This window comes from Lotus japonicus, chromosome 1, assembly GCF_012489685.1.
Source record: "Lotus japonicus ecotype B-129 chromosome 1, LjGifu_v1.2".
NCBI classification, from domain to species: Eukaryota; Viridiplantae; Streptophyta; class Magnoliopsida; order Fabales; family Fabaceae; genus Lotus; species Lotus japonicus.
The window spans coordinates 89,673,949-89,743,898 of record NC_080041.1 but is presented as its reverse complement, the minus strand read 5'-3'; the positions used below and the strand labels follow the sequence as shown (position 1 = coordinate 89,743,898).

The 69,950-nt window shown below is 36.7% G+C and overlaps 10 protein-coding genes across 24 annotated transcripts in view; 4 read left to right on the top strand and 6 right to left on the bottom strand.

Annotated features, from left to right (window-relative positions):
- The first annotated feature begins 9,887 nt into the window (after positions 1-9,887).
- Positions 9,888-12,988, top strand: LOC130727611 (F-box/kelch-repeat protein At3g23880-like). Of its 4 annotated transcripts, none has more exons than XM_057578791.1 (3): positions 9,888-10,199; positions 10,314-11,452; positions 12,658-12,988. In XM_057578791.1, the coding sequence occupies exons 1-2, from the start codon at positions 9,942-9,944 to the stop codon at positions 11,427-11,429; spliced, it is 1,374 nt and encodes a 457-aa protein (XP_057434774.1). In that variant the 5' UTR covers positions 9,888-9,941; the 3' UTR covers positions 11,430-11,452; positions 12,658-12,988. The 4 variants fall into 4 exon arrangements, with proteins under 4 accessions (XP_057434774.1, XP_057434777.1, XP_057434775.1 ...); XM_057578794.1 differs by having other exon boundaries at positions 12,655-12,988; XM_057578792.1 differs by having other exon boundaries at positions 10,314-11,456.
- Positions 12,989-15,505: 2,517 nt separating this feature from the next.
- LOC130727617 (ribonuclease S-1-like) lies at positions 15,506-16,748 on the bottom strand. Its single transcript, XM_057578806.1, has 2 exons — positions 16,467-16,748; positions 15,506-16,118 (listed from the first exon to the last, which is right to left on the bottom strand). The coding sequence occupies exons 1-2, from the start codon at positions 16,710-16,712 to the stop codon at positions 15,702-15,704; spliced, it is 663 nt and encodes a 220-aa protein (XP_057434789.1). The 5' UTR covers positions 16,713-16,748; the 3' UTR covers positions 15,506-15,701.
- A 3-nt stretch (positions 16,749-16,751) lies between these two features.
- LOC130711144 (uncharacterized) lies at positions 16,752-21,639 on the bottom strand. The gene is made up of 2 exons (XM_057560644.1): positions 20,947-21,639; positions 16,752-20,348 (listed from the first exon to the last, which is right to left on the bottom strand). Exon 2 carries the CDS (start codon positions 20,340-20,342, stop codon positions 16,752-16,754), a length of 3,591 nt encoding a protein of 1,196 aa, XP_057416627.1. The 5' UTR covers positions 20,343-20,348; positions 20,947-21,639.
- A 1,858-nt stretch (positions 21,640-23,497) lies between these two features.
- Positions 23,498-26,297, bottom strand: LOC130711133 (uncharacterized). Its single transcript, XM_057560632.1, has 6 exons — positions 25,848-26,297; positions 25,538-25,778; positions 25,339-25,452; positions 25,035-25,162; positions 24,449-24,805; positions 23,498-24,070 (listed from the first exon to the last, which is right to left on the bottom strand). Exons 1-6 carry the CDS (start codon positions 26,295-26,297, stop codon positions 23,498-23,500), a joined length of 1,863 nt encoding a protein of 620 aa, XP_057416615.1.
- Positions 26,298-29,084: 2,787 nt separating this feature from the next.
- On the bottom strand, positions 29,085-36,924 carry LOC130727618 (UNC93-like protein 3). Of its 7 annotated transcripts, XM_057578810.1 has the most exons (5): positions 35,630-36,924; positions 30,426-30,489; positions 30,226-30,339; positions 30,075-30,119; positions 29,085-29,470 (listed from the first exon to the last, which is right to left on the bottom strand). In XM_057578810.1, the coding sequence occupies exons 1-5, from the start codon at positions 35,698-35,700 to the stop codon at positions 29,375-29,377; spliced, it is 390 nt and encodes a 129-aa protein (XP_057434793.1). In that variant the 5' UTR covers positions 35,701-36,924; the 3' UTR covers positions 29,085-29,374. The 7 variants fall into 7 exon arrangements, with proteins under 7 accessions (XP_057434793.1, XP_057434792.1, XP_057434794.1 ...); XM_057578809.1 differs by having other exon boundaries at positions 30,226-30,489; XM_057578811.1 differs by lacking the exon at positions 35,630-36,924 and adding an exon at positions 34,638-35,316 and having other exon boundaries at positions 30,226-30,504.
- Positions 36,925-39,156: 2,232 nt separating this feature from the next.
- On the top strand, positions 39,157-42,418 carry LOC130727612 (F-box/kelch-repeat protein At3g23880-like). Of its 4 annotated transcripts, none has more exons than XM_057578798.1 (3): positions 39,157-39,442; positions 39,557-40,698; positions 42,063-42,418. In XM_057578798.1, exons 1-2 carry the CDS (start codon positions 39,317-39,319, stop codon positions 40,673-40,675), a joined length of 1,245 nt encoding a protein of 414 aa, XP_057434781.1. In that variant the 5' UTR covers positions 39,157-39,316; the 3' UTR covers positions 40,676-40,698; positions 42,063-42,418. The 4 variants fall into 4 exon arrangements, with proteins under 4 accessions (XP_057434781.1, XP_057434779.1, XP_057434780.1 ...); XM_057578796.1 differs by having other exon boundaries at positions 42,060-42,418; XM_057578797.1 differs by having other exon boundaries at positions 39,557-40,702.
- Positions 42,419-47,330: 4,912 nt separating this feature from the next.
- On the bottom strand, positions 47,331-48,076 carry LOC130727623 (caffeoylshikimate esterase-like). The gene has a single exon (XM_057578817.1). It carries the CDS (start codon positions 48,054-48,056, stop codon positions 47,640-47,642), a length of 417 nt encoding a protein of 138 aa, XP_057434800.1. The 5' UTR covers positions 48,057-48,076; the 3' UTR covers positions 47,331-47,639.
- Positions 48,077-53,487: 5,411 nt separating this feature from the next.
- Positions 53,488-54,483, top strand: LOC130727622 (lachrymatory-factor synthase-like). The gene has a single exon (XM_057578816.1). It carries the CDS (start codon positions 53,764-53,766, stop codon positions 54,265-54,267), a length of 504 nt encoding a protein of 167 aa, XP_057434799.1. The 5' UTR covers positions 53,488-53,763; the 3' UTR covers positions 54,268-54,483.
- A 9,428-nt stretch (positions 54,484-63,911) lies between these two features.
- LOC130727614 (F-box/kelch-repeat protein At3g23880-like) lies at positions 63,912-66,738 on the top strand. Of its 3 annotated transcripts, none has more exons than XM_057578803.1 (3): positions 63,912-63,932; positions 64,047-65,182; positions 66,385-66,738. In XM_057578803.1, the coding sequence occupies exon 2, from the start codon at positions 64,074-64,076 to the stop codon at positions 65,157-65,159; it is 1,086 nt and encodes a 361-aa protein (XP_057434786.1). In that variant the 5' UTR covers positions 63,912-63,932; positions 64,047-64,073; the 3' UTR covers positions 65,160-65,182; positions 66,385-66,738. The 3 variants fall into 3 exon arrangements, with proteins under 3 accessions (XP_057434786.1, XP_057434784.1, XP_057434785.1); XM_057578801.1 differs by having other exon boundaries at positions 66,388-66,737; XM_057578802.1 differs by lacking the exon at positions 66,385-66,738 and having other exon boundaries at positions 64,047-65,186.
- A 2,498-nt stretch (positions 66,739-69,236) lies between these two features.
- Positions 69,237-69,950, bottom strand: part of LOC130727624 (ribonuclease S-1-like) — a 1,243-nt gene continuing 529 nt past the window's right edge. The window contains exon 2 of the mRNA XM_057578818.1: positions 69,237-69,849. Coding sequence (XP_057434801.1) covers positions 69,766-69,849 — 84 coding nt within the window. The 3' untranslated portion in view covers positions 69,237-69,765. The remainder of the gene's footprint in view (positions 69,850-69,950) is intronic.

Sequence of the window (69,950 nt, the reverse complement as noted above, 5' to 3'; positions counted from 1 at the left end):
CTGACCTTCTTCTTCAGAAGACCAAGTCTCTAAAAGACGTCATCAATGATAAACACACTGCTGTTCAAGCCAAGTGCCAAAAACTGGAAAAGAAGTACGAACGCCTGAATGCTTCCATCTTAGGGCGTGCTTCTCTCCAGTTTGCTCAAGGCTTTCTGGCGGCCAAAGAGCAGATTAGTGTGGTTGAGCCGGGCTTTGATGTTTCCCGCATTGGGTGGCTGAAGGAGATCAAGGATGGTCAAGTGGTTGGCGATGACGACATTAGCCTCGACCTCCTTCCTCAATTCAATGATGAAAGTGAGTCTGAAGAAGAAGAAGATGATGGCGGAGATAGAAATGATCAGAACAAGGGTGAGGATCAAGGAAAGGAAGACCCTCAAGTTGTTGCAGGCCAAGGAGACAGCGCCAACAACGAGAATCTGCCTTGAATTTGTTTTTATTTTATGAAGTCAACATTGTGCTCTGGGCATTGCCCTTTTGTTTTTCATCATTCTCAATCATGTACGGGCGTCGCCCCCTTTTCTTACTTTTAATGAAGACCGTTTGAGTTCATTCGTTGTTACCTTGAGTTGTTACCAACTTTTGTTGTTACTTAAGTTTTAAATACCTTTGCCGATTTTTCGACGAGGCTTGGTTTCTAGTGGCCACTAGAATTGCCAAGGCTTGTAATATTTGATGGCGATACTTTCTTATTCCGAAAGGTTTATTCGCGGTATTATATACCTTGATACGATTTACCTTGCATAAACTCGTAATATAAATTAAAAAATTGAAAAGTAACTTGTTGAAATAATTTTTTCATTACTTTTTCATACATGGGAACAATCGTCCCTTCATTCTTTATACATGCCGCCTCATTAAAAACCTCTCCAAAGAAAGGAAAAAAGAGTGCGGCTTCATTCACCTTTGTTGTTTCTTTTAACTAAAATACTGCTTTAGATGAGAGGCGTTCCATGTTCGTGGAACCTTTTGACCGTTTAGTTGTTCCAACTTATAAGCTCCTCCTCCAACATCGCCTATAATTTTGTAAGGCCCGCCCAATTGGGCGAAAGTTTGTTGTGTTTGTCAGGTATTGTATTTTTTCGGAGCACTAAGTCTCCTACCCTCATCTTTCTTGGCACTACTTTCGTTGAGAATTTTCTTGCAACCTTCACTTTCCCCGCCTCATTCCTTATGTGTGCCTCCCGTTGTTCCTCCGGCAACATAATTAGATTTGCTATTAGATTTTCCCCGTTGTCATTCTCATTAAACCGAGCCACTCGCCAACTTTGGTTTTCTATTTCTACTGGGAGCATGGCGTCAGTCCCATAAGTTAAACGATACGGGGTTTCCTTTGTGCTTTACTGTTCAGTGGTGTTGTATGCCCAAAGAACGCCTGGTAGTTCCTCCGCCCAAAGCCCTTTTGCTTCGTCCAGTTTCTTCTTTAAACCTTTCAGGATAACCTTGTTAGCCGACTCAGCCTGCCCATTGGTTTGTGGATGTTCTACAGAGGCAAATCGCATCTCGATTCCCATTTCTGCACAAAATTCCCGGGTAACACTACTTGTGAATTGGGTTCCGTTATCCATTACGAATGCCATGGGGACCCCAAATCTACAAACAATCCTTCGCCACAGGAAGTTCCTGACCTTGGCGGCTGTGATAGTCGCCACTGCATCGGCTTCTATCCACTTAGTGAAGTAATCAACCGCCACGATGATATACTTCATTTGTGCCTTCGCTACCGGGAATGGTCCCAAAATGTCAGTCCCCCACATAGCAAATGGCCAAGGCGCCATCATGGTTGTTAATTCCTCCGGCGGAGCCTTGTGTAAGTCAGAGAAGACTTGACATTTTTCACATTTCTTAACATACTCCAGACAGTCCTTCTTCATTGTCGGCCAATAAAATCCTGCTCTCAAAACTTTTACTGCCAAGGATCTCCCGCCGATATGGCTGGAACACACACCTTCGTGGACTTCCGCCATTATTCCATGGGCGTCCTTGATGTCAACACATTTGAGCATGGGAGACATGATTCCCCGCCGATACAACTCCCCATCCACTAGCGTGTAAAAACTGGCCTCTCTGCGTTTTGCTCTCGTGTTCAGATCGTCATCCTGTGGAGGGCTCTGTAGAAAAATCTTGATTGACTCCATCCATGAAGGCTCGCCTTCAATTATTGACTTTACTACTTTGAATTTCACTTCCACTAGATCAATACTTGGGCGAGGCAGGGTCTCCTGAATGACTGTTTGGTAATTGCCCAATCGCCCTGTACTTGCCAATTTTGCTAGCACATCAGCCCTCTCATTTTGGCTTCTCGGGACATGTTCTATCCTAATGTCTTTGACCTCCATCATTAATCTGCGCACAACCTCCAAATATTTAGAGAGTTGCGGATCCTTCACTTGATATTCGCCCTGCACCTGCTTAACCACTAACTGCGAATCGCCTTTGATGAATAACTTTTGAACGCCTAACTCAATAGCTAACCTTAAGCCGGCGATCAAAGCCTCATATTCGGATTGATTGTTGCTCGCCTTGAACTCAAACTTTAGAGATTGCTCTATGATCATTTTATCTGGGCTTTCAATAGTTATTCCCGCCCCGCTTCCAGCATTGTTGGAGGATCCGTCCACAGATAGGACCCATTCTCCCTGTATTTTCTCTCCTCCTGTGGGTGTTAATTCTGCCACAAAGTCGATCAAACTTTGAATTGTAACCTGACCCCTTGGCTCATATTGTATATCGTATTCTGATAACTCAACTGACCAGCTGACCAACCGCCCTGATAAATCAGGCTTTTGAAGTACCTGCCTTAGAGGAACATCAGTTTTAACCTTGACTTGGAAACTTTGAAAATAAGGCCTGAGACGCCTTGCCATTTTCAGAATTGCCAAAGCCGCCTTTTCAATTTTTTGGTACCGCAATTCCGCCCCCTGCAAAGTGTGGCTCACGAAATATATAATTTTCTGCTTATTTCCTTCTTCCTGGAGCAACACCGTACTCACCGCCTTATCAGTGACCGCTAAGTAGAGTATTAATGGAACGCCTGGTGTTGGTTTGGAGAGTACTGGCAGCGTGGCTAAAGTTTCTTTCAACTTGGTAAAAGCTTGTTCGCATTCCTCTGTCCACTGAAACTTTGAATTCTTTTTTAAGCATGTGAAGAATGGGGCTGCTTTGTCACCCGCCATTGGCAAAAAACGTGATAAGGCGGCCATCCGTCCTGTCAGACGTTGAACCTCCTTTACACTTGTTGGGCTTTTCATCTCCAAGATCGCCCTTCCCTTGTCTGGGTTTACTTCAATTCCTCTTGATGTTAACATAAAACCCAGGAATTTTCCACCCTGGATCCCAAAAGAACACTTCTCAGGATTTAACTTCATTTGATATGTTCTTAATTGAGTAAATGCTTCCATAAGATCGCCTCCATGATCACCAACCTTGGCGGACTTTACGATCATGTCATCCACATATACCTCCATATTCCTGCCTACTTGTCTTGAGAAAATTTTGTCCATGAGCCGTTGATACGTAGCTCCTGCGTTCTTCAAACCAAAAGGCATTGTCTTGTAACAATAATTCGCCTGATTGGTCATAAATGCTGTACTTTCTTCATCCGATGGATGCATCATGATTTGATTGTAGCCCGAGTAAGCATCCATGAGACTTAAGAGTTCATTCCCTGACGCTCCATCCACAAGCTTATCAACATTGGGAAGTGGATATGAATCTTTGGGACACACTTTGTTCAAGCTTGTGTAGTCCGTGCACATTCGCCATTTCCCATTGGATTTTTTGACCATCACAACATTGACAAGCCATGTTGGGTACTGCACCTCACGGATGAAGCGGTCCTTGATTAGTTTCTCAGTCTCTAATTGTACTGCCTTATTCTTTTCATCACTCATTCTCCGCCTTGGCTGGATAACTGGGGTCGCCCCTGGTCGAATAGCCAATTTGTGAGTGATCACATTGGGGTCAATCCCTGGTACATCATTGATGGTCCATGCAAAGAGATCCAAATTATCACCCAGCAGGGTGATCAATCTTTCCTCTTGCTCCTTTGTTAAACCGCTGCCAATCTTTAGAAATTTATCCTTAATTTGCACTTGCTTGGTTTCTTCCAGAGGTTGTGGGCGGAAATCATCAGCATCGTCTCTTGGATCCAAACTAAATCCCTCTTGTGGAAAGATTTCCGTGATTCTGTGACTTTCTTTGGCGGCCTTACGCCAATAGAGCGCCACACTTCTTAAATAACATTCTCTTGCTGCATTTTGGTCCACATGCAATACCCCAACCTTTCCATTACAGGCTGGATATTTAACAGTCAAATGAGCAGTTGAAATGACCACACATAGCTTGTTGAGGGTGTCTCGCCCCAAGAGTACATTGTAATTGGCTCTGGACGCCAAGACTAAGTACTTCACTTGAAATTTCTTTACAAACTCTCCTTCGCCAAAGGCAGTTGGTATTTCCACATATCCCCGAACAGTGACACAATCCCCTGTAAATCCTACCAAGGTTCCTTTATACGGCCTCAAGTCTGATTCTTTTAACCCCAGGCAATCAAAGGCATCTCCATAAATGATATCCGCCGAAGATCCCTGATCTAGAAATACTTTCTTCGTCACATAATTGTTAACCCTGATTGTTACCACAATTGGATCGTTGTCATGGGGGATCATATGCGCAAAGTCCTGAGGGGTAAATATGATAGGGGAGTGATTCACCCAACACTCGCTTTCGTTCGCCTCATGTACTGAGTGTACTGCCGCCACATAGCGTTTTCTAGCCCTACTTGAAAGTGTACCCCCGCCGAATCCTCCTGCAATAGATGAACATTCCCCAACAGGATCGCCCAACTCCTCAACTATCTCCTTGCCTTTGCCTTTGTCCCCTTGGGTGATCTTAGCGACCTCTGGCGTTGCTGTGTCTTTAACAAAGTTTGCCAAATGGCCAGCCTTAATCAAACGATCAATTTCCCGCCTTAAGTTCCAACAATTATCTGTCGTATGCCCCAACGCTTTGTGGTACTCGCACCATCTATTGGTATCCACATTAGCTGGCGGCCGCCGTGGTGGTGGCGGATACTGCACAACGTTTGTCTGCCCAACTGCCCTTAAAATGGTACTTAAGGGTGCATTCAACTTAGTGAGTGGCGTTGGGGTTGGCGGAGCACCATGCTGACCAGTTGCAGCTGCAGTGGGACCTTGGGAATTTCTGTGCCATGTATTTTGAAATCCGGGTTTGGAGTTTTGATATGGTCCCGGTCTTGGTATACGGGGGGTTTGCGCTACCCTAGTTTCCTTCCCCGCCTTGGGTTTCTCCTGTGAAACACCGCCAGATTGAGACTGCTTGCGTCCTTCCTCTCTTTCTTGTTTCTTCTGATCATCTTGCTCAATTAATATGAATTCCTGAACACGGGCACGAAGGTCCATCATGTCTTTTGCTGGCCGCCTCGTTAAGTCCCGATTCAAATCACCCGCCCTGAGGCCATTTTTGAAAGACGCCAAACATACGTCCGGATTGTCCTCCTCCAACTGAACCGCCATCTTACTGAAGCGTGCCATGTAAGTTTTTAACTTCTCGCCTGGCTGCTGGTGTATGCTGATAAGATCAAACATCGTTGCCTTTGTGGTTTTATTGGCGGAGAATTGAGTTAAAAATTTCGTGGACAAATCAGTAAAATTGTCAATGGAGAAGGGCGGTTGGCGGATGAACCATTGCATCGCCATCCCCTTGAACGTTGATGGTAACAACCTACACTTCGCCTCATCTGTTGCTCCTCCAATAACCATTTTTGTGTTAAAGTAACGCAAGTGTTCCATGGGGTCAGAGTCGCCTGAAAAGGCGTCCAACGCCATCGTTTGCAGATGCTTTGGTATGCCCACCCTTGTGATGGCGGGAACAAAAGGCTGGAATTCAACAACGTCCTCGGCCTCGAGCCGTTGTTCTTGCTTATAGTCTTGTCGCTGAGTTAAATACTGCACCTGGGCTTGCAACTGCTCGTTCTGGCTTTGTACTTTTTGCAAAGTGTCCAACATTTGTTGCAAGGCCGCCGGAGTGATTCCTGTCACCACCTCTGGTGCTTTTCTCGGAACGCTGGTTTTGAGGTCATCCAGATTTACATATTCAGGCGGCGCTGATCGTCGCCTGACTCCTGGATCTGATCTAGCTATCAGATTTGAAGGTCTCCCTGGAGCTGCATTCACCAACGACACCGGTGACTGCGCCACTGAGCGAACCCCCTCCGAAGAAGCCTCCTGCTCCGGCTCTTGAGGTACTTCTCGGTTGTTATATCGTCCACCGCCGCGGCCGCCGTGACGACCACCACCTCTCCGGCGATGATCGCGGCGGCCCACGCCACACGAACGAGTTTCCATGGATCTTAAATCTCACCTTCTATGTCAAGTAATAGATCGAGGTAAGACCCACAGACGGCGCCAATGTTCTGTACTAGGGAGATCTGACGTAGAAGACTGACAGAAAGTAAACCCTAGCAGAGTACTAAAAATATCATAAAAGGAATATTCTCATTAAATGTTCAAAAGGTCCTTTTTACAAGGTGTTGACCTCTCCTTTTATAGAGGGAATGATCATGATGTGGATTTTTGCTGTACTTGGGCCTGACAACCGGGGCCCAAGCCTTTATACATATAAGACAAATCTAAAGGAATCTTCCAGCTGGCGTGTGGGCCTATCTAAAGGGCGGGCGGGATTCAGCGTTATTCTGTGAATCCCGCCAAGACTGACTTTCGTTCCTGGTTGCTCATTTTGGAACTTTCGTTCCCTTATGTCCCGCCCAGTCCAAGCATGATAAACTTTTCTAATTTTCTCATTTTAGGCTATGATTAGACTCGTTAGTACAAACTTCTTAGGGTTTTGAGAGCTTTTGCAAGGTTTCTCCTGGAAATTTTAGGTGCTATATTTTCTTTCTCTTGAATTCTTGATTATGGTCATACTTGGCTAAACTTCTTTTAGTACTTGGGTTGTGAATCCGTTTTGAACTATGTTTTGATTTGAATCTTTATTTATATGAGTTCTCTTTTCCAATCTTCGTAATTGAATCAATTTATATTGTTTATTCTTGAGTGCACGCAAGGAACTTGCTAATTTCTATGAGAACGGAAGTTGATTAGGAGTTAGGGAAATAATGATTCGATTCGATTAGGCGTTCCCTACTGCTTGATTCAAGAGTAGAACCTAGTTGCGTTGGTTAGTTTAATTAGGACTTAATCTTCAGTTCACTGGTCTAGGTGCTCGTAAAACAGACTTAGTATTTGAATTGGAAGTCTAGGGCGTGTGAGTTGTCAACATCCTGTAATAAAGGCTAGATCGCCGAAGAGAGGTTTATTGAGTTCATATAAATATGGCTTAATACATCAGAAGGCCCCTAGAATTGTAAAGGGAATCAGTTTCAGGGCCTGAAAAATTTTCGCATCAAATTGGGTCCCTGAGAAATTTTTTTTAATTCAATTAAGGTCAAAGTGTGTCAGACCTCAATTTTGTCCTAGTCATAATTTACACGTGGCTTTTATAAATTTTTTTATTAAAAAAATAATAATTCCAACTCATCTCATTTATTTAAAGAGAAAAATTAAAAAATTCCAATTTATTTAACTTTTATCCTAATTATATATTTAATCTTATCTCCCTCAATCTCCATGGAATCAACAACAACAAATTCAGAACAAAAAAAAATCCTCAGAATCAACAACAAATCTAACATCAATCACCATCTTCATCTTCATCCTCAAACCCAGAAACAACCACAAATTCAACATCACCCAAAAACAACCACAAATTCAACATCACCCATCATCTTCATCTTCAGCCCCAAACCACCAAAGAGTCAAATACTGATTTCAAATCAAGGTTTCTTCACATAAAAGCTCTGAATGTCAAGAAGCCACAATCTTCAAGCTGGACAACCCATCAAAATGAACATGTATGCTTTAAATCATAAACATGATATGTGAACCAAATCACAAAACTTCTAGCTCATTAAAAAATCACAAATCAGATTCAACCCCTTTTTTGTGTGCTGGCATGCAGTACAAAATCACAAACCATATTCCACCGCTGAGAAGCTCCACAACGCCATCCACCTCCTCGAGAACCAGCTCCGCTCCGAGGTGCTCTCCCGCCACGACAACCTCCTCTCCCATCTCTCCTCCCAACAACCACGTCGTCCACGCCCTCTCCACCCTCCGATCCTCCCTCTCCTCCCTCCAATCCTCCCTACGCCGCCTCCGATCTCCAGCACTCCGTCCACGCCCTCCGCCTCTGCAAGAAGAGCCTCCGATCTGAACTCTCCTGACCTCACCGCTCAATCGCTACCAAAACCTCCCACCTCTCCAACCTCCACGGAACCACCGAGCTTGTCCAGCACTCCGTCCACGCCCTCCGCCTCTGCAAGAAGCTCCGAGACCTCATGGCAGCCGCCGATCCGGATAAGCTCGACCTCGCCAAGGCCGCGCAGCTCCACTCCATGATCCTGAGCCTCTGCGACGAGCATGACCTCGCCGGCTTCGACGCTGTAGACGAGGAGCTCCGGTGGGTGAGGGAGAGCGGCGAAAGGTTGAGGAGCGAAGCAATGAAGGTTCTGGAGAGGGGAATGGAAGGGTTGAACCAGGCAGAGGTTTGAACTGGGTTGTAGGTTTTCTATAATTTGGGTGAATTGAAGGGTAATTAGATTTAGGTTTTATTTTTTAGGAAATGAGTTGGAAAATAAAAATATTAAATGGTGTTTAAAAAAATTATAAAAGCCATGTGGAAAAAAATTTAAGACACATCAGCAGCTGACACACTTTGACCTTAATTGAATTAAAAAAAATTTCTTAGGGACCCAATTTGATGCAAAAATTTTACAGGTCCTGAAACTGATTCCCTTTACAATTTCAGGGGCCTTTTGATGTATTAAGCCTATAAATATTGTTAAAATTGAAGCGTAGGACAAATAGGTGAAACATACCCGGGTGCTATTTTTCCCAACTGAATTCTCAAATCTATTTAATTTTCCGTGTTACTTATTGCGTACAACATCACTACTTCTAAAATCTGAAATTGGTTTTTACTTTTATAAATCTAAATAAGAGAATTAAAAGAAATTATTATTGAATCACAATCCTTGAGGGATCGATAATTTATTACTACGGGTAACTTTGTACACTTGCAAATGAGCTATCAGATAACAGGAACTCCAAATCCCACTTTCCACCCCATGTTATCTTGTATATAGACGACAAGTCGACAACACTTAAACCTAGCAGCGATGACACGGACACAGCAGCATAGTACCAGCTGAGGTAGCTCTCTTTGATTACTGCATCTTTGTCCCTTTTACTTAACTGGTCTACACCAAAGGCTAAGGAAGATGATCTTATGCCTCCCGCTCCAATGGACAATAGGGCAAAAGAAGAATGCAAGATCAGAAGTTGTATAGTTGTAGGGGAACTGCAACTGTTGGCAAATTGGTTACACATTGGCCTTGATGTTGGAAATAGAGTTGTTAGCCATAGAAGAACCATTCCCTGCACAATCCTAGTGTTAGAAATATAATATAAAAACCATTCATAAAGCTTAAGCTCTTTGAATAATTAGTTCTTAATATGGAATCAGAGTCTGTATATATGATCAAGTGGTTTAGAGTACGATTTTGACATGATATCAGACTATCAGACTCTCTATGATCAAAGTGGTATAGAATAGGAACCCAAAAGTTAAATTTCAGCACAAGGTAGGCGAGTATGTACATTATCCACGCTTCAAGCTAGTTGGCTCACATGAGGGAGCGTGTTCTAAAGAATGCATTGTTGGACATCTAAGTAATAAGTATATTATTAATGTAGGATGTACAGTCAAAGTATTGAAAACAAAATAAGAATTGTCCCTAAGTGAGCTCAAAATTGAAAACAAAATAACTTGCATTCTGCTCCAAATAACTCCAAATTGAAATGAAGGAAAACTCCTCCAATTTCACACAAGCCCAAAATCTATCTGAAAATTCATCATACGTTGCTTCCGTCGCCGCCGCCAGAATACTCAACGGCTCCAACATCCTCCTCAGCGACTACGCCTCCGACGCTCACCCACGCTTGCCCCTCCGATGGCCTCCCCTCTCAGTTAGCGACGCGCCGCCTTACTCTGTCCGTTCATCCATGTCCTCTGACGGTGCGAGTCCGCCGGAAGCCGCGTCTGTGTCTACCATCGAGGTAAATCATTTGATCGATCACAGTTGTAATTTGTAAACCCTAAACCCAAACAACAATTGCTATTGCTACTGTATCTATCTATCAATCTCACTTTGTGAATTCAATTCAATTCAGATTCAGATTCAAACACTGCATATTGACATGGATCGAGATTTGATAATTGAAATCCTTTTGAGGTTGCCGGTGAAGTCTATTGTACGATTCAAGGCTGTGTGCAAGTTATGGAGATCTCTCATATCCGATCCCCTCTTTGCATCATTACATTTTCAACGTGCTGCTCCTTCACTCCTTTTCGCTGACTCTCATGCCATTCGAACCATTGACTTAGAGGGACCGCTTCAATCTCATCGTGTTTCTCAACCAATCAATTGTCACTTTTTGTCTAATTATCATGATTTATCGTCTAAACACGGTAACCGTATTTCGATTGAAGGTTCGTGTAGAGGCTTTCTGCTAATCACCTGGATTATTAATATTAGTCATCAGCACCCGTGGAATGATAGTCTCTACCTGTGGAATCCATCCACACATGTCCACAAACCAATACCTTCATCTCCTGTTGTTGACACCAATGTTTTTAATCATCTATTTGGATTTGGTTACGATTCCTCGACAGATGACTACTTGGTGGTTCGAGTGCCCGTGGCGGACGGTAACCAACCTACTCATTTACCAGATGTGCAGTTTTTCTCATTGAGAGCTAATATGTGGAAATATACTGAGGGTGTTGATTTGCCTCCCTTGACCACTATTGACACTTGTACTGGGTTGCTCTTTAACGAGGCTATTCACTGGGCGGTTAGTAACTGGGTCGATGGTGTTACGACCATGTTTATTATTGCCTTTGATTTAATGGAAAAGAGACTCTTAGAGATACCCATGCCTCATGGTCTTCTTTTCCCTTGGTTTAATTTGTGGGTGCATGGAAGATTTTTAAGTCTATCAATTATGCAGAGAGATGGTACATGTGAAATATGGGTTATGAAGAAATACAAAGTACAGACATCTTGGACCAAGACTGTTCTATCTACGGGGAGCTTTCACTTCCCAATATGCTCTACAAAAGGTGGTGATATTGTTTTAGATTCTGGAACAAAAGTGAAAAAGTATAGTGATGAAGGAGTAGAACAAGAAGAACAACTAGAGTATCCGAACCATTGTGGTTTACTAGATGCATCAGTGCCCATATATACAGAGTCAATGCTTTCACTCCCTGATGTTAGCGACTGAAATCTCCACAAGAGCTTCGATTTGTAAGTAAGCTCATCAACTTTCACTTTCAATTTGTTAGAAACACATTTATTTCCCTTTTAATATGCCTTCTATTATAGTTGTAATGTTTGTGGAGTTATAGTTCTAGTCGTTAAATATCTGGAGATTCATCCATGCAGTAGGGAGTTTTTTAATGGCTTTTAGAGGCAACTTTGGACTAACAATCCTAACCACAAAGACTCTAATAGTTGCTGTTTTGGTTTGGATTCTAACTTTGTGGAGCCTTACTATGCTGGATGTAGTGAACTCCTTTTCAAAGATGGAAAGACTAATAGTTTCATATAGGTAACAACCATGGCAATATAATGACACAAAACCTATCATTGATTACAATTCTAAGATGACAAGAATAGGATTAGGCTCACTCGAAAATGAAAGTAGGAAAATGGGTGATTTTATGCCTATTGTGATTTTGGTGGAGGGATAGGAGATCCTCTGCAATGAAATTCTAAAACTGAGTTGTTGGAAGCTGTTCTAAAAAACCTTAATTATGGTTGTGGCTTTCGTTATGCTTTCAATTCATTCATTCATTACTACCCACAATGTGAAGAAAGATCCATTTATTATTTGAAAACAAACATATAGACATTTTAAATAGGTTTCTTTTACTAGAACAATGTGTGGAAATGATGTACAAGAACAGTATTTAGACTTTTAATTCTTAATATCAAGTTAAGTTAAGGAATAATTGATCATGAGATGGATTGTCACGAAACTTACTGTAATTCAGAAAAATCAATTTGCTAGAAGTCCATGTTCAGTTTACTAGCTCAAACAGCTGCATATATCATGAGGTCATGATGAGGCTGCTAGATGGCAAAGTAATCTGCAGTGGTAGAAGAAGAATAAATTCAAGGGCATGTAATTTGATCCATTTTTGTGAGGCTCATCTAGGAAATAGTTCATATCACAACTAAGGGCGTATTTGAATAAGAATCTCAAAAGGGTTACAAAATTATGGTTTGATCTCTTACTTTGGTTTCTCGTAATAGCACTTTGACAGATCTTAATATTGATTACTTGGAAATGAATTGGTATCAAATGTTGTTTCATATTGTTGATAGTGATGGAATCTGCTATGTATTTTAAGCTTTAATCTAATGAGAGATTTTTTTAATTATAAGTATATGAAATGTTATGGTACTTATGATCTGAGTTTTTGTTATTGATTTTGACTTTTGAGCAGCAGTTAGTGGGGCTGGTAGCATCATTCACGTATATTGGTGAAGTGATCAATGAAAAATTGGCACAAACAGAAGCTGAAATCCTTCATAGAGGTCCATGGAGAAGAAAGGAAGCCATGGGGAGTCCATTAGGATCTTGACTACAAGGTCAATTGATTTCAAATCATTGGAACAAATGTTTTATTTGCAATTTAATCTCTACCAATAATAGCTCGGTTAATTTATTTGTAATCAGAGTTTTTTTCTACATTCTCATTATATTTTGGATTAATGGTATATTAAACTATTTGTGTGACAACTTTTTTTAATTGTTAGAACATTTATTTATATCAACTCACATATTCAATTCTTGCATACTATACTTTCGTATACCTCACGTTATATGTTAAAAAAGTTCACGGGGACGAACAATTTGCACGTATAAATGAGGATGTTGAGATTTATAGTTGACAAACTTTTAAGTAAGGGGTAACATACGCACAGTCTAGGATTATCTGGAGTTTAATTGCATGTTTCAATTTAAATGGGGAGGAACATTTTTTGTTTTAACATTTTAACAATGACAATATAATGACACAAAACCTATCATTGATTATAATTCTAAGACAACAAGAATCGGTTTAGGCTCACTCGAATAAGGAAGTAGGAAATGGGGGGCTGAGATCCTCTCCAGTGAAATCCTCTCAAGTTTTCTCCAATGGACATTTGTGTTTGGACCGCCACAAAATGTTTCCAGCTGCCACAAAGTCTGTCAATTTTTTCAGCAATGAATTTCACTGGAGAGGATCCGGACCCGGAAATGGGTGATTTTGGTGGAGGGATAGGATGTCCATTGCAATGAAATTCTAAAACTGTGTTCTTAGGAGCTGTACTAAGAAACCTTAATATAAATGTGTTTTTTTGCTTTCATTATGCTCTCAATTGATTCATTGATACCCACAATTTGTGAAGATAGATCCATTTTGTTGAAAACAAACATATATACATTTTAAAAATGTTTTTTTAACTAAAACAATGTGTCGAAATGATGTACAAGAATAATAATTAGATTTCTAATTCTTAATATTAAGTAAAGTTAAGGAATTATTGATAATGAGATGGATTGCCACGAAACTTACTGTTATTCAGAAAAATCAATTTGTCAAAAGTCCATGTTCATTTTACTATCTAAAACAACTGCATATATCATGGGGTCATGATGAGGCCGCTAGATAGCAAAATAATTTGCAGTGTAAGTTTTTGGCTATACTTTTAGGCTTGACTTTTCCTACATCTTCTATTTTTATTTTTATTTTTGTATATCTTTCATACCCGGCCTACTAAATATAATGTTGGAACATATTTAAGCATTTAATTGAATTTAAGAGTATTAAATTATCCTTAACCAGTGTCCTTAGGGCACTCATTAGCAGGATTGTTTCTATAAGTTTGGTTCCTATATTTGTATTGTCCTATGCCTGTATTTATGGATCATAGATATATGTGTCTTGTAATATTTGCTGATTGGGAGCCATTCTTCACTGTAATAAGAGTTGGTATTCTTCTCCATGGCGTGCCTTTTATTTCTCACACCAAGACATCCCTCCCTTGTTTTGCAGCATACACTGAAGATACTGAGTGTGTTGGGCTTGCTCGGCTTGGAAGCGAAGATCAGATGATAGTAGCTGGAACAATGAAGCAGTTGCAGTTGGTTGACTTTGGAGCACCTTTGCATTGCCTTGTCATAACAGGGAAGACCCATCCCTTGGGAACAGAAATGCTGGGTTTTAACAGATGCAGGACTTGGTCATTGGATCTAAAGGACCACTTTAAGTCATAAAAGACTTTTTTTCTTTGTGTTGAAGGAGGGGATTCAGATTGGACACCCCATCACAAAATCTCACACCACCATTTAGATCTCGGAGCGAGATGCGAAATCTTGTGCTAGGGTTGCCAAATCCAACTCTCTTGAATGAGCCTTTATCTTTTGTGAAACTTTTTGCTTGTGAACTAGAGGCGGCTAAAGTTTTTTTTTCTCGAAATAATCCCATCATCGAATTAAGAAGGCATATAGGCCACAATGTCAAGATCTACCAAGTTCTGAGCCACTTCTGGAACCTCCTCAACCCAAACTTGACAACCAAGGTTAGGAGCGTATCTTACAACCAAGGCTAATTGTATGACCCTTACTTGTAACTTGTTGAGTGAAATTTTTGGAGCTTTTGGGCAGAGGTACATTACAACCCAATTTATCTAGAAGGAAGTGACTTACATATCTTTTATACTAACACTGTAGAAACTCAACAAATGAGAACATGTTGCTCATAAACTCTGATTCTTGTATAGTTGTATTTCTAAGTACGTACTATTGAATCTCCCTACTGCGTTCTTTGAAAGGTTCAAACTATTTCTCACACCATTTTCTAGTTATTATGCCATGAACTCTCTTTTCTAAATTAAAATGCAGCTAAATCTCCCTCATGTGGATACACGGTCTGACTTTCAAAGTTGTAACATGAAAAGATGAGTTTAAATATCTATCGATTTACCTTGAATATAAAAGAAGTCACTTTTTAAGTGCTAATGTATCTTCATTTAATTGTGTTACATGTCATTTCATTTTCAAAGTTGCCTTCATGATTCCTATCTAAAGAAAAAGAAGAGATGGTGGAATTTCGGTGGCTAGGATCACTGCACAGTGGAGATGCAACTATTTCAAGCATCACAGCTCCTTATTTTTTTCCCCTTGTATAGCATTTATTCTTTTGTATATATGTTTTATTAATCCTATTTTTATAAAAACTAAGCTGCCTCTGATTCCTTTTTCTATGTCTGAGCTTCTTTGTAGTCCTATTATTGTTTTTTCACAACACAATTCTTGTTTGTGGAAAAATCATACATACATGTACTGAACAAAAAAATAAGCGTAAATGCTTAAATGCTTCATTCACATTCAAAACATTATTTATATATCTCGATAATCTTTACTTTATTTTATAATTGAGACACCTCTGTATCATCTCATTCCACATGCTTTATTCAAATATAGCTAGTAACATATAAATTGTCATGCTGGAAGTTTTATCATGTTGCCACAAACTGATTTTGTCTTCTGGCAATTGATGAGCTGCAATGTGATCTTATCAAAGCAGAATCGAACCTCGGCTAAAGTATCTGGCATAGTAACGGGACACGCAAGTTGAGGAGAAACATTATATGTGGACCGGAGAAGTGACAGAATCGCAGTTGTTGCCTCCATAGTGTTTGGTTGAATACTGCTCAATGCCACTCGGATGTCAGAAATGGCTTCAACCCGCCACTTCAGCTTCAGAGTAGTATCAAAATAGTCCCCTTGCTGAAAACTGCCACCGTTTACCATACATGTTCCGTGCTTTTTATACTCCGGCGCCCAAAACCGAAATTCATCGTCAGCCGCAAGCATATTTGGCCAATTAACGGCCAGTTGTCCTTTTAAACTAACAGTCTACAAGAATGAAAAAATCAATTAAAAGAAATGGAATCATAACAAGTTTGTGTTGTGGAGAGAGGAGAAGTGAGGTGAGAGAGGCTGCGGCTTCTTGTATATAATTTTTTTTCTTGTATATAAAATTAAGGTTGAGAAATTTTTCAGAGTTTGGGTATTATAAAATTTAAAGTATTAGAATCCAGTTCCAACTTTTTAATATAAGGTATTATAAAATGAACAAAAAATATTATTTTTTTGGTCAGCCGAAGAAGCCAACAAAAAAGCAAAATAAACAAAAAAATAATCATAAAAGAAGGTGAAGTCAACAAACAGCTAGCAAACAGAAAATACAAAAGGGATACTCACTTTGGGCTCAAATCTGTTATATTTGTATTGTGGGCACTTGGGCTGGGGATTATAGTGATTTCCAGGCCACAAACCATGTATAGTAAATTTTTTGGTGAAACTTGCTACTTTTCCAGCGTCACATGTATTAACCAAACAGACAGTTGGTGTCCACTGAAGAGACAGCATCAGCATTTGATATGCAACTTGTGCTTCTCCTAGCACAATAAGAGAGAGGATAAAAATCAAGAACAGAAGATTTTTCATGCTGGACTGGTAGATGTGAGAAAACAAGATGAGAAAGTTTCAAAATGAACTGAATGAGATGATGATGACATGAGATGAGAATCTACTGAAAACTGTGAAACTTTGCCATTTTGAAAACTGTGAAACTTTGCCATTTTGAACATCTTCCACCATCTTCACCATATATGGGTCTTGACTTTGAGTCTGTTTAATATCATCAACAAAGGTAGAACGAATTTGCACATTAGCCAACAATGAGTTAGAATGTGCAAGTTCAAATTGAACTCCACTGTCAACAAGTTCTTGAAATTCTTTAACAATGGGTCTCTTAACCTCCGCTAAGTGAGCAAGACTACCCATAGATTTTCTACTTAGAGCATCGGCAACCACATTCGCCTTGCCAGGATGATACAAGATGGTACAGTCATAATCTTTTAGAAGTTCCATCCACCTTCTTTGCCTCAAATTCAAGTCTCGCTGCTGAAAAATATATTTAAGACTCTTATGATCAGTAAAAATTTCACAAGTCTCACCATAAAGATAATGCCTCCAGATTTTAAGAGCAAAAACTACTGCAGCCATCTCTAAATCATGTGTGGGATAATTCTGCTCGTGCCCTTTGAGTTGCCTAGAAGCATAGGCAATGACTTTGCCATGCTGCATAAGAACACAACCAAAGCCCACTCTAGAAGCATCACAATAAACTGCATAGCCTCCACCACCTGAGGGTAAAGCCAAGACGGGTGCTGAAGTCAAACATTCTTTCAATTTCTGAAAACTTTTCTCACAAGCGTTAGACCATTGAAATTCAACTTTCTTTTGAGTTAGCCTGGTCAAAGGGGACGCAAGCTTTGAGAAGTCCTTTACAAAGCGACGATAGTATCCTGCCAAGCCAAGAAAACTTCGAATCTCCTTCACTGTCGTGGGTCTGGGCCAATTCTGCACTGCTTCCACTTTGCTAGGATCAACACTTATACCATCCTTGGATACAACATGCCCCAAAAAGGCAACAGTATCTAGCCAAAATTCACATTTAGAGAATTTGGCAAACAACTGTTTCTCCCTCAAAGTCTGCAAAACCAACCTTAGATGTTCTTCATGCTCTTCTTTACCCTTAGAATACACAAGAATATCATCAATAAACACAATCACAAAGTGATCCAAGAAGGGTTTAAAGACTCGATTCATCAAATCCATAAAAGCAGCAGGGGCATTAGTGAGTCCAAAGGACATGACCAAGAACTCATAATGGCCATAGCGTGTCCGAAATGCCGTTTTAGGAACATCTTCCTTCTTAATCTTCAACTGGTGATACCCTGATCGCAAGTCAATCTTTGAGAAACATTGAGCTCCCTGCAACTGATCAAACAAATCATCTATGCGAGGTAAAGGATACTTATTCTTTATAGTCACCTTATTCAATTGTCTGTAATCAATACATAACCGCATGGTCCCGTCCTTCTTCTTCACAAACAAGACAGGTGCTCCCCAAGGAGAAGAACTAGGGCGAATAAAGCCCTTATCAAGAAGATCCTGCAACTGCTCTCTTAATTCCTTAAGCTCTGCTGGTGCCATCCGATAAGGAGGTATAGATATTGGTTGGGTGCCAGGAACCAAGTCTATAGAAAATTCTATCTCCCGATCAGGTGGTAAACCAGGAAGTTCTTCAGGAAATACATCTGGAAATTCACACACTATCAGGACTTCTTCAAGTTTCTTTTCAACTGCTTGAGTATCTTTTACCAAAGCTAAGTATCCTTGACAACCCTTCCTTAGCAACCGAAAGGCTCCTAATGCTGAAATTAGATTATACGGTGTCAAACACCGTTCACCCTGGAATGAAAAAGAAGGCTCTCCAGGCATATCAAACCTCACTACTTTGTTACGACAATCCACAGTAGCATAATGAGAGGCCAACCAATCCATACCCAAGATTACATCAAAGTCAACCATGTCTAGAGTTATTAAGTCTGCTAACAATTTTCTATCCTCAACGAATACCTCACAAGAAGGATAAATAGAATCAGCTAAAAGATTCTCCCCAAGAGGGGTAGCCACAACCAATGTATCCTTTAAAGGACAAGAACATTTACCAATTTGAGAAGCAAACCACACTGATACAAAAAAGTGTGTAGCTCCAGGATCAAATAAAACACGAGCATCCTGAGAACATACAGAAAGTGTACCTGTAACCACTGCATTGGATGCCTGAGCATCCTGGCGAGTCAAAGCAAACACACGTGCCTGACCTCTCCCAGCCTGTCCCTGACCTCTGCCACCAGTACCTCTGCCACCCTGCTGAGATACTCCAGAACCTCGACCTGAAGCACTCCCGGACGGTCTCACAGATGTTGCAGAAGTATGAGAAGATGCTAAAGCCGCTCCACCTGGTGCTGATGCATGACTAGAGGAGGGATGTGCCACAGTCAAAGGACAATCCCTCCTAATATGACCGGTTTGGCCACACTGATAGCACGCTCTACTATCTCCCAAGCAAGCTCCAGAGTGAAACCTCCCGCAAGTAGGACAAGGAATAGATCTCACATCACCATGCCTCTGAGAAAAACTAGGTCGGGAAGGCCCTCCAGAACGTGATCTATGACTCTGTACAGAGCCTGAAGACCGACCACTAGATACACTCCCTGGAACCACTGACCTCGGCTTGCCACCATATCCACTGCCATGACTCGGCTGGCTACTCTGTGACGCCTCTAGTCGCTGCTTTTTGCGAGAGTCTCGAGTACCACTGTTTTTCTCCTTCTGTCGCTGCTCAATCTGAAGTGCTAAACTCAAAGCCTCTGTAAAAGTGGAACAATTAGACCCAACCACAGATCTATACAAATACTCCCGCAAGCCTCTGATGAACCTCTTGACACGCATATCCTCTGTGAGAGGATAAGGAACATGTCTAGAGAGCTGGGTAAAACGAGCACTATACTCTGATACAGTCATACCCTCCGTCTGCTCCAGTCTCTCAAACTCATGGACTAAACCATCCCTGACACTCTCTGGAAGGAAACGGCTCATAAAGTGCTGTGAAAAAGAACCCCAGTCTAATGGAGGCGATCCCACTGGCCTCGAATGAATCAAGGTATCATACCAATCGTGTGCTATACCCTCCAACTGGAATAATGCCAAGTCTACAGCCCTGACAGATGAGCATCCCAAGGCTCTCCATAGTCTCTCCAAAGCATCAATGAACCTCTGTGGGTCCTCACTCGGTAACCCAGAAAAAGTAGGCGGTTTGAGCTTCATGAAGTCTGCCAATGAGACAGTAATCTCACCAAGGGTAGCTGCTAGTTGTTGTTGTCCCTGTCTTTCTCCTTGTTGCGGATCATTAGCTATAGGAGTTGGGTTCCCCTGTTGTTGTTGCCCACCCAAAACTCCTACAAGTTGTTGCACAGATTGCTGAAACACTTGCATAGTAGCTGCAAGCTCTGCAACCCCTGGATTCCTTCTCCTTGCCCTTGGAACCTGATCATTGGCTACCTCATCAGCCAATCCACGCCCAGCCGGCGCATCTCTTCCTCCAGCTCTCCCTCTAACTCGACCACGACGCCGACCACGACCCCTTGGAGGAGGGTCTTGGGGTTGGGTAGCGGACTCATCAGAATTTCCCCTTCTAGCAGGAATCCTCATCCTGGGTGGCATCCTCACCTAAGGACAAAACATTGATCAAATACAAGACAAGACTCCATCTTGAAGGAATTAAGAATAGACTCAATCACAACATTGAAAAAGACTATAGGACTACCATGAGATGTTAATAGCATCTTGGAAGTAAGTTGTGCCGCGGTTCACAATTTACTAGCAAGATTCTATTACCACCTCATGTCTGCAGCTATTAGGACCTACTACCAAAGCTCTGATACCAACTTTGTCACGACCCAAACCTAAGCCGTGACCGGCGCATAAGCTATTACCATAGCCTAGCAAGCCTGCTTTCACATGATTCGTTTCTGCAATACCTCTTATAAAGAAAGAAACATGCTTACGAAGCTCAAACGATAATTGGACAGAGTTTCCTTTGTTTTTCTACATTTTCCCAAAATAACAAGACCTGCCAATGAGGTTTAAAATCCAACCAAGGATCCAAATATGTACATAACCAACATCCAAGAAGCAACATCATCAAATACATCATAGAGTTGTTTACACTTTACAAAATATGACTATTACATATTCCCTATAGCTGCAGAATACCAAAAAGACCAACAAAAGACATCAACATGGCCACCAACCGTAGGAGGCCTACCAAAAAGAAGTAACTGTACAAGCTGCAACTGAAGCAACCTCCTACTCAGCTACCTGTGAATCTGAAATGGAAATAAGGAGGGGGTAAGTCACAAAGACTTAGTGAGGGCCTATAAACCACCATGAACTAGAAGGGAAACATCATAGGCACGATTTTCTCTTTAAAACTCAGGATAAATATGACATTTGATCAAGTCAAGTAACTCAAATCACTTTCATAAAACATATATGGCATGGTAAAAGCTTCATGCTTTACTAACTCAAATCAATGTCACTTTGACATAGAGCAAACTTAAAGAATCATAATGCGGTTAAAGCATTTTCAATTTATAAAATCACTCAAAATCCGATAATCCAAATACAATAGGGAACACACATGAGAGAACCATAATCATAAGGCGGCTCCATCTCGTTGATAGCCCTTTCCTCCTACGGGGTGGCCTTTCCCCTAGGGGCGGCTCCATCTAACGGATAGCCCTTTCCTTTCTCAAGTCACATCGTGTCATCGGGGGAAGCTACATCTCGTTGATAGCCCTTTCCTCTTAAGGATTATCTTATCCAAGAGGCGGCTCCATCTAACGGATAGCCCTCTCCACCCGAAATCATGTCATATCTCATCAATCTCATCGGGGGAAGCTACATCTCGTTGATAGCCCTTTCCGTGCACTGGCGGCTCCATCTAACGGATAGCCCTCTCCACCTGAAATCAAATAACTAGGTGCACCTAGGCCGTTACCTCCGCTAACGGCTACGGGGTTCTAACATGTATTCCCACAATCATCTTTTCAAAATCATAAGCAATCTCATATCAAAGTTTCAAATATGAATGTTCTCAATAATTATCAAAGCTCATCAAGATGTCATTCTCAACCCAACATGATTCAATACATAAAGTTTGTAACTTCATAACTTAAAACAAACTAAAATCATTCTCAAATCCATTTATTTGATTACATAACCTTAAATAACTCAATAAAAGATAGTATTGTGAATGAAAGGATGTTCCCCCAATTTTAAATAAATAGATACTTCAAGTTATAATAAAATAGTCAAAACCATAAACATAGAGTAATTAAAAATATGCCACAATGGCCATAAACCACTCACAACTATGAAGGATCAAGAGGAGTGCTCCCAACAACTTCAAGATGTCCGGATGAGTCCGTGATCGGCAAGTCTGAACATCAACAACAAATTTCAACTCCTTAGGAACTTAATTTAGCTATCTATTATCCAAAAGCAACCATGAAATCCCTAATTGTGAGCTCAAATCCCTAAAATTAATTTACCCAAAGCTAACATAGACTGAAATACAATTCTTCAGAATTTTGGGTTGTGAATATACCTTAATAAAATTAAAGTATGCAACTTGAAGGGTAAGTACTCCTCTCAGCAAACTCTGATTCCCAAAATTGTGCCAAAAGCTTTTCCTTCTGTGAGACAATCGTTCCCTTCACTAATATTCAATTCATGGGGGTACTTGTTTGTGGTGGAAAACAGAATTGAAGAGAAAGGAAGGAACCAAGGGCTGCGCGCAGGGAGAAGGAGAAAGAAAATAGGAAGGCTTCGTTTGGATTGATGGAACATAATGGAGCGGAGCGGAATGGAATATAATGGAACGGAATGGAGCGGAGCGGAATGGAATATAAATTTCATTCCATTGTTTGGATATTTTATGACGGAGCGGAACAAAGTTACCACTGCGTTGTTTGGATAATGGACGGAGCGGAATGAGTTATAATTTTTATTATTCCTATATTACCCTTATTTTAAAATAAAAGACAAGCATCAAAAACAATTAAAAATTGGTAGCCAATTTTCAATATCTCTTAAGATCTGGTGTGTCTAAAAATTGAACATGAATGCTCCTATTAAGAGGCCAGTATCACCAGCAACGTACAGACAAGGACAAAAATGCAGCAACAATCACCAAAGGCACCACCACTTGGGCAAAGAAAAGAAGTCACAATGCCACAATGTACAGCACCAGCCATTGAAAAGAGAGATGCACACTAAGCAGACACAAGAACCACGTAATTAAGAGGCCAATATCACTAGCAACCGTACAGTTGCAAACATTTGAAGAGCAACTATACTTGCAGAGTGTAAATAAATGTATATCTATCTCCCTGTCCTCACAATATATAAGAAAAAATTTAGTTGCAGTGATTCTGCCTAGAACTATTTCAATGGTTCCAAACCTTTGCTGCATTGTTGAAAGTTAGGAGAATGTCACAGCAGAAGCACATGGGGAAAACATAACTCTAGACAGACTATTACGAAAAAGAGATTTATGGGCTCATTACCATAAACAATATGCAATGCAAAACATGCATCAACTATTCAGATCTGTAGGCAGTAATGCAACAGCAAAATTAAATATAATGACTTAGTAGGATATGAATAAAAGGGATCCAAATAATTCATAACAGAACCAATTTAAGTATAAAAATAAGGTCAAGACATAATAAAAAGCATGAAATCCTACATGAATAAAACATAGATGGGAAAAACTATAATTGCATTATAACTAAAACATAAAACTCAAGAAGCTAATAATTAGGATAATAGTTTGGCACTAGACGATGCAGCAACTCCTTGCGCATTTGAAGTGGAACTCCATTAAAAGCTTTCAGATCATCAGGATTTTTCACAAGGTGCACATACACATCAAGCAAAGAAGCTGGTTCAACACCTATGTCCACCAATTGTGCCCAAATATCCTCACCACCAGTATTATTTTGTTTCTTGTTAAGCTCAACCGTGTTCATTTTAAACACCTCGACCATTTCTAGAATAGATTTCCCAAGATCACTTGTATTTATATCATCATTTTTCTTAGGCCCAGAAGAGTTCACAACCTGAGAACGGGCAGCAGAAGGCCTTATAGGAGATGGCTCAAGAGGAACTCCATCATCAGCTTCAAATCCCTCTATACTAGCTTCATTGGCGAATACCAAATTGTCAATGTCTTCTATGGTGATTCCAGTACGTGTAGCTCTTGCTCTAATTTCAGCTGCTGTTTCTGCGTCCTCTCCAGTTGCTCGATCTTTTCCAAATAGTTGTGCTAGTTTATCATAAAATAAGGTAGGTTTGGTTCTCCATTCAACAGCTTCAGGTCTAGCCTATAATAAAAAAAAATTAAATCAAGTATTAGCTAGAAAATGACCAAGCTAAAATAAAAATTATCCATTACTTTATATTTTCATTTTAAACTACTGAAAATGAGTACCATTACTTCCTCCACAGTCTTATATATACTACCAAAAACTTCCTTCTTTCTATCAATCAAACAAAAAGAATAACAACTTATTCCAATGGATCAATCAATGCATTTATATCATGTAATAGTTACTTGAAGGACTTGTACTGTTAATCTAACTTCTTACAAGGCTGCGATAAATTCTATGGAAAAAGAGTTTGAGAGTAAATCAATCTGTATCACTTGCATTCACAATTTAAGGACACATGAAAAGATTAGTCTATATTGTCATTTTAAGTACCTCAATAAGCTTTTTCCACACTTCAGGTTCAGCAATCCACATGCTTGTTATTGGATCCCATGCAAATCCACTTAGACCATTCTTGAAGAGATCATAACAAGAAGTGAACTTCGATTTTAAGTGCTTCATGTGATCTTTTATCTTTTCTTTAGAATTAAGCTTGTCTGGAAAGTGGTTATGTAGTTCTTGTAGAATGATGTCCATTGCATTTTTCGTCATAGCATTGCCATTTTTATTCCCCAAAGTTTGTTGATGCAAATATGCATCAATTAAAACCTCGTTCATAGCCGTTGTCCAACTCAATACTACAGCAGCTTTAGGTTCCCTTGCCTTCTTTTTATTGGCTTCCATATCTGACTTTATTAAAAATGAATCACATATAAACCAACAAGATAATACACAATTCAAACTAAATAATGAACACAAATAAAATAGTACATATTTCAAATTAAAAATCAATCCCAACATAATAAACAAAGATACGAATAAACAAAAACTAACAAAAGCATACCAAATTACATAACTAGAAAACTTAACAACCAATGAAAACAACTTTTTAGTAATCTCGCCACATATGTCCGGCAACATTATCTCTAATTAACTCTCCTCTAGCTGAATCATCATTATTTTCTCTATGAGTTTGGTGACCCTCTTGAAAACCACTTCCACTTGCAACTTCGCGTTGTACCTCATCTATTAAATTCTCATTGGGATCTACACCCATCAAATAATTGTGTAAAATGCAGCAAGCAAGGATGATTTTTTTTTAGTTGTAACACCAAAGGTGGGTTCAGTTGCACTCTGTATGATTGGAAATCTCTTCTTCAATACTCCAAATGAACATTCGATGACCATTCTTAATGATGAGTGTCGATTATTGAATAATTCACGTTCATTCTGTGGTGGGTTTCTAGAGTATTCTTGTAAATGGTATCTTTCCCCCCTATATGGTGTTATGAGACAAGCCTTTAAAGTAAATCCAACATCAGCAAGATAATATTTTCCTAGAAAATACAAAAAATATAATTAATGAGTTAATTAGTTTGGCCAAAATAGAAAGTTCTAAAATGTTTATTGTATTTTCATTACCTTGTGGAACTTTAAGAGCGTATTCACGGGTCAATGCACTTTTCACTATTCTTGAGTCTGATGCTGTTCCTTCCCACCCAGGCAAGACATATGTAAATTTCAAGTCAAAAGAACATGCAGCAAACACATTTTGTGTGGGGTACTCTTTCCTTCCACGATACCTAGGAGCATGTTCTACTGGAACTTTAACACGCACATGTGTACAATCAATTGCTCCAACACAGTCCTGACATTCATTTATCTGATTAAGCATGTGTAATATCTACTTGTTAATGAAATATTAAAGTATAGCCTGGAAATATATGTGTACCTTAAAATATGGGTTAAACCTATGGTTGTCAAGTATCTCTTGAGGAACATGTGTTCCATCTGGCTGTTTCAAATATACTTCTTCCAACTCTATCACAGCTTGTAGTACTCTATGAAAATGACGACTAACAGTTTCTCCAGAGCGTCTAAAGAAAAAGGACATTGCACGATTTCTTACATTGTGCCCTACTATGTACAAAAATTTTGCTACTTGCTCTTCTTTTGTCGCTCGTCGTGTATGTCGAAGTCCACCTTGCTCTCTTAATATTGTGCACAAGCTTAAGAAAGCTTGAGGACCCATACGAATGATATCACGACATCGATCATTGCCTACAATTTGTCTCATGATTTCATCTCTTACTCTATCTCTATGCTCTATGATTCTAGAAGGTATCCGAGATCTTCTAGTCTTGGTTTTTAGTGCACAAATTAGGATTATGAGGCATACCATTATCATTTGAAGCAACTGCCACCGTTTGGATCTTATATCTTGATTAGTCATCTATGAAAATGTACGTAATAATAAGTCAATTTTTTTATCATGACTACAAAATTTAGAACTCTATTACAATGAAAAAATTGGAAAAAAATCAATTGTATCCATAACAGAATTTAAAGAGGAAAAGAGTAATACATGCTCTATACTGCATCAAACATGAAAAAGTAAAGGAACAAAGCCAAATAGCTAAAAGAACAAAAACATAAATTATAATACTTCTTGCTATAGCTCCCATCATATATCTGTGCAAAAGCTATAAACCAAAGACAAGTCACCTAGGCATAATGCGACAATACTTTTCATTTTTGCCAAAGTTAGATGACAATTAAATGGAAATTTTCCACACAATAATCCATCACAACACTTTTCCACTCAATACTTTTATACTTAAATAGTCAAAGATTAAATGGCAAGTGACATATTTGTGTAATTCATCAATCTCTCTAGCAAACCAGATTCATAATTCATCTATATTGGACTCCAAGATTTTTTCTTTTTGTAAGCTAATGTTTCTTTTAGGGCCAGTAGTGGGAAACAAACCCAAAATAACAAAAACAATAAGCTAATAAATTGCCACACCACCACAGCCTTCACGAAAATTGCAAGCTAAAACACCCCATCACAAACTCCCTTCAACTGGTGAGACTTCAACATCCAGATAAAGGTGCCTCACAACAATCTATAGGAGTATCAAAACCAAACAGAAGAGCAAGGACAGAACCGCACAACTATGATCCAAGGATGCACTAACAACACAACTAAAAGCAAAAAAAAACATAACAGAGACAAGATCAGAAACAGATCATACTCGCAGGAAAAAGACTCACCTTGCCAAGGGAAAAGATTGCAGCAGAGACCAATTGCAGGGCAGGGGGGAAAGCCAGAAGGAGCAAACAACTATGGCTGCAACTGAGAAGGAGTGAAAGAGTATTATCAAGGTAAAAAGCGGGAAGCTTTTTTCATCTGCCGCCAGATTTTGTTACGTGATGGGAGAAAATTAGGGCACCAACTAGGAGAAGTTATGTATAGAGGTTATCATGGGTAGAATGGTATTTTTATAATTTAATTAAGTGACCAATTTTCCTTTCCATTCCTTTCCATCCAATTTGGGGGGAAGTAAATCTGATGGAATGTAATAGAGCATGATGGATGTTGGACCATTACTTACCATTCCCTTCCATCCTATTTTAAATAAACCAAACAATGGACCCATCCCTCCCTCCCCTCCCTTCCACTCCACTCCCTCCTCCTCCATCAATCCAAACGAAGCCGAAAGGAAAAAGGAGAAAGGGAAAGTGGGGTGGGGTAGGTCGGTTCCAATTTTTTTTTTATATAATCTGATTTTTTTTTTCCCCATTTTATTGAAACGGTGCGTTTCAGATGTATATTGAAAGTTAAATAGAAAATTGTTTAACTTCATTGTTTAATCATTAATGCATTTAATACTTATAGCTCAAGTGAGCTTTACATATATATATATATAGATATATATATAGATATAGATAAGAGATGATTATTACGCGAGGTGCTTGGTCTACTAGAATAACTGAATAAGGTCTAGTTTCAATTTTAAAAAAAAAAAATTGGATTTAAATTCTTAGTCATCTCAATCACATGATGTTGTATGTCCTCGAATGATAGCTCAAGTAGTAAGAGCTTAAAAATATATGAGTTGGGCGTGGGAAGTCTTAAATTATGCAAATTATTTTTTGAAACTCCTTAAGAAAAGTAGTCTGGGACTTTGGGCAAAAGCATAAAATTTGTATTATGTTTGATAAGTTGAGCAACAACAATTTTATTCACTTTGTGCACATTTGTTTGTACAGTCTAGGAGGAAGGGGGTGGTGTGGTTCCTAACGATTGCCAACTACATGGTGTTGAGTTTTTCAGTACAAAATCAAATATTGGAATCATAACAAAATCTTTAATTTTTTTTATATATGCTTTTTTTTCACGATTTTTTTAATGTACATATATGTTTTTTTTTAATATTTTTAATATCAAATGAGAATTAATTTGTGAGTGACACCTCATCAAATTTGCATGAGAATTAATCTGGGTGTGACACCTCATCAAATTAGCATGATGGAAGTTCTTCTTTTTTAATATACTAGTGTTTTTTTTACCCGTGCGTTGCACGGAGAATATGACATCGTATTTGATACGTCAATTAATACCTTGATTATTAAAAATATATTAAACAACAGATGAAATAGAAGAGTCTGGAATGCTAAGAAAAGTGGACCAAAATACTTCTCTTCTAATCCTAATTGAGATCAACAAGAACTCGTTTGACATTCTTCATGAACATGAAGACAATAGCACAAATCATACATCTAAGGAATTACCAACATATTAAAAAACAGATGAAATAGAAGAGTCTGAAATGCTAAGCAAAGTGGTCAAAAAGTCTTAAAATTGAACTCTTGTTGCATAGATTGAAATCCGTGCAATTAAATAACTAATAAAAAGATTGGTTAACAAAATCTCAAATACTGCCAAACATATAAGGGGATGGTTTAATGATGGCAAGTTTGAATAGCTTTGGATATAGATGTGGATATAGTTTGGTGTCAGGAAGTTTTGCTGATATTTGTTTGTCTATGTCATCTCCTGTTTTAATTTTATGTTGTGGTTTCAGCCACAAAAGGGTTGTGTGCCAAACCCCTCTTCTAGAACTCAATGGTGTACATTCTTGAAAAAAAATATAAAATCTCAAACCACAACTTATGTACATAGTTCGAAGGTTATTAGTAAAATTGTTAATTGGAAATTCGAGGTCTAAAAATCGTGAATATGACGTACAGCATCAGAAGCACCGAATATTTTCCCTTTTTTTAAATCAGATATGAGTCTATCGAGCTTCATTTTGAAAACACGAACACAAATGTTTGGACAGTCTTCTACATTTAGATTCCTAGGTTGCACAAACCTTTGAATTTCACACCAAGCTGAATTGCAAGTAAATGTTATGAAGAGGTCTGGGTACCCAAATTTCTTGAAGATGCATGGCCATTGCATCCTTGAAATTATTGAACATATAGCGATGTCCACCAGTAAAAGATGGGGGCAAAATAACTCGCTTCCAACAGAAGAAGGATTCGTCTCTCCCTTGTCGATGGCTTCTGCAATGCCATTTAAATAATCAGCTCTAATCAACTCTTGATTACTCTGAATGTAAGAGAGTCTGCTAGCTTCAATCATGGTAAAAGTGTCAACCACAAACTATTGAAACAACATTTTAGCATTAACAACATTTCCAAACTCATTTAAGTGTAAACGTATCATTGTTATCATCGTTATAATAAAATTAAACAACCCATATTGTTTGCATCTGAATTATACATAAAGGACTCTTAAAAACAACTACTTCTCTAATTTTATATCACCCAAATTACATGTGCTTATAAAAAAAACACCCAAATTACATGTAATCATTTTAAAAATTGTAATACCCGTACAACATGAATATGTTTTCACTGTTTATAATTTTTTGGATGCATTCATGGATAAATCCATCGTCCATTGTACTATACAAAATAATTAGTATAAGAAATTTTTCTAAGAAAATGAAGAAATAGAAAGTAGAATACTTGACTATGACTCTTTATATGCACTTCAATATATAATAAGACTTACAAAAAATAGGCTCCATATTTGTAACACACTAAAATCCAATTCTTCAAAGTACAATCTCATTGCAAACTGTCAAGAATAACCACCACATACCTTCCCATCATTGAGTAGAGCAAATGTAATAAGATTTCCAATAAACTGCAAAACAAATTTTTTTAATCAATTTTGAATTCTAAACAGCTTTTTATTTAAAGAAACAGACACAACAAAGTGACCAATCGTGAGTAAAAAATAATATGATCACCTGGTGGAGGGCAAACACAGCCCAGAATTCCCCATTGAAGTCACCAATTACTGCACCTTCATCCAACTTGTTATCTGTAGCATGACTCCGTGCAGTGGAAGTGAGATATATTCCCTGACAGGTCATACTTAAATTAGTAAAGATGCTCGAGGCTAATGACAATTTGAAGAAACTACAGAACTTTGACATGTTACATGTACTTCTCCAACCCATATTATAGAAGCACAAAAACCAAGATACCAAGAGGCCGGAACCAGTGTATACCTGCAGGAAGAATCACTCCATGATAGCATTGTTTCAGCAACATATTCATAAAACAAAAAAGAAATGATGCTCAGATATAAGAGCAGAACTATGAACAGGTATGAACATCCATAAATGACGGTCAATCTTTGGGGGGGGGGGGGAGGTTTGAGGTAGTTTTTGGTCCTTATAATTGAACACATAAAATCTACACCTACCATTAACATATCCTTCACGATTTGAATGCATTACATAGTAAAGTAATTTGGAAGATTGAATAGGGAAAATATTTTAAGATTTTAAAATTTCATGAAAAAGTTTCTCAGATTTCAAAATTTCAAATGAGCCAAGATAGATTTGTTTTGTAAATAAATTTTAGGTGAACCTTATCCTGGAATTAACATTAAATAAAAATATGATAAATTAAGATAAAATCAAGAAATAAACAATCTAAATCCTAATCAAATCTAAAATTAAAAAATGTACTAATTTAAGATAGATAAAAACTACCAAAATCTAGCAAATTACAATAAAACTCATAAAATCATGAATTAAATAAAAATCGGAAAATTCAATAAAAATACCATAAAAATTAATCAACACTCTCAAAATAAATCGAAAATAAAATAAAAGACGCAAGATAAAATCAAGAAATAAACAACCTAAATCCTAATCAAATCTAAAATTTTAAAAGGTAATAAATAAAGATAGATAAAAGCTACAAAAATCTAGCAAATCACAATAATAAAATCAAGAAATAAACAACATAAATCCTAATCAAATCTAAAATTAAAAAATGTACTAATTAAAGATAGATAAAAACTACCAAAATCTAGCAAATCACAATAAAAACTCATAAAATCCTGAATTAAATAAAAATCCAAAAATTCAATAAAAATACCATAAAAATAAATCAATACTCTCAAAATAAATCGAAAATAAAATAAAAGACCCAAGATAAAATCAAGAAATAAACAACATAAATCCTAATCAAATCTAAAATTTTAAAAGGTAATAAATAAAGATAGATAAAAGCTACAAAATCTAGGAAATCACAATAAAAACTCATAAAATCCTGAATTAATTAAAAATCCGAAAATTCAATAAAAATACCATAAAAATTAATTAATACTCTAAAAATAAATAATAAGATATATTAAGATAAAATCATGAAATAAAAAAACCTAAATCCTAATCAAATCTAAAATTTAAAAAGGTACTAAATAAATATAGATAAAAACTATCAAAATCTAGCAAATCACAATAAAAACTCATAAAATCCTGAATTAATTATAAATCCGAAAATTCAAAAAAAATACCATAAAAATTAACTAATACTCTAAAAATAAATCAAAAATAAATTAAGATAAAATCAAGAAATAAACAACCTAAATCCTAATCAAATCTAAAATTTATAAATTTATTTTTTTATGAGAATTAACCTGAGAATGACACGTGAAATTTTTTTTATGAGAATTAACGTGAGAATGACACGTCACTAAGAATTAACGTGAGAATGACACGTCACTAAATCAGATAGAAGTTCTTGGTAATAAATAAAGATAGATAAAAGCTACAAAAATCTAGCAAATCACAATAAAAACTCATAAAATCCTGAATTAATTAAAAAACCGAAAATTCAATAAAAATACCAAAAAAATTAATTAATAATCTAAAAATAAATAATAAGAAATATTAAGATAAAATCATGAAATAAACAACCTAAATCTTAATCAAATCTAAAATTTAAAAAGGTACTAAATAAATATAGATAAAAACTATCAAAATCTAGCAAATCACAATAAAAACTCATAAAATCCTGAATTAATTATAAATCCGAAAATTCAATAAAAAGACCATAAAAATTAATTAACAATCTAAAAATAAATAATAAGATATATTAAGATAAAATCATGAAATAAACAACTTAAATCCTAATCAAATCTAAAATTTAAAAAGGTACTAAATAAATATAGATAAAAACTATCAAAATCTAGCAAATCACAATAAAAACTTGTAACACCCCAACTTTTGGGGGTCACAATTAGTAACCTATTAAATAAAATGGAATTATTTTCCAACAAGGATTTAATAAAAGTGGGTATATTTTTTTTTTCGTTTGCTTTCTTTCCAAAACATTTCCAAAACCTGATATGTATACTCTTACCCAAACCCTTACATCCGGCCTTGACAAGGCAAGCACCCGTGAGTGACGACGGATGTTCAAGTCGTATAAAATATACAGTGAAGTAATATCTTAACCGACAACAAAGTTCAAAATGTGATAACACCCTAAGTCCAATATACTTCCTACAATCCCCTCACTGGAGATTCGCAGAAGAGTAATGCATCGGAACCTACCCAAGACCAAAGTAAGTATTACAATCTTCCTTACGAGCTTCAACCAATGACGGTAAGCTTCTCTACCCAAGGCTCCAGCCTTACATCTAACTATTATTTTACAAGTCTTTGGTTGGTTCACTCACTCCAAGCAAATCTTCTCGTCAATCAGTCCAATCACCTCCTTACAGCAATCAACAGCTACTCGAAGCAACACCTATTAGGGCCTGGCAGTTTGCCGACCGCCCAAACACAAACAAAGCAAACAAGGCAGAAAGGGTCAACTTCCTAGAGTAATGTAATATAAGTCCTAGCTAGATTTAGTATAGTTATATAGCGTGTGAATAATAATTAGACACAGCATAAGTCGTTCTCTATCCTTTGAACGTCAAGTTATCAGTCCATCACTCGCCGCCTGCGCCTAGATGTATCTTCATTCCCTTGCCAGGGCAGCGTCACGTCTCACTAATGGAAATGCACGACTCGGCGGTCAATCATCTAGCACGATGAGCTCTATACTCTCTAATCAACAAACAGATAACAGGATCAAGGACTATCCCCTTAATCGATCCAAATGATAGGAGTTAAGGTCTAACCTCTTAGGAAAAATAACAAATAGTACGACTAAGGTCAATCCTCTAAATCAACTAACACATAATAGGATTAAGGTCCAGCCACTTCAATCCAAGGTCAAATAATATGATTAAGGTCCAACCACTTTAATCAAATAGCAAAGAATAGGATTAAGGTCCAGCCACTTTAATCCACAAGCAAATAATAGGATTAAGGTCCATCCTCTTTAATCCATAAGCAAATAATAGGATTAAGGTCCATCCTCTTTAATCCAATAACGAATAATATGGTTAAGGTCATACCACTTAATCAAAGAGTAATTAATAGGATTAAGGTCCAGCCACTTTAATCCAGGGGTAAACAATACGATTAAGGTCCATCCTCTCTAATCGATGGATAAATAATATGATTAAGGACAAACCTCTTAATCAAAGAATAATTAATAGGATTAAGGACAAGCCCCTTAATCAAGTCATGCAGGTATGCAAGAGCTAGCAAACCACGATTCGTCCTCACCCGGATACATGTCTAGCTATGGTTCATGTCTCTATCATTTTTCCCTAAGGTAAACGTCGGTCCATTGACCAATCACTTCACACAAGGAGTAGCACCTGCACTTAATGGCGGTTCTACTCATAACGGCTCCTCTTCATGATATTCACAACTCGAATCATTATCTTTCCTCGAACCTCGAATCTTCGTCCCTTCCCATTTTCGAATTCATTTCATATCCTAAGTTTTCCTCAAAATGGTTTATCTTTATTATTCAAAGTGTTCTATTTTGAGTTAATTCATTATGGAATTTATTCTCAAATCAAGTCTTATGCATTCATTTGTTTCAAAATCTAACAAGTCAAAAGATCAATATCATCCCCAAGTTCTCTTTCCTGAGAAAACCTCGATCCATCACGTCAGCAGTAGCTCAGACCTTCCGTCGGGTCCTACTTGCTAACTCTTAAAACACTCCGCATTCGAAGTCGATATACCCATAAGGTTTGGGCATAAAACAGATTCATGCACTTTTGCAATTTAAAGGAATAAAACATGTCTATCCACTATAAAAGAATAAGACGGAAACCAGTAAACGGCCGAAGCCTCCAGAAAACGGAGACGCACGCCTCTATCAGTTCACAATGGCCGAAGCCTCATAAAACATTTTCCCAGTCCAGTCCAACAGTCATAATCAAAAGCAATAAACAGGTCGAAGTTATCGACGCCTAAATCATATAGCTAATAACTAGGAGAGTTGCCCTTACCTTAGCCAATTTTCTTCCTAAACTGCAACTCCAATCCTATCACATCTTTGTTTTCCGCGTCGGCTTGCTTCCTTCTATTCTTTAGCTTCGTCGCAATGCGCTTTCGTCCTTCGTACCCTTCACAAGTTCACATACTAAACCTTAGCCTCTAAAGTCACATCTAAAGTTCCATAACAAACTTAGCCAATCTTTCTAGCTCACTTAGGCTAAATGCACAAACTTTATGTTTCAAGGACTAAAGTCCAAAGATAAAATATTTGTGAGTTTTAAAGAAAGGTCCTTTAAAAAAACACATTTCGCAAACAACTCCTCAACTTTTAAATAATTCAACCCTAGTCCCTTGATAAGCACATAATCACGAAAAGGTCCTCACATAAAAGTAAGTTCTTTTTCAACCCTCAATCTTTTATAAATTTATTAAATAAACCCCAGTACTTTTATAATTAAAGTTTAACCCAAAACTCTTCAACCTCTTGTGTTTTAATCCTAAAGTTTTCCCATAATAAACTTTTAGTCCTCACACTTAGCTTATGATTCTCACTAAACAAAAACAAGTTTCAGAATTGATTTTTCCAAACCCAAAACACATGCCATAGGCTCGGTCACATCTACATACCTAGGTATAAATTTTCATTTTTCCTAAAATCACTTCCAAAGCCATTTCTTTTACATTTAAAAAATAAATAATTAAGGCATAAATTAAAATCATTAAAATCTCAAAATCACTTAACTCAAAAAAACAACTTTTTAGAAAACTAATCGGTGAAATCCATAGATCCGGTGATGGGGATTAACATTTGTAAAAGCACTTTGGAAAAAGCTCTAATTGAAAATTTTACAAAGACAAGAACTCAACCTTTTTGGAAATAAAAACCATGGTTCACTAGATCCTTTCCATAGTCATAACTTTAATGAAGATACTAGGTGTGGAAACTAAAAGGGTAAATTTAATTGACTAAGAAGATGATCAAAGAAAAGAGAAGAAGTTTTACCATAAAATTGGAAGATGAAGATGATGGTGCTGCACAAGAGAGGAATCACGTGAGGGAGGAAAAGGGACCATGATGTGCGTTTTTTTATGCTGCCCAGGGGAAGGAAAAGAGAGAAAAAGTTAGAGGAAGAAGAAATGGAACATGATGAGGTTTGCTGTAAAGAGAAAATGAAAGTGAACAAGAGAGAATTTGGAATTGTAATGAATGCTAATGCAATCTGAATTGAAGGAGAGCAGCGTGAGTGGACAAGAGAGTGGTACCAGATATATACATATATATAGAAAATAGAGAAGAAGAAGGATAAGAAAGAAAGATTATGGTCTGCTGCAAGATAGAAAGAAACGTGACAATGAAAAAGAAGGAGGGAGTGAACGTGAGTCACAGAGGATGAGGATGGATTATTAGATATTTAGGGAAGATATTTATAAAACCGGTACGAATTGATTTAGACACTGAAGAATTTAGCTCACAAGGTTAAGAGAAAAATATAGAGTTGATATATTACTTTACCAAAAATTATGAGAGACTCTATGAAATAATGAAATATAAGTTTGGATCACTTTGAGCAAATTAAAATGATCCATTGACAAAGAAATGAGTAAAAACTGAGCTAAAGAATATTTGTGAGACGATCAGAACAAATATGAAGTTGTCATATTATGCATCAGAGTTAAGTATCTCTCTATAAAATGTCGATACTTGTTCCTGGTTCATTTAAGTGAGAAAATAGCTTGAACGTAGTATGGGTTGAAATATGCCGCAAAACTACTTTTTGCGTTTGACGTCGAATGAAGAAACTTCCTTCTGAAGAAAGATTGGAAACAGCAAGAGAAATGGGTGTACGCGTGTGGAATCTTCGTTTGAAGCTCCGAATAGAAAAAGTCTTCATCGTCCGTCGATTTTAGGGTTTCTGAACTATCAGGGATTCCGTTTCGGCAAACTTCCGAGAATTGGAATTTGACGTTCGTACATTCCAGGGTTTCGTATCGAAACGCTTGTTTATAGATGAATAAGAGAAGTTCTAACATTTCTCTGAAGATTTTTGGAATTAGTTTCTGTCGCGTCCTAAAGTGTAAATTAGCTATTTACTAGTGTCTTTGACCTAGGTTTAGGCGAATATTAGTCGTGCTATAACTCTTATCGGTTTTGATACAATCCTTGAACTTTTCCTGAACCTTCTCCTTCATAAATCTATTTCATCCAATAAACTCTCGTTCAGGTTTCCCTTCACGATACATCGAACTTATTCGTTAATAAGGAATTTCACTAATTTATTCTAAGCTTAAAATCTTGGGTCTCACAAAACTCATAAAATCCTGAATTAATTATAAATCCGAAAATTCAATAAAAATACCATAAAAATTAATTAATACTCTAAAAATAAATCAAAAATAAATTAAGATAAAATCAAGAAATAAACAACATAAATCCTAATCAAATCTAAAATTTAAAAATGTATTTTTTTATGAGAATTAACCTGAGAATGACACGTGTAATTTTTTTGTGAGAATGACACGTCACTAAAAATTAACGTGAGAATGACACGTCACTAAGAATTAACGTGAGAATGACACGTTACTAAATCAGCCTTATAGAAGTTCTTCTTTTTTAATATATATTGATTGATATTGATATTGATATTGATATTGATATTGACTGATATCGATATTGATGATTTGATTCACGTTAAAAAAAAGCCTCATTTCATGTAAATTCATTTTTTTTTGTCGAAGAAGTTTGTTAAAAGGCCCAAGGCCTAAACCCACACAGGCATTAGTTTTAACTTTTAACACCCCCCTTATTAATCTTACACCCTCTTTTATTTTCTAAATTCCCTTAATACTCTCTCTTATAAAGAGATAGTCAAAGTGTGATAGTATTTTCACGCATACTAAGTGTGAAACATTTTCACACTCAATGTGTGTGAAACGCTTAAAACGAAAGGAAGAAGGTGAAGAGAGAATAAAGATACTCAATTCGCACAATTGTGTTTCACACTCAAGGGTGTGAAACACAATTCAGTTTCGCACTCAAGATCAGTAGTGTGAATGGACTTTATTTTCAATTTTAAATTTTTTCGTTTCTTTAGAATTAGATTTCACACTCAAGTGTGTGAAACATTTTCAAATTTCACACTCAATAGTGTGAGTTATTGAAATGTTAATAATTTTTTAATTTTTTTTTGTTTTTTTATAATTTTCATTTGAAATCTTTTCAAATTTCACACTCAAGAGTGTGAAAGAACCAAGTGTTAATAATTTTATTTTAAATTTTAAATATTTAGTTTTTAATAATTAAATTTCACACTCAAATGTGTGAAACATTTTCAAATTTCACACTCAAGAGTGTGAGTTATTGAACTGTTAATAATTTTATTTTTAAAAAAAATTAATTTTTTTATATTTTCATTTAAAGCCTCATTTCATGTAAATTCATTTTTTTTTTGTCGAAGAAGTTTGTTAAAAGGCCCATGGCCTAAACCCACACAGGCATTAGTTTTAACTTTTAACACCCCCTTATTAATCTTACACCCTCTTTTATTTTCTAAATTCCCTTAATACTCTCTCTTATAAAGAGATAGTCAAAGTGTGATAGTATTTTCACACATACTAAGTGTGAAACATTTTCACACTCACTAAGTGTGAAACGCTTAAAACGAAAGGAAGAAGGTGAAGAGAGAATAAAGATACTCAATTCGCACAATTGTGTTTCACACTCAAGGGTGTGAAACACAATTCAGTTTCGCACTCAAGATCAGTAGTGTGAATGGACTTTATTTTCAATTTTAAATTTTTCGTTTCTTTAGAATTAGATTTCACACTCAAGTGTGTGAAACATTTTCAAATTTCACACTCAATAGTGTGAGTTATTGAAATGTTAATAATTTTTTAATTTTTTTTTTGTTTTTTTATAATTTTCATTTGAAATCTTTTCAAATTTCACACTCAAGAGTGTGAAAGAACCAAGTGTTAATAATTTTATTTTAAATTTTAAATATTTAGTTTTTAATAATTAAATTTCACACTCAAATGTGTGAAACATTTTCAAATTTTACACTCAAGAGTGTGAGTTATTGAACTGTTAATAATTTTATTTTTAAAAAAAATTAATTTTTTTATATTTTCATTTCACACTCAAGAGTGTGAAATATTTTCAAATTTCACCCTCAAGAGTGTGAAGGAACCAACTGTTAAGAATGTGAAAATGTTTTCCACTCACTGAGTGTGAAATACTTAAAACGAAAGGAGGAAGGTGAAGAAAGAACGAACATACATCGGTTCACACTTACAATGTATGAAATGTTTTCACATATCTTAAGTGTGAAAAGTGACAACGAAGAAAACTATGAGATGAGAGTAAAAGTAAAGGGTGGTGTGATAAACAAAAATGATGGTAGTGATAAGATAGGAAAAGGGATATGTTTGGAATGAAATTAAATTTTAAAGGGTATTTTAGATATTTTGGTGCATAAAGGAGGGTGGGAGAATAATTAAGGGGGTGTTAAAACTAATGCCCAACCCACACATGTAAATTCAGTTTAAGAAGATCCGAAAATGGAAAACTCTTGGGCTTGGAAGATTATACAACTAGATGAAGGAAAACTCCTCCAATTAAGCCCGTGCCTGCCTCTCAGTTAGCGACGCGCCGCCTTTCCTTCGGTCGTGCAGACCCACGCTTGCCCCTCCGATGGCCTCCCCGAGTTCAGCCCGTGCCTGCCTCTCAGTTAGCGACGCGCCGCCTTACTCTGTCCGTTCATCCATGTCCTCTGACGGTGCGAGTCCGCCGGAAGCCGCGTCTGTGTCTACCATCGAGGTAAATCATTTGATCGATCACAGTTGTAATTTGTAAACCCTAAACCCAAACAACAATTGCTATTGCTACTGTATCTATCTATCAATCTCACTTTGTGAATTCAATTCAATTCAGATTCAGATTCAAACACTGCATATTGACATGGATCGAGATTTGATAATTGAAATCCTTTTGAGGTTACCGGTGAAGTCTATTGTACGATTCAAGGCTGTGTGCAAGTTATGGAGATCTCTCATATCCGATCCCCTCTTTGCATCATTACATTTTCAACGTGCTGCTCCTTCACTCCTTTTCGCTGACTCTCATGCCATTCGAACCATTGACTTAGAGGGACCGCTTCAATCTCATCGTGTTTCTCAACCAATCAATTGTCACTTTTTGTCTAATTATCATGATTTATCGTCTAAACACGGTAACCGTATTTCGATTGAAGGTTCGTGTAGAGGCTTTCTGCTAATCACCTGGATTATTAATATTAGTCATCAGCACCCGTGGAATGATAGTCTCTACCTGTGGAATCCATCCACACATGTCCACAAACCAATACCTTCATCTCCTGTTGTTGACACCAATGTTTTTAATCATCTATTTGGATTTGGTTACGATTCCTCGACAGATGACTACTTGGTGGTTCGAGTGCCCGTGGCGGACGGTAACCAACCTACTCATTTACCAGATGTGCAGTTTTTCTCATTGAGAGCTAATATGTGGAAATATACTGAGGGTGTTGATTTGCCTCCCTTGACCACTATTGACACTTGTACTGGGTTGCTCTTTAACGAGGCTATTCACTGGGCGGTTAGTAACTGGGTCGATGGTGTTACGACCATGTTTATTATTGCCTTTGATTTAATGGAAAAGAGACTCTTAGAGATACCCATGCCTCATGGTCTTCTTTTCCCTTGGTTTAATTTGTGGGTGCATGGAAGATTTTTAAGTCTATCAATTATGCAGAGAGATGGTACATGTGAAATATGGGTTATGAAGAAATACAAAGTACAGACATCTTGGACCAAGACTCTTGTTCTATCTACGGAGATATATCCCTTCCCAATATGCTCTACAAAAGGTGGTGATATTGTTTTATATTCTGGATCAAAAGTGAAAAAGTATAGTGGTGAAGGAGTAGAACAAGAAGAACAACTAGAGTATCCGAACCATTGTGGTTTACTAGTTGCATCAGTGCCCATATATACAGAGTCAATGCTTTCACTCCCTGATGTTAGCGACTGAAATCTCCACAAGAGCTTCGATTTGTAAGTAAGCTCCTCAACTTTCACTTTCAATTTGTTAGAAACACATTTATTTCCCTTTTAATATGCCTTCTATTATAGTTGTAATGTTTGTGGAGTTATAGTTCTAGTCGTTAAATATCTGGAGATTCATCCATGTAGTAGGGAGTTTTTTAATGGCTTTTAGAGGCAACTTTGGACTAACACTCCTAACCACAAAGACTCTAATAGTTGCTGTTTTGGTTTGGATTCTAACTTTGAGGAACCTTACTATGCTGGATGTAGTGAACTCCTTTTCCAAGATGGAAAGACTAATAGTTTCATATGGGTAACAACCATGGCAATATAATGACACAAAACCTATCATTGATTACAATTCTAAGATGACAAGAATAGGATTAGCCTCACTCGAAAATGGAAGTAGGAAAATGGGTGATTTTATGCCTATTGTGATTTTGGTGGAGGGATAGGAGATCCTCTGCAATGAAATTCTAAAACTGAGTTGTTGGAAGCTGTACTAAGAAACCTTAATTATGGTTGTGGCTTTCGTTATGCTCTCAATTCATTCATTCATTACTACCCACAATTTGTGAAGAATGATCCATTTATTATTTGAAAACAAACATATATACATTTTAAATAGGTTCCTTTTACTAGGACAATGTGTGGAAATGATGTACAAGAATAGTATTTAGACTTAATTCTTTTTTTTTTGATGGGTATTTAGACTTAATTCTTAATATCAAGTTAAGTTAAGGAATAATTGATCATGAGATGGATTGTCACGAAACTTACTGTAATTCAGAAAAATCAATTTGCTAGAAGTCCATGTTCAGTTTACTAGCTCAAACAGCTGCATATATCATGAGGTCATGATGAGGCTGTTAGATGGCAAAGTAATCTGCAGTGGAAGTTTTGGCTAGACTTTATTAGGCTTGACTTTTCCTTCATCTATTTTTTTTTATAGCTTTCATACCCAGCCTATTAAATAAAATGTTGGAACATATTACTGTACTAACTTTCAGTGGTAGAAGAAGAATAAATTCAAGGGCATGTAATTTGATCTATTTTTGTGAGGCTCATCTAGGAAATAGTTCATATCACAACTAAGGGCATATTTGAATAAGAATCTCAAAAGGGTTACAAAATTATGGTTTGATCTCTTACTTTGGTTTCTTTTAATAGCACTTTGACAGATCTTAATATTTGATTAGTTGGAAATGAATTGGTATCAAATGTTGTTTCATATTGTTGATAGTGATGGACTTTTAATCTGCTATGCATTTTAAGCTTTAATCTAATGAGAGATTTTTTAATTATAAGTATATGAAATGTTATGGTACTTATGATCTGAGTTTTTGTTATTGATTTTGACTTTTGAGCAGCAGTTAGTGGGGCTGGTGGCATCATTCACGTATGTTGGTGAAGTGATCAATGAAAAATTGGCACACACTGAAGCTGAAATCCTTCATAGAGATCCATGGAGAAGAAAGGAAGCCATGGGGAGTCCATTAGGATCTTGACTACAAGGAGTGAAGACCCAGTTAATTTATATGAAGGATTACAAGCCCAATGGAGGTTTTATTTCAATTAATCAATTGATTTCAAATTATTGGAACAAATGTTTCATTTGCAATTTAATCTCTACAAATAATAGCTCGGTTAATTTATTTGTAATCGGAGTTTTTTTCTACATTCTCATTATATTTTGGATTAATGGTATATCAAACTATTTGTGTGACAACTTTTTTTAATTGTTAGAACATTTATTTATATCAACTCACATATTCAATTCTTGCATACTATACTTTCGTATACCTCACGTTATATGTTAAAAAAATTCACGGGGACGAACAATTTACACGAACAATTTAAGTAAGGGTTAACATACACACAGTCTATGATTATCTAGAATTAAATTACATGTTTCAATTTAAATGGGGAGGAACATTTTATTTTAACATTTTAACAATGGCAATATAATGACACAAAACCTATCATTGATTACAATTCTTAGATGACAAGAATAGGTTTAGGCTCACTCGAATATGGAACTAGGAAATGGGTGATTTTATGCCTATTGTGATTTTGGTGGAGGGATAGGAGGTCCTCTGCAATGAAATTCTAAAACTGTGTTGTTAGGACTTAGGAGCTGTACTAAGAAACCTTAATTATGCGTTTTTGGCTTTCATTATGCTCTCAATTGATTCATTGATATCCACAGTTTGTTTGTGAAGAAAGATCCATTTGTTGAAAACAAACATATATACATTTTAAAAATGTTGGAACATATTACTGTAGCTAACTTTCAGTGGTAGAAGAAGAATATTTTTAATCTTCTCTGTATAAAATTCAAGGGCATGTAATCTGATCCATTTTTGTGAGGCTCAGTGGCGGAGCTTGAGCAAAATATTAGGAGGAGCTAAAATAAGACTTTAAACAACAAGCTAATTAAACCCACATGCAAGAACAATATACAAGAAATTACCTCTATAGCTATGAGTTGATCCCCATAAAAATGGGGTTAAAAAAAGCTTTGAGTTTGAGAGCTGCACACAAAGAATGACGTTCGAGCAAGGAAAACAAAAGAAAATTAAGATAAAAATGTTGAGTTAGAATTAGAAATATGAAGTTTTCACACAAGAGGGTGAAAGTTTGGAAGCAAAGTTGGAAAAACCCACTAGAACTAGATGGAAGACAAAAAGTTACGGGAGAAAGAAATGAGAGGCTTATGTAGGAAGCTTAAAATTTGGGCAAAAGTTACATTTCTTTCTAATGTTTATCATTAGGCTTAATCCAGTTTTTGGTCCCCAACCTTTGTCATAAATATGGCTTTAGTCCCTCGCCGGCGTAAAGGTGGGGGTTGGTCCCCAGTTTTTGGCAAAATGATTGGTTTTGGTCCTTCCGGATGGGTGGGTCAACGCCGGAGCTCCGCCAGCTGATGTGGCCCTTACCACGTCAATTAATGAGCTTATGTGGCTTTTCTTTTTCTTTTTCATTTAAATTCTAAAGCTTATTTATAATTAATAATTTAATTATTATAGCAATTAATGATCATCTTCATCACCATCAGCAGTTCAAAAGAAAAACACCATCATCATCAATCTCCTTTTTTTCTCATCAGCCCACACCCAGATCTACCCCCATCAAATGCCCACTAACACCAGACTTGATTTCCCCCTCCCCCTCTTCGTTCAACCTCCCCCCTCTCGCCCTGGGTTTCGATCTGCCATAGCTAGTGTAAGATTTCTAAGTTTGTGTTCTTTTTTCTGCACTGGTTCGGGGAGACGACGTGGGTGTGGTAGCGCGCCACCATGTCGCGGACGATGGCCGGGGTCCTTATGAGGACGGTGTCGCGGTGGAGGTCGTGGCAGTTAACAGCGGCAATGTGATTGATCCGGTGGAGGAGGAGGGATGAGGAGATCGAAGAAGAGGAGGTTGAACTGGGTGAAGAAGATAACATCTAACCGAAGAACCAAAATCTTCAGATCTACCATGTGGGTATGGTAGCGGTGGGTTGGGGTTATGGGTTTTAGAAACCGAATGCATCAGAAAGAAGAAGAGATGAGATTGTGAAGGTTCGAACCTTATCAGATCTTGTTTACCAATTTGGAGGCGGAGGAGGAGGCCGGCGGCGGTGGAATCGTCGGCCATGGCGAGGTTGACCCAGTCATCGTGGTCACATATTTGGTGGGTGGTATTTGTTGGAATGTTTTGAATAAATGGAAATAATTATAATAATAAAGGAAATGAATAAGGAGTGGAAGGTTGGTTTATCTGCGTGTGCTTGTGCTCCTTGGCTTTTCTGGCTTTTTCATTCTACTCTAATGTTCTAGATTTATCTCCTTGGCTTCTCTGGAAAATTGGTGGATGAGTCTGCTGAAAGTGGCAGAGGAAGATGGTGAAACCACATTCAAACATAGTATTTTTTGCTAATTTTTCTGGGTTTGATGAATGACCCTTTATGTACCTTTGTGATTAATATGAAGATGGATGATGAAGAGCAAAATCTGGGTTTTTGATTTGATGAAGAGATTTGTAATTAATAATTAGATGAAGGATTAATTAGGAAAAAGGAATTAAAGGGTTTAATTATGGTTTTTTTTATAGAATTTAAATGAAAAAGAAAAAGAAAAGCCACCTAAGCTCATTAATTGACGTGGCAAGGGCCACATCAGCTGGAGGAGCTCCGGCGTTGACCCAACCGGCCGGAAGGACCAAAACCAATCATTTTGCCAAAAACTGGGGACTAACCCCCACCTTTACGCCGGCGAGGGACTAAAGCCATATTTATGACAAAGGTTGGGGACCAAAAACTGGATTATTAAGCTTCACATTATTAAGCTTCACATTTTTGTCTGATATGTCTGGCCACACTCCTTTTACACACGTAATATTATATGTCATATATTACTACTAGTACTCAAATATGACTTGGAGACTGGGGGAGCTGAAGCTCCTCCCGGTCACTTATAAGCTCCGCCTCTGGTGAGGCTCATCTTGGGAATAGTTCATACCACAACTAAGGGCATGTTTGAATAAGAATCTAAAAAGGGTTACAAACTTATGGTTTGGTCTCTTTCTTTTGTTTCTTTTAATAACACTTCGACAGATCTTCATATTGATTAGTTGGACATGAATTGGTATCAAATGTTGTTTCATATTGCTGACAGTGATGGACTTTTAATTTGCTATGTGTTTTAAGCTTTAATCGAATGAGAGATTTTAATTATAAGTATATGGTCATAAACAACTTATTATAAGATAAGCTTAAATAAGCTTTTCCAAACAGGGCTCAAAATGCTATCTTCTACTTCCTGGAATCGAATGCCAAAGCCTAGAGAATCATTTAAGTATCTAAAACATATGGAGTCAAGAAATTCTCAACATTTGGTATATAATTTATATTTCAGGTTGTCCCTACAGCATGGAAATCTGTTTTTACCACGGATGAGAAAGAACGTGAGAAGAATATTGAAGAATCCTCCAAGGCTCTGCAATTTCTTGAGAATGAGGTGAAGGACCATAAGTTCTTGGGGGGAGATGAGTTTGGGTTTGTGGACATTCTGCGGTGTTCATAGCTTTTTGGATCCCTGTGATCCAAGAAGTAATAGGATTGCAGTTGTTCACAGCTGAAAATTTTCCCAAGCTCTACATATGGAGTCAAGAAATTCTCAACCACCCAGTCGTCAAAGAGTGCCTGCCTCCCAAAGAGCCACTTTTTGCCATGTGCAAAGCTCACTATAAAGCATTGTTGGTGTTGGGGTTGATTGTCAAATCCCACATTGCCAAGTTTCTAAAATAAAGAAGGAGATTAAAAATTAGCTATTGGAGAAGTCCCACATCGCTTAGTGTGGTGAAGCAAGGGGAAGACCAAGGCTATATATTGGACCTAGGTTCTTTGTTTTTAGATGCATCAGTCAGTACTCAGTAGCACTTTAAACTTATATCTGACTGAGTTTAATATTTGCTTTGTGAGAGTGTGGTTGTACTGGGGCATTGGGGTGAGAGTAACAGAAGTCTATGTGTTGTAACAATTTTCACATAGTGATATTTCTCTGATTGTTGGTTTAGACAACGTTCGTGGTTTTTTCTCCGGTTTTGGAGTTTCCACGTAATTTTCTTGTGTTGTGATTGTGTTTAATTTTTCTTCAGCTGTGTTATTTTCCAACAGTTGGTACCTCAAAATAGATCTGAATCTCAGCATTGAGCTGTTGCAATTTGAATTTCATATCAAATTGATTGATATATGTAAACCTAGGATTTCTCCATGTGAAAAAATTCCTAGGATCGATGCTCATGTTTTTTCAGTTAATAAAGAAAGTCTTATTTCCCATCATCTAAGATTTATTCCGGGACTCATCACTCACCATAAGAAAGACTTATTTTAGATTAAAAAATTACCTTTACCCCAGATCCTACAGTCGGTTACCCAAAACATCAATTAAAAATTATATTCCACTTAACGATAGGCCGACCTACTTAACGTCAGCTTACCATCAATCAGCATCGGCCTCGGCCGATGCTCAAATCATCGGTCAACTTAGTGCCTGCCCATCGTCAATTAGTGGCGATTCATATGGTCAACACTAATTTCACTGACTATAGCGTCGGTTATGGATCGAACTCACCTCATATGTCCACAAGTTAGCGTACGCCTGGCCGACGTTAACCTTCGACAGTTACGGATTGAACTCATCTTCATGTTTTGCTATATAACTCATAAGTTTAGTTTGGATCAGTTAATCACTCAAATAAATAAACATCGATAGAGCAAATATTCTCATTTTCATATGTACTCCCACTCATATTATTTACTAATAAAAAATTTTACATGTAAGTTCTCAATTATATAATCATACTTATTTCTTTCTTAAAACATTTAAAGCACCAGCGTATATAATTTCTTCAAAACGTTGTATAACACTAGAAACCTAATTTTCTTCTTGGTTTTAGTCACTTTTGAATTTCTAAGATTGTTACAATAACCTTAATTATTTGAAAAATGTACATTTTAGCAGTTCTATCATTTTACAGGTTGAAATCAATTGGAGTGCAGATTGCAGAACTTGTATGGCCTCACCTCTATTAGAATTAGAGGACTTCTCAGCTGCATACATAAGTAGATTATCACAATATTATCTTAAACTGCTATATAAACAGATAAATAGTAGCAACATTTTATTTCTCTAAACAAATAAATAGAATAAGAGTTCTAGTTGAAGGAATTCTGCATTCTACAGAGACTTAAAAAAACTACTGAAATTTAAGTCTAATAAATTTACAAGTTTTTCGATGGCAAAACAATCCCCAAACGCCTAAAACAAAAGATGAAGAACCTATCTGCTTCCGCCACTCCTTTCCGGGCGACTTCAATTTTCTACACTTAGCAGAGTTTGGAACCTTTAATCTTTCTCTTTTTTTTCTCTTGCCTTTTCTATTAGCACCCCCAACCATTTGACAATTCAAATAGTAAATAATCTCTTCTCCATCCAGTTGATAATGTCCAAAGCAATCTTTTCGCGCTCAGGCTCAAACAGAAGATCGTGCAAGAAGCCATCATAGAGCTTTATGTCTTTGAACTCTGAAGCTGCCTTGTTGTACAGATCCTGTGAGGCCAGCGGATCAGTTACCTTATCAGCAGTTCCATGCAGAACAAAGAACGGCACCGTCACAGACTTAAAGTTTCGCATTAAGTACGATGATATCCGAAGTATTTCATGGCCAGTTCGGACCCTTATAGGCCCTGTGTAGACCAGAGGATCAGAGTACTTCGCCAGCAATGCTGCAGGATCCCTCGAAACTGGAATGCCCCGTTTGTTTGCTCCTTTGAATTGGAACTTAGGAGCTACCAGCGAAAAAAATGGAGCAACAGCCTGCATCAACACATCACATAGATCCTTTTAAGACAAGGATACACAAAAAGCCGCAAAGAACAGTCCATAATAATAAAATATACTGCAGTGCAAAATTATAATCTTAAGAATTTAGAAGTCAATGAGAGTATAGTAGTGACAACTTGAAATAAAACCATGATCAATACTTTAATTCAAAGAAGAAAGGTAGGATGCTGAATATGAGAAGGGATGGTTGCGCACCCTGATCAAACAGGACCATAGGCTAAGGAAATAAGAGCAAGGTGAGAAATAATTCAAGACACATTTTTATGCAGTTACTGATAATAAAGAGGTGAATCTAATCCGGTATATATAATTTAAAACTAAAATAGCACCTGCGATTGTGTTCAATCTGCTTCCAATTAATAAACACCAAATGAGTCAAGGGTTACATCTAGTTAGAGCTCAAATCATACTACTGACTAAGGTTTGATTGGGACAGTAAGAAATTGATAGTAATAGTAGATACTTGATAGCATCGTATGTTGCAGCATGTTTTTAAAAGCAAGCTTAAGAATAAGTAGGAGCTTGCAGAACATAGCTACTGAACACAATAAACAATCTCCCAGTATACAGTCTCACAACATGTAAACTGAATCAAGGGAAATCACTTGAAATTGAAAATTAAAATATCACTTAACTTGTTCCAGAAAAGTCAAACAAGGACTACTTGTAACACAGTAACATAAGAGAGAAAACAAGCTCCCAAGATTGATTTTAGGTTATGTCAATCCTTAAAAAGGTGATCCATTTGATCCTGAGGTTTGATCAGCGTGTGGGATTCAGCCGAAGGCATCATCCTCCGATGCGTCCTCACTAAGATAGCCTTTTTCTTTTTCAGCGTGAGGCTCTTGAGTGTGGTCTTGTTCGGTGTCGGATTCAGAATCGCAATTTTTACAAAAGAGTAAAGAAACAACTTCATCCTGGGTTTGATCAGCCAAATTGTTCATGGCAACTGGTTTGCCATTGTTCTGTTGGTGGGTGATCCATTCAAGCCTTTCCTTGAAGAACAATCTGCTTCTGGCAATAGAGAACAGATCAGGAATGTAGAGAGAAATTTTGGTTTCTGTTTTCTGTATTCAAAACTGAGGCCAAATGACTCCTTATAAAGGAGTTTGTTTCAGCGGGACCCCAGCCAGGGGCTCCGCCCCTTGGAACCCCGCAATCTAATCGCAGTCAATTATACGTTGACTCAACAAGCGTGCACTCCGCACTACCCTAACTCGTGTCCGAGCTTAACGCATAATCGCATCGGCCTACAATAAATCACATTACTACTAAAATCCATTGATGATACTAAAATCACCAACAAATCCCCCCCATTTTAGTGTAATCCTTGATCTACTCAGTATATATAATAATATATACAAGTGTATAACACACAGATATAACAATCAAACAAATGCATAAATGAAAATGTATTGCGATTGAATTTTCATCTTAATACAAATACACATTTCAAATACTCGAGAATCGGGGTGTCATAACGATTGAACCCGTCAACCCATTTGAATATCTGAAGATATCGTACACATATGTTTCTATAACACTCTACTATTCATACTTGACACTTTACAAGCCATGTGTCCTTATCCATTAATAAGCATATAGGAAGCCAAGTCCAAGCTTCTTGAAGCGGAAAAACTTCATGCTCACATAGGTGATCCTTTTAATCTTGCACCTGCATTTGCAATTTTTCAAAGAACCATTAAGAAGATATACTTCAACCTAGCCATCACTTGCAGGTCTGAGCACATACCTTGGGAAGATAAACACAATTGATCTTTCCACATTGAATTCTGCTTCTAACGTTATATTAGAAGGGAATTGGGTATACCATAGATAGTAGATTTAGATGGACTTTAATCCCATCCTAATTACCGACTTTTTCGCTAAGTCTCTAGCTAACCCCTTCGTCAAGTGATCAGCTAAGTTTTGTTGCGACCGAACAAACTCAATGGATATCACCCCATTCATGATTAAATCCCTAATCATACTATGTCTAACACCCAAGTGTCTAGACTTTCCATTGTATATTTGACTATAAGCTTTAGCCAATGTGGCAGCACTATCACAACGGATAGAAATTGGTGATATCGGTTTAGGCCATATTGGAATCTCATATACCAAGTTTCTTAGCCATTCCGCTTCTTTACCAGCAGCAGCTAATGCTACACATTCAAATTCCATTGTAGAACTAGTTATACATGTTTGCTTCTTGGAAGCCCATGAGATGGCACCTCCCCCAAGCAAAAACACCCATCCACTTGTAGAGGATGAATCCTCAACATTATTTATCCAACTAGCATCCGAATAACCCTCTAACACCGAAGGAAATCCCACATATGACAATCCATAATTCATAGTACCCTTCAAGTACTTTAATACCCTAGTTATCGCATGTCAATGATGTCTACTAGGATTACTAGTAAATCTGCTCAACTTTCCAATCGCATAAGCAATATCCGATCTAGTGCTAATCATAGCATACATCAAAGAGCCTATAGCTCTTGAATATTCGAGCTGATCCACAGGTTTACCTGTATTTGACATAAGCTTTTCTCCCGGATCCATGGGAGTACTAACCGGAGAACAACTTTCATGATTAAACTTCTTGAGTATTTTCTCAATGTAATGAGATTGCGTAATTACAATCCCCTTATTCTCCCGTTTAATCTTAATACCAAGAATAACGTCCGCTTCTCCCATATCCTTCATGGAGAACTTTGATGACAAAAAATTCTTCGTCTTATCAACTTGATTTTGGTCGGTGCCAAAGATCAACATGTCATCAACATATAGACAAATGATAGCTCCTTTACCAGATGCATCAAATTTCCTATATACACATTTGTCAGCTTGGTTTAGAATGAAACCACTAGACAAAACAACCTCATCAAACTTTTGATGCCACTGCTTCGTAGCTTGTTTTAGCCCATACAACGACTTAACTAGCTTACACACCTTATGCTCATTACCAGGCATTACAAATCCTTCAGGTTGCTTCATATACACTTCTTCTTCCAAATCACCATTCAGGAATGCAGTTTTGACATCCATTTGATGAATCACTAGATTGTGAATAGCCGCTAAAGCAATCAACAATCTAATAGTGGTGATACGAGCAACTGGAGCATAGGTATCAAAGTAATCAATCCCTTCCTTTTGTCTAAAGCCTTGGATAACCAATCTAGCTTTAAACTTATCAATTGTACCATCGACTTTCATCTTCCTTTTGAAGATCCATTTGCAACCCAATGGTTTGCAACCTGGTGGTAAATCAGATAATACCCAAGTATTATTTTCCATGATAGAACCAATCTCTTCATCAATTGCTTCTTTCCAAAAAGCAGAATCTCGAGATTTCACAGCTTCATCATACGTTCTTGGATCCTCCTCTATACTATAGCAATAATAATATTGATTATCAATCTGATCCTTTGATCCTTCAACTAGATATAATTGAAAATCAGACCCATAAGATTTAGGTTTTCTAGCTCTTTTGCTTTTACAAGGTTCGAATGTCTCACTTGGTACATCATTTGAATGATCATCCTTTAGATATTCATCCGAATTTGGTATAGAGTACTTTGCTCTAGGCGTAGAAGAGAAACAATTCTCATCAAATATGGCATCTCTCGATTCTATAATCGTGTTAATAGAAATCGAGTCATTAGGTTCTATAACATAAAACCTATAAGCCTTGGAATGCTCAGCATATCCAACAAAGATGCAAGCTACACCCTTTTCACCCAAAGTTTTCCTTTTAGGGTCCGGGAGTCTAACCACGGCCCTGCAACCCCAAACACGTAGAAATGTTAAATTGGGTTGTTTCTTATACCAAAGTTCATATGGGGTAGTCTTGTTCCTTTTATTAGGAACCCTATTTAACAAATATCAAGTCGTTAACATGGCTTCTCCCCAAAACCAGAGTAAGATAACATGGCATTCACCATTTGTTAGAAATTTGGGTATGATAATCCTGGAAAAACTTCGAAGAATCGTGTTCGTACACTTTCCGAACAAAGTATTTCGACCCTAATCTTGTCTGGGTTCACGAAATCCTTGTTAGGATAATTCTTGAAGAACAATCTGCTTCTGGCAATAGAGAACAGATCAGGAATGTAGAGAGAAATTATGGTTTCTGTTTTCTGTATTCAAAACTGAGGCCAAATGACTCCTTATAAAGGAGTTTGTTTCAGCGCGACCCCAGCCAGGGGCTCCGCCCCTTGGAACCCCGCAATCTAATCGCAGTCAACTATGCGTTGACTCAACAAGCGTGCACTCTGCACTACCCTAACTCGTTTCTGAGCTTAACGCATAATCGCATCGACCTATAATAAATCACATTACTACTAAAATCCATTGATGATACTAAAATCACCAACATAATTCAAGAGTTTCAATCATTCATTTTCTTACTTCCCAATACATCATTTATTGAATTTCATCACTTCAATTATGCAATCAAATGAATGTTAATGGTTGGATTCTTTTTCACCTCCGCCTCCTTTATTTCAAGAAATTTTCACCACCTCCATTAACCGAATTTTTTTTTATAGAATCGTTTGTAAAAAAAAAAGCGATTCTAATTCCAATACATAAATATCTTTATTACACTAGTATATTTAGGATAAGTTCACAACCCCTTGAAATCAGAATTTAGATAATTTAATTTAATAATTTGTTTTTTATTTAGATTAATCTTAGTTATTGATTACAAAAATCAAGGGTCTAAATCATGCTTGAGAGAATCGTGAGAATATTGCAATAAACTAATTCAAATTGTCAAATACATAGAATCGTGAGAATTATGCGGTAATCAATCCAAATTGTCAATTCATTGGAATACCGGTCTAAGTGCCTATAATACGAGTATCATAAGCGTCTAATTATCATACTCCCTCCGTTCCAAAACGATTGTAGTTTAAGGGTTATGCACAAAGATTAAGAAATCATTAATTGATGTTATAATTTGACTGAAACACCCTTATTTAATATGAGTTATATGAAAGAGAGAGAATGAAAATCATTGGTCAACTAATTGGTGAAAATTGTGATTGGTGGAATTAAGAGGTGATACTTGGGTGATGTAATATTAAATGAGGGCATGAATAGAAGAGAATGAGATAAAGTGCTTTGGATATGTAAAAAAACAATGGTTTTGGAACAAAATAAAAAAGTTAAAACTACAATAGTTTTGGAACGGAGGGAGTAATGTTTTTATTTCAATAAATTTATGTGAAAAGCACTGATTAACATAATTAACGCACTTTTAAAAAGTTTATAAATTGGTCAAATAAACTTTAAGTCGGTCAAATAAGCTTTAAACTAACATAAAACTCTTACCAAATAAATTTTAAACAATTATAATTTGGTCAAGTAAATTTGAAGTTAGTCAAATAAGCATTTAAGTTGCTTGAAAACTTTCCTACACACATTCTTGGTTTAGATGGAAGACTGGCATTGCCTCAATTTTATAAGGTACGAACTGGGAATCAATCACACCAACTAGGCAGCTATAGTATCATTCGTTTTATCATGTTCGTTGTTGCAAGAGTTTGCGTAATAACACTCCTACTTAGTGGTGCTTGCCTACAATACAATAATTGCTTGATCACAAATCTCAAGACTCAAGTCTCTGAGGATCTCCATAGTCCCCTTGAGTAAATAGCTACAATATCAGAGAGCCATGGCAGAGGAATCTAAGCTGAAATGGGAAGGCAAAGCCATTGTTGAGCTTCCAGGCACAGGCGCAGAAGCAGTGTGGCCCTTTTTAGAGGATTTCTGCAACCTGCACAAGTGCTTCCCCATTGATACTAGTTACCAAGTTGAGGGGATTCAAGGCCAACCTGGTCTCATCCGCTACTGTGCTTCCACCATAAAAGGGGATGATGCTGCTGATGAGACAACCATCAAGTGGGCTAAAGAGAAGCTGCTGACAATTGATCCCGTTCAACGTTGTTTGTCCTATGAAATTGTCGACAACAACATCGGATTTAAGTCTTATGTGGCCACACTGAAAGTAGTCCCGGTCAACGGGGATGATGCTAAACTAGCAGGGTGCAAGATTGAATGGGGGTTTGTCAGTGATCCAATGGAAGGGTGGAGTTTTCAAGATTTGAAGTCTTACATTGAGTCCTCTCTCCAGTTCATGGCCAACAAGATTGATCAGCTTGAATGCTCTGAGAATTAACAAAGAATCAAGTAAGATCTATATGCCAGAATGAATAATCCTGGCGGGGTGTGTGTGTCTTTAGAATGTTTGGAACTCTTTTGAAGTCAAAATCAATAAGCATATCAAAGGAGGACAAGAAACCTGAAAACAGTTTCATCATAGAAACTTATAGGTTTTAATCTTAATTGTTCGTAATTATAGTTAATGGTCTCTCATCTCTCACAATATAATAAGTTCTTTCACTTGATACCAGTCTTCTGTTGCTCTTAAGACACCTCTCAACAATTTCATCAATAGGGGCATAACAAATCATGAAATAAGATACATTGATTTGCAAATGAATGGAATTCTTCGAACGATATAATATTTTGCATAAATAAATTTCATCCAATTGTGTGAACAAGATGGAGCAAAGTTACCAAGAAGACTCAATTGCTCAATATTTGGTAAAGCTTGCTGAGTGCAACATTTTGTGCTCTAAGTCTGCATATCTGCAATGAATGGTAACAAAAGATAAAAGTGGATTAATGGTTTGCAAAAAAGGCCTCAGGAGAAAAAGTTATGGGCATTATGTCCACACGGGATAGCACTTATAAGCAAAACTGCAGCAGCAAAACATCTAGCAACAGAGGGTGTGATTCATTGCATCAATCAACACATCAATATTACAAGAGTTCTTTTACACAGCCAAGAGGATTCTAATACCTGCACAAGGTGTTTGCAGAGTAATGACAATGCTATAAGACAATAAAATTCACATTCAAAATTAAATCAAACAATTTCTTATCATTGTTTTCCAATTCGCCAAATAGGTGACAATTGAAAAGTTATTATCATGACTAAAGGGCGCATACATATCTTTTCTGTCCCAAACAAAACTGAAACTGACGCTAACATTTTAATACACATTTTTATTAACCTGTAATTTTCTGTTTCTTTTTAGTTTAATTTACATGAATCTTAACTTTATTCTTTAAAAAATCCTCAATCACAGTTTTGAGAGACTACCTCTCCAAACTTAAAAAATTCGCCATCATACATATTTCTACAAAAGGCTCCAAAATCTCAACCACAACCTTTCCTACAATCTCCACACACACTATCTATCCTACAAGCCCCTAAAGTCTAGTCCAAAAATGCCTTGAAAAGGTTTTCTTGCTTCTTCTTCAGAAAAGAGAAGCACATAGGGTTTCAAACTGTTGTCTCCTAAATCATTCTGGGCAACTAGAACAACAAACAATTAAGATAAGAAAACAATCATGAAATTAATTAGTTTAATTCAAGTTAGGTTTAATTATTTGGCAAAAATAATGACGTTGTGATCTGATTTAGGGTTAGTTTGTACTATGTGTGTACCTCACAAGACATTGGAACTGGAACTTGGTGAGTGTTGTCTCGTGAATCTTTGTCGTGGTCGTCAAGTTTGAATTTCTTATTCGGTGAAGCAAAATCTTTCTCAACTAAACCAACAACAACAACAAAACAACACAGGCAGAGGCAACATATATAAGAAAACATACATGAAATTGTTGTGGTTTAGGATGGTTTGTACCTGAATCTGAATCTGAATCTGAATCGTCATTGTGATCTGAAAGGAGCGCGCCGAGGGGTCTGGAATTGGAGATGGCAGAGAGAGAGAGAGGTACCGGAAATTTGGGGCATGAAGTAAGCGCTCACACGGTCACACCTTGTTTGAAAATTTAAAATTTCATAAAAATCTCTAATTTGAAGAAACTACACAAAATAACTAAATGAATATGTTGGAAAGTTTTAAAAAGTTCCTCCAAACCTTTTTCCCTATTTTTAAAATTCTCAAACAAGGGAGAATTTAATTTCTCCTCTTTCTTCCATTTCATCTCTCTAAAATCCAATTTGCAAACAAAATTTTATGAAACAAGAGTGTAGGTTTTGAAATGATCGAAAAAAGAGACACTAAAGTTTGATTGTTGGAATAAAATTCAACATATAGGGTCACACATGTAATTATTAAAAGAGTAAAATACACTCACCCCCCTTAAGGTTTGCAAGAATGACACTCCACCCCATTGTTTTTTAAAATCTACACTCCATCCCATTTTTTATAAAGGCAAAATTTAGTGACGAAAACAAATTCGTCACTAATAAAAAATAATTACTAATTAGTTAAAATTTAAATAAATTAAATGCATATACACTATCATACATCAATTTATGAAAATAATTTTACTGAATTAAATTAAAAAAAAACCATTCACTCTGCCTGTTAAGTCCACATCTCATCTATCTCCAAATCGCATTTCTCACCACAAACGGTCACCACCAAACCTTTGCTCCCTTTAACACGACGAAAACCATCCCAGAATGTGAAACCCCATGGCACCACCATGCCTCAAAGTTTTGTTGCGACCTGAACCCCAAAACGTGAATCGCACATCCCCAAAGTCACTTGTTCAACTACTTGTTGTGAACTTCACCCCTTTAATCAATTTTAGTCAATGTTCTTCCCCCTTCCTCTTCCACCTTCATCATCTTCTCCATAACTCATATCCTTAAACCCAGAAATTCAAAACCCTAAAAAAATTGTATGTTCATCATATTCACCTTGTTCTTCCTTTTGAATTTATGGGACTTGAGTTACGGAGGAAGAGGAAGAAGGTAGAAGAGGAAGAAGGTGGAAGAGGAAGAAGATGAATGTGGAAAAATGAGGACTAAAATTGATTAAAATATATTTCAAGGGACTAAAATTGATGTGAAAAAGTCCACGTGGCTATCCTTGGCTGACTAGGCTTGCCACTAGACCGTTGACCGGTCAAAATTGAGCCAAAGAACTTAATTAGATTAAAAAAACAATTTTAGGGACCCAATTTGATGCAAAAATTTTACAGGGACCATATTTGATTCCTTTTACAATTTCAAGAACCAAAAGGTTATTTAAGCCTTTGAAGAAACTACACAAAATAACTAAATGAATATGTTGGAAAGTTTTAAAAAGTTCCTCCAAACCTTTTTCCCTATTTTTAAAATTCTCAAACAAGGGAGAATTTAATTTCTCCTCTTTCTTCCATTTCATCTCTCTAAAATCCAATTTGCAAACAAAATTTTATGAAAGAAAAGTGTAGGTTTTGAAATGATTGAGAAAAGAGACACTAAAGTTTGATGAGAGCGTTGTTGGAATAAAATTCAACATATAGGGTCACACATGTAATTATTAAAATGTGTAGCCATTATTTATAGAGTGATCTATTTAAAGTGATCTATTTCGAATAAAGGTTTTAAGGACTAAAGGGTATAATTGTCATGAAATTTTTTGTGCAGAGGCATAAGTGATATTTTAATTTGTTGAGGGGTCAACTTGAAACTATCACAACTTAAGTCTATAAATAAGGCCATGGTGCCCAAATTTCATTGTCATGAAAAAGTCTCTCTTTCCCGCTCTCTTTCCCCCTTCTAGAGAACATCAAGTAACTTCATACATTAAAAATCTGGAAGACCATCCATCCATTTTATGTTGCAATCATTTACAAACAAGGGATTTAGGTACCCTTCCGCTTCTAGTTCTTATTCTGAAGAATTTTTATTTAACTTTTTTTGGTACATCAGAAAGATAAATTGCATCCGCTAGGAATCGACCTCTGAACCTTCACCTACCCAACTCATATGTCCCCAGCTCTCCTATACTTTAATTTTATTTTTTTTTACTTTTTTAAATATTATCTTATCATATCTTTTTGGTACATTATCTTATCTTATAATACTATAAACTATTTTCGAAACAAAAAAATAGTAACTCCTATAGGTGGCATCCTCTCATGCTTTTCCTTCGTTGACTTTATTTCTCTCTCATAAAGCAGAAGATGTTATATTTTATTTTTCTACATTTTTTGGAATTTTGAAATTCATCTTTTTCCTCATTAACATTTCCAAATATTATTTTATCTAATAATTAATAATGAACATAACATCATTCATCTATAACCGATAGTTGTGAGACTAATCTCCTCACAATTAGCACATTAAGCAGTATGAGACTGACTAATAAATTTTTTCCATTCATAATACTTGATATTTGAACCCCCACTGCTTGCTCAAAATACAAAATGTTAAACAACTGTATCTACCACTTTGATTAAACAAATTAATAAAAAATTAAGATTAACATTGAAGAAACGTGATCCCAAAAAAAAAAGAGGAGAGTGTAGGGTTAAAATTTAAATTTATATATTACTAATGATAAAATTATAAAATGAGAAAAAGATACCCATAAGAATATCAAAATATACTAAAAGTACTATTATATCTACTAATCTTTTAAGGGAAGAGAGTGTAAGTTTTGAGATCAAATGTGAGAGGAGTGTAGTTAAAGCTCCTCTTAGACTTAGTTTGAGGGTTTTTGAGGGAGAGAATGATAAAACTTTGAGGAGAAGGGAATGAGAGGGGAAGATAGGAGGCATGAAGGTAAGCCCTCACCTTGTTTGGAAATTTAGAATTTCACAAAAAACTCTAATTCCTCCAAACCCTTTTCCCTTTAAAAAATTCTCAAACAAGGGGGAGTTTTATCTTATAACTAAGCCTCTTTTTTCCTTTCTTTCTCCACAATCCAATTTGCAAACAAAATTTTATGAAGAAGAGTGTAGGTTTTGAAATAATCGAAAAGGATCGGAGACTAATGCTTGATGATGAGAGCATAATTTACTTTTTTTTCCCCTTAACTTCACACTTTCTTTCTTCAATTTTATTTTAGTGGAGTGTACCCTTAACCATTTCTTCTAACCCTGAATTTCATAGGCATATTATATTATTATGAATGATAATTTGAATTAAATCTTTTTATACATTACATGCCCATTGCTTATGTAATCTCTTACATTATATTTTCCGGCATTCATGTATTCGGCATCTTCTTGATAGGGAGAAAGCATCTTCATCTTTTATAGATCCTCCTCGTCTCCATGACTCCATATGTAAATGTAATAGCTATGTAATTTTTTAATATCTACTTGCACGAATCAATTTATAATGCACAATGGCAGTGGTACTGTCTAGCTATCTGCACAAATGGAAGAGGTGAAGCTTCTGGTTTTTGTGGGAAGCCCATTTGTGTGCAGGGTGCACATTGCTCTAAGGTTGAAGGGAGTTGAATACAAATATCTTGAAGAAAACTTGAGCAATAAAAGTTCCATAAAAGTGATCTGCTCTTGAAAAGTAACCCAGTTCACAAGAAGGTTCGTGTGTTTGTTCACAATGAGAAGCCCATAGCAGAGTCCCTTGTGATTGCTGAGTACATTGATTAGACATGGAAAGCAATCCCATTTTGCCTTCTGAACCTTACCAAAGAGCCTTGGCTCGTTTTTGGTCCAAGTTCATAGATGACAAGGTATGTATGAGGAGTAACTAATTCTTTTCTTGCTTTGTATTGATTCTCATATAAGTTTCACATTAACTAAGAGATGATGAAGATAGTCCTTATAAATGGTAGAACAACTTTTTTTATGCTAACTTTTGAGCTAAGTTATGTCTCTTGGATTCTAATAGATTTATCCTAATAGTAATTATTTTAACTAGTGCAATAACCCGTGCGTTGCACGGAATTTTATATTAAATTTTTTTAATAAATAAATTAGTTTTCATATATATATAATTTTTTAATTATAAATAAGTTAATCATATATAAGTCAACCGTGTAATAATAATATATGAAGAGAAAAATTGAATAAATAAATGAAATTATGTTATATACTTCAAACATTTCTAAAAACTTCCTTAAACATTACATTTACAGTACTGGTCTGTTGTTTGCCCGCCTCATCCAATATACAAAGTTTAAGACGCTTTCTTGAGCATTCTTCAAAAAAATGTTGCAATAGCTCACATTGAAACTCATCACCTGAATGGAATTGTCTACTTTGCAGATGATGATAATGTCTACTCAGTGGAGCTCTTTCAACAAATGAGAGAAACACGGTAATTTTAGTTTCCAGGATATTAATTTTGTTTGCTGCGCCTCTTTCTCCTTTTCTTTCACTATAACCACTCTGATGCAAATTTTAGTCAAATATATTTGTATATGTACTGGTAGAAGCTTAGTTACTGGGCCAATTTTATCTACAAGTGCTAAGCCCGATAGAGTCATTGCTGAGTTTATGCTTGTTGGTTATATTTCCTATTTCGAGAGTATTCTATTATTTTAGATGTTGACATGTGTAGGGCTATCCATGTTTCATGGAGATGAGCCTCAAACATAAATTTTTTAATTTTGGTTATGAGAAGACACCCAGAAAATTGACCTTTTCTCTCCATTTGCTTCTGTTCTTTAACTTTCTTGCATTTTCTCTTTTGTTCTTATTTGATGATTTGGTTTGATCAAGATTCTCTGTCCCCAAATAGTTTCTCATTCTCATGAGATTGTGCATGTCAGTTAAAAATCACTCATGTGTAAGGTATATCTATGTTTTTTTTAATTGACATGACATAATTTTATTAGTTGAGATAGGAAATGAGACACCATTTAGAGATAGAAGATCTCGATCCACTTTGGTTTGGTGCTTCCATTGACAGTTGAACCCAATGTTAACTGTAACATTATTAGTGTTGTCGATTGATTTAGTGTCATATTTTAATCTTCAGTCAATTTCTAAGATAAATATTACCCATAGACATTGCTTCTGCATATTGTGAAATGAAGTCAGAATGGAATTTTTTTTCCTTCTATTATAGGATAACCCTTAGCAATCAAGTTTTAATTATCAACCATGTTTAAAGTTCTATGCTGAATGTTTAAGCATTTCATTCCTACAATATTTTTGCTTTTGTTATGGTTTTTTTCATCTCATCAGTTGGAAGATATCCTCATTGATTTGCAGGCGATTCGGAACGTGGACTGTAGCAAGATAGGAAGGAGATAAAAGTACCATTGTCTTGCAAGGGCCAATTTGTAATGGAAGTCAAGTAATTGGATGGCACGAAAATGAATCAGATGAAAATTCTAAAAGATTCCATGCTGAAATGTCAGGTTTTGCCTTCAATAGTACGATACTCTAGGATCCAAAGAAGTGGCACCGTCCCACTCTTGAACCTATTAGGCAGCTTGACTCAGTCGAGGAAAGTTTGTGGGTTAGTAACTTAGTACATCTTAGTCTTTGCTAGTATTAATTTCAGAAATAATGCGCGGTTCAACATTGTTCTATATGGGATTGAAATCCTTGTCCCCACTTGGGGTCCTTCCTTGCATATCATTTTAAACCACGCATTTAAGGTTATAATTGTCATATTCATGCCTACATGTCACAATTTTATTGGTGTGACAAGGAAAGGGACACTGGCGAGAGAGGATCTTCATCCTTATATATGACCTCACGTTATGGCACTCCATCTCTCTTGTTTTTTTTTTTTTTAATACAACAAGAAAAAGGATAATGGCGCGCACATAAAGAACCATCCAACCTGAAATGAAGTTTTGATAAATTGTGAATTTGTTTTTCAATATGCAGGTTAGCACATTGATTGAGCAGGCTGTTGAAGATGAAAGTCAAATGGAAGGCTTAATGAACAACTGCTCTAGTGTTATGGTTTGGCATATTCATATTGAATCATCTTATTCCTCCTATCCTCAGAAATGGACTGCAAAGAACAACCTGGATGCCATTTTTCATCATCCACTTGAGTGAAGTTCTTTGTAAAGAAGTAGGGAGAAGTAAATCTTCATATTTTTCACAAGTTATGAAGGATTCTGCATTGCTCCAATGGCGGCTCAGATATCCGATTCAACGTGACTTATCCCTACAAGTCAATTAATTAATAGTTCATTTTCCCCTAACAGCTTGTATATTATTATTAGAACTAGCCAGTTTGTATTATCCATGGTCCAAAATTGTGGAGCGTGTTTAATTTTGTAGTGTCTATGGCAGAAACCATAGTGTTTCAAGAGGAATTGGCCCGTTGGTACTACTACTAGCAATCACAAAATTCAAACTGCTACATTAAGAATTAAGATGGATCTGTTCATATTCAATCTCATTAAATGAAATAGCACATTAGTTGAAAAATATAATTTGTAAGTTTATGGACCATTCTCAAGTCGAGACCATTTGTGGACACTAAAAGTGTAATTAAGCCTCATTTCATGTAGTAGCAGCTCATTCTCAGCGCCCAGCGGCTATAGGGCTCCGTCCAGCAGCTGGTATCGTCAAGGTGCACACAGACGCGGCGTTGAGTGGGGACAAATTAGCTATAGCTTTGGCCTGGTTGCTCGTGATAAAGATGGTGAAATCCTTGCAGCTCCTACTTCCTATCCCACAGTGGCCATGACAGCAACTATGGCAGAGGCATTAGCTCTAAGGTGGGCGATGATTTTGGCTTTCCAATTGGGTTTCAGGCGAGTCTAGTTCGAGACAGATTCACTACAGCTTTATCAAGCGTGGAAGAAGCGGGAGTGAGATTCGTACTTGGCTATTATAGTTCAGGATTGCTTTAGTTCTTGTCGTTATTTTGATTATGTTGAACTTTCTTTCATTTGTAGAGAAAAAGGGATCCAGAAGAAGGAATCTAGTAGTACACGGACTTGAGAGATTTGTTTAAAAAGAAATTATAATATCATCCTAATTTAGCAGAATTTAATCCAATGAATAAGGGAAATTAACCCAAAAAAAAAATTAATCCACAAGCTAGCCTTAAAAGTTATTAAATATCATATACCTTCAACTAAAAGTAAATGATACTATATGATTATTGTGATAAGACCATCCACAATGGATGGTTGAATCCTTTGTTGAAATGTGTTTAATTGTGTTGAACAGGTTTAGTGGTTTGTTGAAATTGGTTGAAAGGGGAGAGAGAGGGTGATTTTGTTGAAAAAATTAAACATGTGCCCAGACAAGGCGTGTCTGCAGGGGAGAGAGAGAAAAATTTTCAGCCCCTGCCACGTGGCTGCTTCTGGTTGGTCCGTCCGGATTTCGTTTTTCCTTATTTTTTGAACTCAATTATTTCATAAAAAAAAATATTTTCTGAAAAAAAAATTATACCAAAATTCATGATTTTTTTCTCTCTATAAATAGAGACTTGGTTCGTTTGATTTGGACACAGAAAAAAAACCAAGTTTTTTCACTCTCTTATTATCTCTCTCACCATCTTATTTATCTATCTATTAGCATTTGTATTGAAATGGATCCCAACAATCCCAAAAAAAAAACAAATTGTTAAGTGTTTATTGTTTTAATTTAATTTAAATCGATAATTGTAATTTTATGTAATTATAAAAACAAAAATATAAAATTAAATAAAAATTTGAAATAAAAAAATGGTGGGGTAGGGTGAGTGGTGAGTGGTGGGGTAGGGTGTTGAGAGTTAAACAAAACTATTGGAGTGGGTAATTGTTGAAAGTTTGTTGAATTGTATGCACGGTTGGGCATCTAAGTATATTATTAATGTAGGATGGAGAGTATTAGTCAAAGTATTGAAAACAAAATCCAGCCCTTCCCTAAGTAAACAAGAGTATTCTTGTTTTGCAGCACTTGCACCCAAAATGGTCATTGCCGCCAACATACCAAGCCACAAGCCTTTGAATGAAGGAAAACTCCTCCAATTTCTCACAAGCCCAAAATCTAAGGCCCTAAAATTCCTCATAGAGAAAAAGAAAAAGGAGGCGAATCACAATTGAGTAAACGTGCTGTGCTGCTTCCGTCGACGCCTTATCTGTGTCTACCATCGAGGTAAGTCATTTGATCGATCACAATTGTAATTTGTAAACCCTAAACCCAAACAACAATTGCTATTGCTACTGTATCTATCTATCAATCTCACTTTGTGAATTCAATTCAATTCAGATTCAGATTCAAACACTGCATATTGACATGGATCGAGATTTGATAATTGAAATCCTTTTGAGGTTACCGGTGAAGTCTATTGTACGATTCAAGGCTGTGTGCAAGTTATGGAGATCTCTCATATCCGATCCCCTCTTTGCATCATTACATTTTCAACGTGCTGCTCCTTCACTCCTTTTCGCTGACTCTCATGCCATTCGAACCATTGACTTAGAGGGACCGCTTCAATCTCATCGTGTTTCTCAACCAATCAATTGTCACTTTTTGTCTAATTATCATGATTTATCCTTGCCTGACAACCGTATTTCGATTGAAGGTTCGTGTAGAGGCTTTCTGCTAATCACCTGGATTATTAATATTAGTCATCAGCACCCGTGGAATGATAGTCTCTACCTGTGGAATCCATCCACACATGTCCACAAACCAATACCATCATCTCCTGTTGTTGACACCAATGTTTTTAATCATCTATTTGGATTTGGTTACGATTCCTCGACAGATGACTACTTGGTGGTTCGAGTGCCCGTGGCGGACGGTAACCAACCTACTCATTTACCAGATGTGCAGTTTTTCTCATTGAGAGCTAATATGTGGAAATATACTGAGGGTGTTGATTTGCCTCCCTTGACCACTATTGACACTTGTACTGGGTTGCTCTTTAACGAGGCTATTCACTGGGCGGTTAGTAACTGGGTCGATGGTGTTACGACCATGTTTATTATTGCCTTTGATTTAATGGAAAAGAGACTCTTAGAGATACCCATGCCTCATGGTCTTCTTTTCCCTTGGTTTAATTTGTGGGTGCATGGAAGATTTTTAAGTCTATCAATTATGCAGAGAGATGGTACATGTGAAATATGGGTTATGAAGAAATACAAAGTACAGACATCTTGGACCAAGACTGTTCTATCTACGGGGAGCTTTCACTTCCCAATATGCTCTACAAAAGGTGGTGATATTGTTTTAGATTCTGGAACAAAAGTGAAAAAGTATAGTGATGAAGGAGTAGAACAAGAAGAACAACTAGAGTATCCGAACCATTGTGGTTTACTAGATGCATCAGTGCCCATATATACAGAGTCAATGCTTTCACTCCCTGATGTTAGCGACTGAAATCTCCACAAGAGCTTCGATTTGTAAGTAAGCTCCTCAACTTTCACTTTCAATTTGTTAGAAACACATTTATTTCCCTTTTAATATGCCTTCTATTATAGTTGTAATGTTTGTGGAGTTATAGTTCTAGTCGTTAAATATCTGGAGATTCATCCATGCAGTAGGGAGTTTTTTAATGGCTTTTAGAGGCAACTTTGGACTAACAATCCTAACCACAAAGACTCTAATAGTTGCTGTTTTGGTTTGGATTCTAACTTTGTGGAGCCTTACTATGCTGGATGTAGTGAACTCCTTTTCAAAGATGGAAAGACTAATAGTTTCATATAGGTAACAACCATGGCAATATAATGACACAAAACCTATCATTGATTACAATTCTAAGATGACAAGAATAGGATTAGGCTCACTCGAAAATGAAAGTAGGAAAATGGGTGATTTTATGCCTATTGTGATTTTGGTGGAGGGATAGGAGATCCTCTGCAATGAAATTCTAAAACTGAGTTGTTGGAAGCTGTTCTAAAAAACCTTAATTATGGTTGTGGCTTTCGTTATGCTTTCAATTCATTCATTCATTACTACCCACAATGTGAAGAAAGATCCATTTATTATTTGAAAACAAACATATAGACATTTTAAATAGGTTTCTTTTACTAGAACAATGTGTGGAAATGATGTACAAGAACAGTATTTAGACTTTTAATTCTTAATATCAAGTTAAGTTAAGGAATAATTGATCATGAGATGGATTGTCACGAAACTTACTGTAATTCAGAAAAATCAATTTGCTAGAAGTCCATGTTCAGTTTACTAGCTCAAACAGCTGCATATATCATGAGGTCATGATGAGGCTGCTAGATGGCAAAGTAATCTGCAGTGGTAGAAGAAGAATAAATTCAAGGGCATGTAATTTGATCCATTTTTGTGAGGCTCATCTAGGAAATAGTTCATATCACAACTAAGGGCGTATTTGAATAAGAATCTCAAAAGGGTTACAAAATTATGGTTTGATCTCTTACTTTGGTTTCTCGTAATAGCACTTTGACAGATCTTAATATTGATTACTTGGAAATGAATTGGTATCAAATGTTGTTTCATATTGTTGATAGTGATGGAATCTGCTATGTATTTTAAGCTTTAATCTAATGAGAGATTTTTTTAATTATAAGTATATGAAATGTTATGGTACTTATGATCTGAGTTTTTGTTATTGATTTTGACTTTTGAGCAGCAGTTAGTGGGGCTGGTAGCATCATTCACGTATATTGGTGAAGTGATCAATGAAAAATTGGCACAAACAGAAGCTGAAATCCTTCATTGAGGTCCATGGAGAAGAAAGGAAGCCATGGGGAGTCCATTAGGATCTTGACTACAAGGTCAATTGATTTCAAATCATTGGAACAAATGTTTTATTTGCAATTTAATCTCTACCAATAATAGCTCGGTTAATTTATTTGTAATCAGAGTTTTTTTCTACATTCTCATTATATTTTGGATTAATGGTATATTAAACTATTTGTGTGACAACTTTTTTTAATTGTTAGAACATTTATTTATATCAACTCACATATTCAATTCTTGCATACTATACTTTCGTATACCTCACGTTATATGTTAAAAAAGTTCACGGGGACGAACAATTTGCACGTATAAATGAGGATGTTGAGATTTATAGTTGACAAACTTTTAAGTAAGGGGTAACATACGCACAGTCTAGGATTATCTGGAGTTTAATTGCATGTTTCAATTTAAATGGGGAGGAACATTTTTTGTTTTAACATTTTAACAATGACAATATAATGACACAAAACCTATCATTGATTATAATTCTAAGACAACAAGAATCGGTTTAGGCTCACTCGAATATGGAAGTAGGAAATGGGGGGCTGAGATCCTCTCCAGTGAAATCCTCTCAAGTTTTCTCCAATGGACATTTGTGTTTGGACCGCCACAAAATGTTTCCAGCTGCCACAAAGTCTGTCAATTTTTTCAGCAATGAATTTCACTGGAGAGGATCCGGACCCGGAAATGGGTGATTTTGGTGGAGGGATAGGATGTCCATTGCAATGAAATTCTAAAACTGTGTTCTTAGGAGCTGTACTAAGAAACCTTAATATAAATGTGTTTTTTTTGCTTTCATTATGCTCTCAATTGATTCATTGATACCCACAATTTGTGAAGATAGATCCATTTTGTTGAAAACAAACATATATACATTTTAAAAATGTTTTTTTAACTAAAACAATGTGTCGAAATGATGTACAAGAATAATAATTAGATTTCTAATTCTTAATATTAAGTAAAGTTAAGGAATTATTGATAATGAGATGGATTGCCACGAAACTTACTGTTATTCAGAAAAATCAATTTGTCAAAAGTCCATGTTCATTTTACTATCTAAAACAACTGCATATATCATGGGGTCATGATGAGGCCGCTAGATAGCAAAATAATTTGCAGTGTAAGTTTTTGGCTATACTTTTAGGCTTGACTTTTCCTACATCTTCTATTTTTATTTTTATTTTTGTATATCTTTCATACCCGGCCTACTAAATATAATGTTGGAACATATTTAAGCATTTAATTGAATTTAAGAGTATTAAATTATCCTTAACCAGTGTCCTTAGGGCACTCATTAGCAGGATTGTTTCTATAAGTTTGGTTCCTATATTTGTATTGTCCTATGCCTGTATTTATGGATCATAGATATATGTGTCTTGTAATATTTGCTGATTGGGAGCCATTCTTCACTGTAATAAGAGTTGGTATTCTTCTCCATGGCGTGCCTTTTATTTCTCACACCAAGACATCCCTCCCTTGTTTTGCAGCATACACTGAAGATACTGAGTGTGTTGGGCTTGCTCGGCTTGGAAGCGAAGATCAGATGATAGTAGCTGGAACAATGAAGCAGTTGCAGTTGGTTGACTTTGGAGCACCTTTGCATTGCCTTGTCATAACAGGGAAGACCCATCCCTTGGGAACAGAAATGCTGGGTTTTAACAGATGCAGGACTTGGTCATTGGATCTAAAGGACCACTTTAAGTCATAAAAGACTTTTTTTCTTTGTGTTGAAGGAGGGGATTCAGATTGGACACCCCATCACAAAATCTCACACCACCATTTAGATCTCGGAGCGAGATGCGAAATCTTGTGCTAGGGTTGCCAAATCCAACTCTCTTGAATGAGCCTTTATCTTTTGTGAAACTTTTTGCTTGTGAACTAGAGGCGGCTAAAGTTTTTTTTTCTCGAAATAATCCCATCATCGAATTAAGAAGGCATATAGGCCACAATGTCAAGATCTACCAAGTTCTGAGCCACTTCTGGAACCTCCTCAACCCAAACTTGACAACCAAGGTTAGGAGCGTATCTTACAACCAAGGCTAATTGTATGACCCTTACTTGTAACTTGTTGAGTGAAATTTTTGGAGCTTTTGGGCAGAGGTACATTACAACCCAATTTATCTAGAAGGAAGTAACTTACATATCTTTTATACTAACACTGTAGAAACTCAACAAATGAGAACATGTTGCTCATAAACTCTTATTCTTGTATAGTTGTATTTCTAAGTACGTACTATTGAATCTCCCTACTGCGTTCTTTGAAAGGTTCAAACTATTTCTCACACCATTTTCTAGTTATTATGCCATGAACTCTCTTTTCTAAATTAAAATGCAGCTAAATCTCCCTCATGTGGATACACGGTCTGACTTTCAAAGTTGTAACATGAAAAGATGAGTTTAAATATCTATCGATTTACCTTGAATATAAAAGAAGTCACTTTTTAAGTGCTAATGTATCTTCATTTAATTGTGTTACATGTCATTTCATTTTCAAAGTCGCCTTCATGATTCCTATCTAAAGAAAAAGAAGAGATGGTGGAATTTCGGTGGCTAGGATCACTGCACAGTGGAGATGCAACTATTTCAAGCATCACAGCTCCTTATTTTTTTCCCCTTGTATAGCATTTATTCTTTTGTATATATGTTTTATTAATCCTATTTTTATAAAAACTAAGCTGCCTCTGATTCCTTTTTCTATGTCTGAGCTTCTTTGTAGTCCTATTATTGTTTTTTCACAACACAATTCTTGTTTGTGGAAAAATCATACATACATGTACTGAACAAAAAAATAAGCGTAAATGCTTAAATGCTTCATTCACATTCAAAACATTATTTATATATCTCGATAATCTTTACTTTATTTTATAATTGAGACACCTCTGTATCATCTCATTCCACATGCTTTATTCAAATATAGCTAGTAACATATAAATTGTCATGCTGGAAGTTTTATCATGTTGCCACAAACTGATTTTGTCTTCTGGCAATTGATGAGCTGCAATGTGATCTTATCAAAGCAGAATCGAACCTCGGCTAAAGTATCTGGCATAGTAACGGGACACGCAAGTTGAGGAGAAACATTATATGTGGACCGGAGAAGTGACAGAAACCGGTTTAATGACTTCAAAGTGTTTGGTTGAATACTGCTCAATGCCACTCGGATGTCAGAAATGGCTTCAACCCGCCACTTCAGCTTAAGAGTAGTATCAAAATAGTCCCCTTGCTGGAAACTGTCACCGTTTACCATACATGTTCCGTGCTTTTTATACTACGGCGCCCAAAACCGAAATTCATCGTCAGCCGCAAGCATATTTGGCCAATTAACGGCCAGTTGTCCTTTTAAACTAACAGTCTACAAGAATGAAAAAATCAATTAAAAGAAATGGAATCATAACAAGTTTGTGTTGTGGAGAGAGGAGAAGTGAGGTGAGAGAGGCTGCGGCTTCTTGTATA

What these genes read in the sequence shown, in the direction of transcription:
- LOC130727622 (XM_057578816.1), top strand. Translation starts at nt 53,764, where the DNA reads ATGGCAGAGGAATCTAAGCTGAAATGGGAAGGCAAAGCCATTGTTGAG.
- LOC130727612 (XM_057578798.1), top strand. Translation starts at nt 39,317, where the DNA reads ATGGCCTCCCCGAGTTCAGCCCGTGCCTGCCTCTCAGTTAGCGACGCG. An exon ending in CGTCTGTGTCTACCATCGAG is followed by an intron (nt 39,443 to 39,556) that starts GTAAATCATTTG and finishes AATTCAATTCAG; the next exon opens with ATTCAGATTCAAACACTGCA.
- LOC130727617 (XM_057578806.1), bottom strand. Translation starts at nt 16,712, where the DNA reads ATGAAAAATCTTCTGTTCTTGATTTTTATCCTCTCTCTTATTGTGCTA. An exon ending in ATAACAGATTTGAGCCCAAA is followed by an intron (nt 16,119 to 16,466) that starts GTGAGTATCCCT and finishes TCATTCTTGTAG; the next exon opens with ACTGTTAGTTTAAAAGGACA.
- LOC130711144 (XM_057560644.1), bottom strand. Translation starts at nt 20,342, where the DNA reads ATGCCACCCAGGATGAGGATTCCTGCTAGAAGGGGAAATTCTGATGAG.
- LOC130727614 (XM_057578803.1), top strand. Translation starts at nt 64,074, where the DNA reads ATGGATCGAGATTTGATAATTGAAATCCTTTTGAGGTTACCGGTGAAG.
- LOC130711133 (XM_057560632.1), bottom strand. Translation starts at nt 26,297, where the DNA reads ATGGTATGCCTCATAATCCTAATTTGTGCACTAAAAACCAAGACTAGA. An exon ending in GGTTTAACCCATATTTTAAG is followed by an intron (nt 25,779 to 25,847) that starts GTACACATATAT and finishes ATGCTTAATCAG; the next exon opens with ATAAATGAATGTCAGGACTG. An exon ending in CGCTCTTAAAGTTCCACAAG is followed by an intron (nt 25,453 to 25,537) that starts GTAATGAAAATA and finishes TGTATTTTCTAG; the next exon opens with GAAAATATTATCTTGCTGAT.
- LOC130727623 (XM_057578817.1), bottom strand. Translation starts at nt 48,056, where the DNA reads ATGCAGGCTGTTGCTCCATTTTTTTCGCTGGTAGCTCCTAAGTTCCAA.
- LOC130727618 (XM_057578807.1), bottom strand. Translation starts at nt 30,695, where the DNA reads ATGTTAATGGTAGGTGTAGATTTTATGTGTTCAATTATAAGGACCAAA. An exon ending in CTGTGTTTGCCCTCCACCAG is followed by an intron (nt 30,120 to 30,225) that starts GTGATCATATTA and finishes TTTGTTTTGCAG; the next exon opens with TTTATTGGAAATCTTATTAC. An exon ending in CTCTACTCAATGATGGGAAG is followed by an intron (nt 29,471 to 30,074) that starts GTATGTGGTGGT and finishes ATGGCATTGCAG; the next exon opens with AAGCCATCGACAAGGGAGAG.
- LOC130727611 (XM_057578791.1), top strand. Translation starts at nt 9,942, where the DNA reads ATGAAGGAAAACTCCTCCAATTTCACACAAGCCCAAAATCTATCTGAA. An exon ending in CGTCTGTGTCTACCATCGAG is followed by an intron (nt 10,200 to 10,313) that starts GTAAATCATTTG and finishes AATTCAATTCAG; the next exon opens with ATTCAGATTCAAACACTGCA.